The sequence below is a fragment of the Dendrobates tinctorius genome, unplaced genomic scaffold, assembly GCF_039654945.1.
Source record: "Dendrobates tinctorius isolate UK_male_01 unplaced genomic scaffold, ASM3965494v1 ptg000065l, whole genome shotgun sequence".
Lineage (NCBI taxonomy): Eukaryota > Metazoa > Chordata > Amphibia > Anura > Dendrobatidae > Dendrobates > Dendrobates tinctorius.
In genome coordinates this window covers 35370627-35442715 of record NW_027361733.1, presented here as the reverse complement: position 1 = coordinate 35442715, position 72089 = coordinate 35370627, and positions in this window count along the sequence as shown.

Sequence of the window (72089 nt, the reverse complement as noted above, 5' to 3'; positions counted from 1 at the left end):
GGGGCAGGCGTTCCGAATAGCATGGCTCTACCTGCATCTCCATGCCTTCCAAAGGCACTGGGGCCCAAATAGGCAGGGACACCACTGTCTGCCCGGGGGGCAGTATGAGCAGAGGAGCTGCTGGCGCGATGACTTTGCCCTCCTAGCACTCCTGGAGTACTCGTGCCTCCCGTACCAACTGCTGGAAGACCTGCCCTTGAGCCGTGTGGGAACCCCATTGGTTCAAGGTCTCTTGCATGGGGTCATTGAGGAGTAAATTGCCAAACTCCCACAGTATGTTCATGCCCAGGATAACTGGATGTTTGTTATTAGTTTCCCCTTGGGTCAGGATCAGTCCCCGGCGACCGATGGTTTTGCCACACAGCGTCACTTGCATCCAAACCACCCCGATGACAGGGACCGGCAGCTGATTGGCGGCTACCAGTCTTATCATGGACCCCCACTGGGGTCTCGCTGCCTGGGGAAAATGCTGCCGGAAATAAGTTGCAGGCATGGTCGTTACTTGAGACCCCATGTCCACTAGGCACCGTACGGTGTTGTGAGTTCATTTTTCCCTTCACCATTGAGGTCTGATGAACTCCCTCCTCTTGTGAAGGAAGGTAGTGAGGCTGATTATCAAACACCTGGGCAGCTAGATGATGACTGGGTGGCTGGAATTGAGGACTGGATATAAGGCTGCCGACGCCCTTCTACCTGGCTGGTGATTTTCCTGCTGGATTCTTGGAGACCAGTCTGATTCCTGCATCTCAAAGCTAAGTTTTTCTGCTCTGCTTTGTACTCTTCAGTTTTGTTTTGTTTTGCTTTGTTTTTTGGGAGTTCTGCCATCCCCGGCCGGGGGTGAGCTGAATTCCATTTTTGTCTCTGATCTGTTGATCTTTTGCTCTGTCTTCAGAATATACCTGAGTGCTGATATAGTCTTTTGAAGCCTAGCGACTTCAGGGCTTGTTTTTCCTATCAGTCCGTTGGCTCATTTTGATAGGGTTTTTGCGGATGGCAGACAGCAGCTTTCCTATCCTGTCCTATGTAGTTAGCTTGGGCCCCATCATTTGCTCAACCTATCTTTCTATCTGTGTTAGTGTTTTCATCTTGCTTCACCGTCATTATATGTTGGGGGCTGCCTATTGCTTTGGGGTCTGCTCTGGGGCAGTTTAGTTTTCCCCTTTCTCTCTTTAGGCTATTTAGTTCTCCGGCTGTGATCGAGGGGTCTAGGGCACCGTAGGAACCCCCCACGGCTACTGCTAGTTGTTGGGGATAGGTCCAGGGGTCTGCAATCCGATAGCTGCCAACCTCTCTGGTTTTTCTGGACTGAGCTGGTATTTTGTTTTTTCCTCCTTTGGTGACTCATCATAACAGTACGGCATGGCCTTCGACCTCTGCCCATACCACTGGACATTTTGCGACCAGATCTTTGGGACTTCCACCACCGCATGTCATGGCTTCTGGCTCTGAGCGGCGTTCCCCCAGCCTGGAGCCCCCTAGTTTAATGGCCGCCGGGGTGGGCACCTCCAACGACGCGGACACTCTCATGTGAAATGGCCCAGCTCCCCGCACTCATAACACTGGGGCTGCGAGGCCCTGCCGCTCCGGGCATTGCGAGGCCCCTAGGGCCCAGGATTGAAACTCGGCCGACCAGTCGTGGGCTCGGCCCTTCTTTTCACTTCGGCCAACTCGCCCCTGATGCTCTTCAGCTTTTGTCTAATCTCTTCTATCCACTGGGGCTCCCCGACGGCAGTCACGGTGGCCTCCACACTCCGGACCTTCCCCACGCGGACCGTCATTCCCTGCTCCTGCTCTCGAGCACGCGCCTGACTCCCCACCTCAGAGAAGGCCAAACGTGGGTTTACTCGGACCTGCTCCCGTAATGCCTGCTTTATTAATTGGTCTCCGAGTCCAGTCACTAACAGGTCGCGTAGGGTAATGTCAATGGGTCCTACCCCTACGCCGTCCTTCCGCTCGATGGCTGTGTATAACTCCTGGAGGACATTCATGGTCTCCCCCTCTCCCTGCATTCGACTGAACAACTGGGTCCTCAACTCCCCCACGTTTGTTAGATCCCCATGGGTCTCTTCCAGAATCCGCCAGACCCTAGCAAAAGTGTTGCGGTGTCCCGGGGGCCTCAACGTTACTGAATCTCGGGCCTCCCCATCTAATGCCATAAGGGCTACCTCGGCTTCCAGGTCAGGGGTCATCGGATGCATTCAGAAGAGCCCTCGCATTCGCTCTGTCCAGATCCATAGCATGGTGTTGGAGCCAGAGAACCTAGGCAGGTTGCTTAGCATAGCACCCAAAGAAATGCTGGACTGGGGGCCTCCGTTATTTGCTGAATCTATGGCCCCACTCTGATCTGGGGTGTCGTCATCTGCGCTCGGAGACTGCATCCTGCCGACTACGCCAAATGTGGTCATGGCAGGTACGAGGAATGCTGTGACGAGGCGCGAGATGGATTATGCTTTTAGTAATAACTTTTATGGTTTGATGCCAGTAAGGCTATCCTAAGCAACCACACAAAATAACAGAACTTGTCCTCGCAGGGACTCAATACAAACAAACACTGGTTATAAGAACACGACTACTCCGACAAAGGCCGGTCACTATAGGGCCGCGGTATGGCCGGCTACGAGTCCTTAATTATGTGGTGTCACTTATCGGTCCTGACGTCCCTCGACGTCCTGGACGATGGTGCTTCGGCGTCGCAGCCGCTGGGCCCAGCAACTGAGGATCTGGCGTAGTCTTCGGGCATACCGACACCCAGGAAAAGCAGGGGCACAACAGGCCCTACAAAAGGTTCTTTGGTGGGATGTCCCCCGGCAGAGGCAGCGGGACACTGCCTGGGGGTTGTAGAGTCGAGGCCGCAGCCCCTGAATGGGAGCAGGCAGCGGCGGGGCTGAGTGGCGGTTGGTAGGCCACTGGCGCAGCCAGCGGCTGCACTAGGGGACCCGCAGCGAGCAGCGGCCCGGCTCTTGCCATGGACTGGAGCGGGGCGGTGGCGGCTGTGAGTGGTAATAGACAAGCCGCAGCCGCGGTCGGGAGTGGAGCGGCAGCGGCTGTGTGCAGCAGCGGGCAGGCCGCAGCTGCAAGCTGGAGTGAGGCGGCAACGGCCACGGGTTGGGGTGAAGCAGCGGTCTTCTGTCGGTCGGCTCGGCGCCGTCTCTCTGCAGTCCAACGTGAGCCTCCCTCCTGTCGCTGTCCTCCTCTCTGGTTTCTACTCAGGTCTCTCGCTCCCTGGCGCTCCCATGGACTCCTGCTCCTTCTCTCCAGTTCTGCTGACTCACCCTGACTGACGTGCTCAGACCCTTTTATATAGGCTCCGCCCCCTACCTTTCTGTCAGTCTCAGCGGTCCGTCCCCTAACTCTGCTCCCTGGAAACAGGTTCCCTAGGAACTTAGATGACGGTCCCCTTGGTTCTTGCCCGGACACTCGGCGGGGGCCTTTCCTCCTACATGTATATTAGAAGTAATTGCAGGAAGACAGTGTATTATAATTCATGCCAGGGAACAACCTGTATAAGAATTAATTTCAGGGGCAGAGTATACAGTCATGTCCAAAAGCTTTGAGACTGACTTAAATTTAGATTTTCACAAAGATTGCTGCTTCAGTGTTTTAGATCTTTTAGATAAATGTTTATATGGTTACTGAAGTACAATTGTCAGCATTTCATAAGTTTTGAAACTTTGACAAATACATCAAGTTTATGGAGAGACTCAATATTTACAGTGTTGACCTTTCTTTTCAAGACTTCTGTCCTGCGTCCTGGCAGCTGGATATCACCTTCGGGGCCAAATTTTGACTAATGACCGCCCATTCTCGGCTTAGAGTTTATCACAATTTTTTGTTTTTGTTTGTCTACTCGCCTTTGACGATTGACCACAGGTTCTCAATGGGATTGAGATTGGGGAGTTTCCTCGCCATGGACCCAAAATTTCAATGTTTTGATCACCGGGTCTCTTATTTATCATTTTTGCCTTGTGGCATGGTCTCCATCATGCTGGAAAAAGCACTGATCATTTCCAAATTGCTCCTGGATTGTCGGGATAAGTTGTTCTTGAAGGATGTTAGACCTCATTCATTATTCATGGCCGTGTTCTTAGCAAAAATTGTGAGTGAGAACCATCCATGGATGAAAGCCCCCACACATGAATGTGAAGCGCCCCAGGGGCTGTGGGTTACTCAGTACCGGGCCGATATCTTGGGAGGTACTGCATGGAATGAGGCTCACGGGGAGCATGTTTTACCTGTGCCTCTGGAAGAACCACTTTCCCTTCAGGGAGCTTTCTGTCCAAGCCAATTCATCCAGCAGCTTCTACTGCCAGGAACTGCTCCAGACACGTCCTTCTCCTTCCCTCCCTCTGAGAGAACTCAGTTCCCATCCTACAATTCTCCCTCTTTCCAACTATGCTCCGCCCACCTCCCAACACCCTTCGTGTTCCAAGCAGGGGCCATAAAGGGTGATCTGCTATGCTACGTGTGTGTGGGATGTGGGTATGGAATGTGGTTGGGTGTCTCCACCTTACCTGGTCGTGGGGTACCACACCTCTGGGTGAGGTGCAATACCTGCAATACCTCTGTGGTGACTGGACCCTCAGGGATGCCACATTCCCCCCCTCCATTAAACTCATCACGTCCGCGGGCTGAAATAAAGTACCAGATGTTACAGATAACATACAAAAAATATATTTTCTAAGCAATACTGCCAGCAGTTAACAATATATATATATATATATCACTATAAAGCATCTTCTCTTGAAGAGCGGTACCTTTACTTTAAATGTTACAAACTATCTTTATTTATATTACCTATAAATATAACTGCTTCCTTGTGACAACCACCAACTTTAGTTTGTCACCTGTTCAAGATCTTTATTTATTAAACAATGGTACTATAATATATTCTTATGAAAAAGTGCTTCTGATCCTATCACTATCATAATACTATTAACACTTTTATTAGACATAAAAAATGGCAATCATCAATGAAGTATGGCAGATTCTGTCCCAGCCAGGGTATCTTCAAATGTCCTTTTGCTGGTGGAGGACCCGCTCAAAACCTCCAACGGTGGTCCTGGGTGGGCTGCAGGACATAACTGGTCTTCCTCTTTAGACACTGTCTTCGGCCACACCCAACGGGCTTTTGTTCAGGTTTGCTGTTGTTGGGCAATGGTGAGTCCTATTTTCCTAAAAGGTTTAGGTAAAACCAAGAGGGAGCACCTAAAGAAGTGCAGAACTATTTACAGAGAAAGTTTTTGGATCATACATAGTTCATGATCTCTCAGTTTTTACTTTAAGGAAAATCAACAGAGAAAACTTTAAACTTGCATAGAACTTGAAACTTGCATAAGGAAACGGTGCAAAACCCTCCTGGGTTAACTATTTATAACTTGTGAAAAGTTCTGTTCATACATAACTGTAGCTTGTCACTTCCTGGTGCATGGGTAGTGTTTTGTCCTCCTTGCTTCCAAGGTAATCGATCTGGATGCCCACTACTGGGAGGCATGAGGAATTGAGTGCTGTCATCTGGTTGAGCCCGTCCTGGTGGAGCTGGAATAGTGGCTGCCTGCTGAGGTGGAACTGCAGCCTGTTGCCTTAGTGCAGCTTGTGGCACCGCTGCAGCTGTGAGTGGCACTGGTGTTGTGGCAACAACTGTAGTGGGTGGTGGAGCTGGCACAGTAGCTGCTGAGGCTGCTGCAGCTGCTGTTGGAGCTGCTGTGGTGACTGTTGGGGCTGCTACTGTTATGGGCGCCCCCTGGTGTTTATATACAGCTGCCAGCTCTGCAGGTATTCTCCTGACATTCAGCGCGTACTGTTGTGAGTTCATTTTCCCCTTCGTCACTGAGGTCTTGTGAACTCCCTATTCTGGTAAAGGAAGGTAATGAGCCTGATTATCAGGCACCTGAGTCTAATGAGGATGACTGGCTGAGTGGAGTCACGGACTGGATATAAGGCTGCCGACGCCCTTCTGCCCTGCGGGTGATTTCTCTGTGGACTTCTAGGACACCAATCTGATTCCTGCTCCCCTAAAGCTAAGTTTTTTGCTTTGCCTGTTGCATTTGTGTTTTGTTTTTGTTTTCCTTGCTTTTCTGGATTCTGCCATTCCCTGCTGGGGTGAGCTGAATCTCCTTTTGCCTGTTGCTCTGTCTTCAGAATATTCCTGAGTACTGACATAGCTTTTGAAGCCTAGCGTCTTCAGGGCCTTTTTCACTGTCAGTCTGTTGGCTCTTATTTTCATAGGGTTTTTCACGGATTGCAGACAGCAGCCTTCCTGTCCTTTCCTATGTAGTTAGCTTGGGCCCCGTCTTTGCTCAGTTTATCTTTCTGTCTGTGTTAGTGTTTTCATCTTGCTTCACCGTCATTATATGTTGGGGGGCTGCCTATTGCTTTGGGGTCTGCTCTGGGGCAGTTTAGATTTCCCCTTTCTTTCTTTAGGCCTAGTTAATTCTCCGGCTGTGATTGAGGGGTCTAGGGCATCGTAGGAACCCCCCACGGCTACTGCTAGTTGTGTTGATAAGTTCAGGGGTCTGCAATCCGATAGCTGCCAACTTCTCTGGTTTTCTGGACTTAGCTAGCATTTCTGTTTTTGCCTCCTACGGTGACTCAATCATAACAGGGTACCAGTCGTGGGCTACCAGATGGCGGGTGAAGGACTCACCCGGGAATAGATCACGGCCTGGATGCCCCCGGATAAGGTGCGCCTCCATGTCCCGCCGGCTGACAAACAGATCCACAATTTCCCAGGAGTCCTGGATAAAGCTGTATCCATTTTCATTGTTAAAGTTGAGGACTCTGCCCCAACCCAGAGGATCGCGTTCCTCCACGCGCTCACTGCGGACCTGCCTCTTGGCCCTGAGATCCCGGTCTATCAGGGCCAGTCTTTGCTGGTGTCACTCCTTCTTTTCCTTAGCGAATTGAAGGAGGCCTGCGGAAGATCTCCTCTGTGGACAAGGGGATTCCCCTTACTCTTGCCTCCAGCATACCTCCAGCGGGGATTTCCCACTTGTCGCTGCCTGCGGGAGGTGGCTGCGGTATGGGGGCTGGTTCCAATATTCCCCCCTGGGGGGTCATCTTCCAGTCCCATGTGATATCCATCACCACCTGGCCAGACTTCGGGATAGGTGGCAACCCAATGGGGCCTAACAGGGCCTTCCATGACTCAGGCGCGACGGGCGTACCTGTGTCTTCAGGACCGCAATATCCTTCCGCAGACGGCGGCGGGGACACTGTTGAGATGGCAGGGTCCGGTGAGGATGGTATTAAGGGACAGGTCTCTGGTGCTGGTGATGGTGACACCTGGGCAGTGGCAGCGGGTACCGGTGGTACCCCGAGGGCAGACCCCTCCTGGGTTTGCTGCTTCTTTCGCTCCAGTCGAGCCTGTCTCAGCTGCAAGCTTTTGGCTCAGCTACGTGATTTCTTCTTCCAGCTGCGACAGGTCAAGTTCCTACAGAGGGCCGGAGTCTGGTACCAAGGAGCCGGGTGAGAGGTGTTTTTCCTCACCGCACTCTTCAGGCCTCCTTCTGTTCTCCATGACGGCTGCCTGGTGTTGTGGCTTCTTCCTGACTCTTTTTCCCGCCACGGAGCTTCTCTCCTCCCCTTGGGGGGCGGTGTCTTTTCCCTTTCCACCATACCAGGCTAGGACAGACCCCTCTGGGCGTCGGCCATGATGCCATTGCATAGAAATACAGGCAAGAGAGATTCATGATGGTTCACGCCTTTTCTTGAGTGCCACTCACGATGACACACCTCACTGCACCACTCTGGCGGCCATTTTCACAGTTCAATTCGCAGTCTAGTAAATCTGTTCTTTTGCACATTTTAGGTTTATCAGTTCTCAAATCCATCAAATCTTCAGCACACAGGACCCGTTGACACCCGGCTTCGTCATCCTGTTCGTGACGCCAAAATGAAGCGCCCCAGGGGCCGTGGGTTACTCGGTACCGGCCCGGTATCTTAAAGGGAGGTGTCACAGTGGCAGTGACCCGGTCCGTGGCCCCAGACGTCCATTTGAAATTAAGATAATTGGATAGGAATAAAATTTGTGTGTAAGTCGAGATGCCACCTGTGGAATCTGGTCAGTGGTGACCAGCGCTGCAGTGCAGATCTTCTGGGACAGATGGTAAGATGCAGCAGAGTTGATAAAGCTCTCCACAGGCAGAGCTGTAGTCCCAGGGCAGTTGAAAGGAATTTATAGATGGTGACGTAGTGTGGAGTGAAGGTTGTAGCAGTGCTGGGTTGGTGACGCAGAAAGAAGGTAGATGACACAGTTGCATGCAGTTCCAATACTTTAATCACAGTTCTGTCTGTAGTACAGATGCCGGCTTCAGTGCTGTGTTCTCCAGGTGATGGGTCCAGCCAACTTCCAGGCAAAATGAAGTACACCCTTCCAGCACTCCTTGTCAGTGTGTACCTTCCCAGGCCGTCTACACAATGCTGCTTTCCACTTCCCTCCTTTTCAGCACCTCACAGTCAGTGTTCCAGGCCAGCAACTGCGAATCCTGTTAGACAACGGGTACAATCCGCCTCTTTGATCCTATATAGATGCCTTTCTGGTGAGAGTAACTGTGGTAGTTTGCTATGGCCCATAACTGTGAGCTTGCTAGTTGAGTTCGATGTACACTCCACTAGGCTAGGGGCTGAGACCCTTTTGCTTCCTGATTTCTTCCTCCACCTGACGTCGGTCAGTGTGGAACGAGGCTCACGGGGAGCACGTTTTACCCATGCCTCTGGAAGAACCACGTTCAGGGAGCTTTCTGTCCAAGCCAATCCGTCCAGCAGCTTTTACTACCAGGAACTGCTCCACACCCGTCCTTCTCCTTCCCTCTCTCTGAGAGAACTCACTTCCCATCCTGCAATTCTCCCTCTCTCCAACTACGTTCCGCCCACCTCCCAACACCCTTCGTGTTCCAAGCAGGGGCCATAAAGGGTGATCTGCTATGCTACGTGTGTGTGTGGGATGTGGGTATGGAATGTGGCCGGGTTTCTCCACCTTACCTAGTCGTGGGGTAAGGTGCAGTACCTCTGTGGCGACTGGACCCTCAGGGGCGCCACAAATGGTCTCAGGATTCTTTACTGTTGGCATTTCATAAGTTATGGCAACACTCAACTTTTCTTATCTGTAAAATCATTCTTCCATAAGTCTCAAACAGTCTGAAGGGGACACTCTTCATCAAAGAAAATAACTTTACCCCAGTCTTCTGCAGTCAAATCCATGCACTTCCTGCAAATTGTCAGTCTGTCCTTGACTTTTTTCTTAGAGAGAAGTGGCTTCTTTGCTGCCATTCTTGACACCAGACAGCTTCCAAATGCCTTTGTCTTTGAGCAAACTTTGAACTGGTGTTGAACTAATTGCATACCTGAATCCTCTTCGGGAGACGGTCCTGGCCCTTGCTTGACTTTCTTGAGCAACCATTCTGTTTTAATGGGGTTTTTGTGATTAAGTTAATTTTCCTGGCAAAGACAGACTGCAATTTTCTGCAATTCATCTGATCACTCATCATAACAATCTAGACATAAAGGGGTTGTCCACTGCTCGGATAACTCCTTCACAATCCCAGTGTTTCCCCCTTACAAAATAGTAACACCTATACTCACCTTCAGTGGCGGCTCCGTTCCAGCATTGTCAGCATTGCTCTCTCTGTCACAATTCCTGCAGCCAATCAGCACTGGCTTCACTCTCCTCTCCTTAATACAAATCACATACTGCTCTCACTTCCTCCTGATGTATGTGATTCGTAATGTATGTTTCCTTTGATGAAAGCAGAGCAGTCCCAGTGTCTCTTATGTGATGTATGTACACCAGTACCTGTGTCTCCTTGGTGATGCATGTATACTAATTCCACTGTCTCCTATGTGATGTGTATGCACAAGTCCCAGTGTATCCTATGTAATGGATATGCACCAGTCCCAGTGTCTCCAATGTAATGTATATGAACTAGGCCTAGTGTCTCATATGTGATGTACATACAACAGTCCCAGTGTCTATGTGATGTATTTACACCAGGCCCAGTGTTTCCTATGTGATAAATAGACACCATCCCCTATGTCTCCTTTGTGATGTATGTATACCATTGTCTCCTATGTGATTTGCATATACACCAGTCACAGTGTTTCCTATATGATGTATATATAGCAGTCCCAGTGTCTCATATGTGATGTATGTGCACCAGCCATTGTCGCCTATGTGACATATATTCACCAGCCCCAGTGTCTTCTATGTGACATATGGGTCGCCCTCATGGGCCGGTGTCAGGGGGATGTGTCACAGCGGCAGTAACCCGGTCCGTGGCCCTGGGCGCCCAATATCAATGGCGGTGATGTTAATAGTGTAATAGTTTATTTGGATAGTTCGTGACGCCACCCTGGTGTTTGACAAGGGAGATGATAAGCCAACGCTGCATGCAGATCCTCTGGGACTGATGATATGTTGCAGCAAAGATGGTATAGCTCCCCACAGGTGGAGCTGTAGTCCCAGGGCAGTGTAGGTGCAATGGACGAGGAGAGGCGCAGAATGGTATAGATGCTGTTACCCAGATGTAGCGGTGCTGGAGGTGTTAGCGACAAATGAATGGAGGACATCAGGGCTTGTAGTTTCAAAGCTTTACTCACAGTTTGTGGTACCCACTGGTGCCTGCCTCCGTGCCGTGTCCTCCGGGGTAGAGACTCAATCAACCTCCCGGGCAAGTCAGGGTTCTCCTCTCCAACACTCCGCCAACATGTGCCTTTCCTGAACGACTCCTCTATTGCGCCTTTTAGTGTGAAGAACTCCAGTACCGTGGTTCTCTGAAGTTCCTCCTGTCAGATGTTCCTAGAACCTTACTTACTGTATATGACAGACAGTTGTAGCCCGATCAAGGACCTCCTGGATCCCGGCTCTCTATCCGTGTTGCTGTTGTGTCCCAAGTCTCCAATGGGAGTAGTGCATTTACAGCCAACTACTCCACCGGTGTCTGCTGCAGAACAGAAGTGTCCATACAACCTCGGGGACCGGGCCCCGGCCTTGTGCTGAGAACCTATAGGCAGGGTTCCTCTTCCAACCCACAACTCCTCTCTGTTCTCCTACTCCTTCATTCCGCGCTGTTCCTTCTCTCTCTTATGGAAGCTTAGGTTGCAGTTATACGTCTTTCTCCTCTTCTCTTTCCCACGCCAGCTGGCTCAGATCACTGAGGCAGCTGCAGCACTCTTTCTAAACTGAACTCAAACTGAACTCAAAACTAACTTCAGAACTGAACTCCTCTCGCCTGACCTCCTGTCAGACTGACCTGCAATTCTAACCCTTCCCACTCTTTTATATGGATCTCCACTCCACCCACCTCCCAGCACATCTCGTGTTACGAAGCAAGGAATCACCAGAGGTGCTCTGCTACCCTCTAAGCATGAGCCGCAATGTGATCAGTGCTGAACTATCCTGTGTGTGGGATGCACGTGTTGGAGTGTGGAAAGGAGTTCCCAACTTACCTAGTTGGTGGGGCACTACACCTTAGGAGAAGGTGCAGTACCTCTGCGGCGACTGAGCCTCAGGGGCGCCACACATATATACATCAGCCCCAGTGTTACACAACATGTATATATAGCAGACACAATGCCCCCTATTTGATGCATATGCACTTGCTCCAGTGATGTAAAAACACCAGCCCCAGTGTCTCCTATTTGATGTAAAGCTCTGGCAAAAATTAAGAGACCACTGCACAGTTTTATAAAAATCAGCTTCTCTACATGTCTGACAGCCATTCCATTCCAGTGTCAGTTAAATTCCAACCATAGTACACCTCATTCTAATTAGTGTGCTGAACCAAATCTTATTTAATGAAGGAAAGTATAAAAACTCTGCTGTGGTGTTCACAATCCTCTTGCAATAGGACAAGCTGGATGGCAAAACAAGTGCTAGTAATTTCCCAAAAGTAATAGGAATGAAAAAATAACTTTTAACCATGCCATAGAAGTTGAAAAGAAAAGTCTTGAGTGAGGAAAAGAAGGGCCCAATTCTGGATTTACTAGCTGAGGGATACAGTGAGCATCATGTTGCCTCCATCCTTAAAATTTCTAAGACGGCAGTCCATTACAACAAGGTCAAGCAGCAGACATTGTTGACAACAAAGCTACAGACCAGCAGAGGGTGAAAATGACTCTCCACTGACCGGGAAAACCATCATCTTATTTGAGTGTCACTCAGCAACCGCAGGATGACATCAAGTGACCTACAAAAGGAATGGCAAATGGCAGCTGGGGTGAATTGCACGACAAGAACAGTTCACAACAGGCTCTTAGAGGCGGGTTTCATGTAAAGCTATAAAAAAGCCTTTAATCAATGAGAAGCAAAGGAGAGCCAGGCTGAAGTTTGCCAAAGACCATAAGGATTGGACCATAGAGGACTGGAGTAAGGTAATCTTCTCTGATGAGTCTAATTTTCAGCTTTGCCCAACACCTGGTCATCTAATGGTTAGACGGAGACGTGGAGAGGCGTACAAGCCACAGTGTCTTGCACCCACTGTGAAATCTGGTGGAGGATCAGTGATGATCTGGGGATGCTTTAGCAAGGCTGGAATTGGGCAAGTTAATCTTTGCAAAGGACGTATAAATCAAGCCGCATACATGGTTATCCTGGAAAAATAGTCGATTCCTTCTGCTCAGGCAATGTTCCCCAACTCTGAGGACTGTTTTTTCCAGCAGCACAATGCACCATGCCACACAGCTAGGTCAATCAATGTGTGGATGAAGGACAACCACATCAAATCACTGTCATGGCCAACCCAATCTCCAGACCTGTACCCCATTGAAAACCTCTGGAATGTAATCAAGAAAAAGATGGATAGTCACAAGCCATCAAACAAAGAAGAACTGCTTACATTTTTGTACCAGGAGTGGCATAAGGTCACCCAAAAGCAGCCTGAAAGACTGGTGGAAACATGCCAAGACACATGAAAGCTGTGATTAAAAATCATGCTTATTCCACAAAATATTGATTTCTGAACTCTTCCTGAGTTAAAACATCAGTATTGTTGCTTCTAAATGATTATGAACTTGTTTTCTTAGCATTATTTGGGGTCTGCAAGCACTGCATTTTTTTTGTTATTTTAACCATTTTTCATTTTCAGAAAATAAATGCAAAATTTAGTGCTTGGAAATTTGAAGACATGTTGTCAGTAGTTTATAGAATAAAAGAGCAATTTACATTTTACTCAAAAATATATCTATAAAGAAAAAAATCAGACAAACTGAAAATTTTGCAATGGTCTCTTCATTTTTTCCAGAGCTGTATGTGAACTAGTCCCAAAATCTCCAATGTGATGTATATACAACAGCCCAGTATCTCCTACTGTATGTCAGGGGTCCCCAACCTGTTGCTCGGAAGCCACATGTGGCTTGCGGTCCCATGAATTGTGGCTGGCGACTGGTGCATTAGGTCCAGGTCTAGTAAACAGGTATGAAGAGTACATCTCAAAATGGTGAATTTTGTGAGTAGCCCTGCACAGAAGTGCAGATCTGGATGCACATTGTTACGCCGCTCTCAGCGCGCACCTCTGGAGCTGGTGCACGCCGCCTGACATCTTCACTTCCAGTCTCGCGGCCGGTGCTGGGGTCCCGTAGGGTGCGCACGCGTGCCACAAACTCTTGTACCGAGTGTGCCCCGTGTGCACGCTCAGCACAATCCGGTACCCTGCGAACCCGGTGTACACGCTTTACACACTCCTGTACCCTGTGTGCCCCTGTTTTCACCCTGCTAGACACGCTCTCTCGTGACTCCTTCTATCCAGCCACACCTGGCTTCAGCAGTTGTGGTACTTTATCCCTCTGCGTCTGCCCCTGACACTCCCTGTGTGGTCCTCACTAGGTCAGCTCGCCCAGGGTGGGCTGGTATCACAACCCAGAGGGTCCACTCCAGGAGTCGTTACACACATTTACTGTTCTTAGGGGATAAAGATGTTTTAGGAATGGTACCCTGGAGGATGGTAGTAACTGTTAGAGGAGGTGCTCATAGCTGGATGTGACAGTGTGTTGGGAGTGTTTGATGGGAGAATGCTAAATGGGGGTATTGTGGGAACCCCTGGATCTCGCTGTACTGTTTTGGAGTGATTTTTGTGGAAAAACTTTGGTTATCATTATACCTGTAACGGGTGCTTTGATTGACACTACTTTGAAGGGGGTGGGAGCTGGATTTCTGGATAGCTGGATCTCTCTAAGCTGAATGTGGCTCATGACCCTCTCTCTAAGCTGAATGTGGCTCTAAAGGTCAGAAAGGTTGAGGACCACTGTCCTATGTGAGGCATAAACAGCAGTCTCAGTTTCTCCCATGTGATGTATATTGCAGTCCCAGTATCTCCTTTGTGAACTATATAATGCAGTCAGTGTTCCCCATGGGATGTACAGTTGTGGCCCAAAGTATTGACACCCCTGCAATTCTGTCAGATAATACTCAGCTTCTTCCTGAAAATGATTGCAAACACAAATTCTTTGGTATTATTATCTTCATTTAATTTGTCTTAAATGAAAAAAAACGCAAAAGAGAATGAAGCAAAAAGCAAAACATTGATCATTTCACACAAAACTCCAAAAATGGGCCAGACAAAAGTATTGGCACCCTCAGCCTAATACTTGGTTGCACAACCTTTAGCCAAAATAACTGCGACCAACCGCTTCCGGTAACCATCAATGAGTTTCTTACAATGCTCTGCTGGAATTTTAGACCATTCTTCTTTGGCAAACTGCTCCAGGTCCCTGATATTAGAAGGGTGCCTTCTCCAAACTGCCATTTTTAGATCTCTCCACAGGTGTTCTATGGGATTCAGGTCTGGACTCATTGCTGGCTACCTTAGAAGTCTCCAGTGCTTTTTCTCAAACCATTTTCTAGTGCTTTTTGAAGTGTGTTTTGGGTCATTGTCCTGCTGGAAGACCCATGACCTCAGAGGGAGACCCAGCTTTCTCACACTGGACCCTACATTATGCTGCAAAATTAGTTGGTAGTCTTCTGACTTCATAATGCCATGCACACGGTCAAGCAGTCCAGTGCCAGAGGCAGCAAAGCAATCCCAAAACATCAGGGAACCTCCGCCATGTTTGACTGTAGGGACCGAGTTTTTTTCTTTGAATGCCTCTTTTTTTCTCCTGTAAACTCTATGTTGATGCCTTTGCCCAAAAAGCTCTACTTGTGTCTCATCTGACCAGAGAACATTCTTCCAAAACATTTTAGGCTTTTTCAGGTAAGTTTTGGCAAACTCCAGCCTGGCTTTTTTATGTCTCGGGGTAAGAAGTGGGGTCTTCCTGGGTCTCCTACCATACAGTCCCTTTTCATTCAGATGCCGACGGATAGTACGGGTTGACACTGTTGTACCCTTGGACTGCAGGGTAGCTTGAACTTGTTTGGATGTTAGTCGAGGTTCTTTATCCAACATCCGCACAATCTTGCGTTGAAATCTCTTGTCAATTTTTCTTTTCCGTCCACATCTAGGGAGGTTAGCCACAGTGCCATGGGCTTTAAACTTCATGATGACACTGCGCACGGTAGACACAGGAACATTCAGTTCTTTGGAGATGGACTTGTAGCCTTGAGATTGCTCATGCTTCCTCACAATTTGGTTTCTCAAGTCCTCAGACAGTTTTTTGGTCTTCTTTCTTTTCTCCATGCTCAATGTGGTACACACAAGGACACAGGGCAGAGGTTGAGTCAACTTTAATCCATGTCAACTGGCTGCAAGTGTGATTTAGTTATTGCCAACACCTGTTAGGTGCCACAGGTAAGTTACAGGTGCTGTTGATTACACAAATTAGAGAAGCATCACATGATTTTTCGAACAGTGCCAATACTTTTGTCCACCCTCTTTTTTATGTTTGGTGTGGAATTATATCCAATTTGGCTTTAGGACAATTCTTTTTGTGTTTTTTCATTTAAGACAAATAAAATGAAGATAATAATACCAATAAATTTGTGTTTGCAATCATTTTCAGGAAGAAACTGAGTATTATCTGACAGAATTGCAGGGGTGTCAATACTTTTGGCCACAACTGTATATACAGCAGTCTCGGTGTAGCCAATGGGATGTAAACATCAGTCTTGGTGTATCCTTTGTGATTTATATACACCTGTACTATTCTCCCCAATGCGATGTACAAGTGCTTCTCACAAAATTAGAATATCATCAAAAGTTAATTTATTTCAATTATTCAATACAAAAAGTGAAACTCATATATTATATAGAGTCACTACAAACAGAGTGATGTGTTTCAAGTGTTTATTTCTGTTAAAGTTGATGATTATGGCTTACAGCCAGTGAAAACTCAAAAGTCATTATGTCAGTAAAGTAGGATACTTTATAACACCAGCTTGAAAAAATGATTTAAAATCCAAAACGTTGGCTTACTGAAATGTATGTTCAGTAAATGCACTCAATACTTGGTCGGGGCTCCTTTTGCCTCAATTACTGCATCAATGCGGCGTGGCATGGAGGCGATCAGTCTGTTGCACTGCTGAGGTGTTATGGTAGCCCAGGTTGCTTTGATAGCAGCCTTCAGCTCTTCTGCATTGTTGGGTCTGGTTTCTGTCATCTTCCTCTTGACAATACCCCATAGATTCTCTATGGGGTTAAGGTCAGATGAGTTTGCTGGCTAATCAAGCACAGTGATACTGTTGTTTTTAAACCAGGAATTGATACTTTTGGCAATGTGTACAGGTGCTAAGTCCTGCTGGAGAATTAAATTTCCATCTCCAAAAAGCTTGTCGGCAGAGGGAAGCATGAAGTGCTCTAAAATTTCCTGGTAAAGGGCTGTGTTGACTTTGGTCTTGATAAAACACAGTTTACCTATATCAGCAGATGACATAGCTCCCCAAACCATCACTGATTGTGGAAACTGAAATAAACTTTTTGATGATATCCTAATTTTGTGAGATACACCTGTATATGCACCATTCCCAGTGTCTCTATTGTGATGTATGTGCACCAGTCCTAGTGTCTCTCGTGTTAAATATATACAGCAGTCCCAATGTCTCCTATGTGATACAGGTGCTTCAGCAACTGTGTCTCCTTTGTGATGTATATTAACCAGCCCCAGTGTTTCCTATGTGATGTATATACACTGTCACGTAGTGACTTGTCCTGTGTGACGCGACCAACAGGTCTGTAACTAAAATGACAAGACAAGCAAGGGAACACCGGGGACACAGTTACAACGGTGGGCCCTACAATAGGGAACGGGAACGTGGACACCTCCTGCACTCTCCTGAGGCTGTGTCCCTGAACAATCCTAGCATTCCTTATACAGGCTCTTCACCTGTCGCCGACCAGGATACCTGAATCCCTCACTAGCCCTGCACCTATCCCTTACTAGGGAACTGGCTAGGGTGGACACTGGTCCCACCGCTGTACTAATATAACAAACAAGCAACTTAGCTTTCTCTGTTGCCAATGCTCCTGAGGCAACAGAGTACGGCACCAAGATACAGCTTCCAACTGAGCAGCTGAAACACCAAAGCTCTGGATGAGCTGCAAAGCACTGCTCCCAATAGCTCCTCTCTCCTCCAAAGTTGGTTAGGAAATGACCAGTATCACCAACAGTGCTCCAGAGCACCTGACACCCTTTTATAGAAAGGAGGGGAGGGTTAACACCTGCTGGCTAATTTACACATGTAGTAACCCCGGTGGCCACCGGGGGCAACCCATTAGAAGCAACCAAGGTTGTAATAATACTGGCGGCCACCGGGGGCAAAAACTAACATTTAAGCCAGAGGCTTGAAAAAAAAAAGGTTATATGTGAGCCCAGATCTGCCACAGATCCAAACATGGATTGTGACATACACTAGTTCAGTGTCTTACATGATGTATATGTACCAGCCCCAGTGTCTCCTATGTGATGTATATACATCAGCCTCAGTGTCTTCTATGTGATGTATGTACACCAGTCTCAGTGTCTCCCATGTGATGTGTATATATAGCAATCCCAGTGTCTCCTATGCAATGTAAGTTCACCAGTCTCTGTGTTTCCTATGTGATGTACTGTATATACACCAGTCCCAGTGTCTCCTACGAGATGTATATGCAACACCCTCCATGTCTCCTTTGTGATGTATATACAACAGCCCCAGATTCTCCTATGTGATGTATATATATAAAAGTCTCAGTGTCTCCTATTTGATGTGTACAGCAATCCCAGTATCTCCTATGTGATGTATACACAACATTCTTGGTTTTGCCTATGTGATACATACAGCAGTCTTTGTGTATCCTGTGTAATGTATACAGCAGTCCCAAAGTCTCCTATGTGATGTTTATGCAGCAGTTCCAGTGTCTCCAATATGATGTATATGCACCAGTCCCCGTGTCTCCTGTGTGATGTATATTCACCGACCCCAGTGTCTCCTATGTGATATATATACAGCAGTCTCAGTGTCTCCTATGTGATGTAAACAGCAGTCACGATGTGATGTATGCAGCAGTCCCAGTGTGATCTGTTGTGAACTCATTTTCTGGTTTACCTCTGGCTTCTGGTGAGGGTGGTGGAGCTGGCTGTGAGTTCTCTATCCGGGGTCCCTCTAGTGAAGACAGCAGGCAATGAAGCTGATCTAAATGGCAGAGACCTGCCACCTGAGGAGGAGGACTGTGAGTGGACATCAGGAGTCTCTGACTGGATTTAAGACAGCCGACTCCCTAATTTTGTGCTGGTGATTTTTTCCTGCCCTGAGGTTTTGGTTTCCAGTTCTGTTCCTGCCTTCTCAAGCTAAGTGTACTCTGCTATTTTTTCCACATGAGATTTGGTCTGGTTTACTCAGTTTTTGTGGTCAGCCAGCTCCTGCTGGGGCTGTGCTGAATTTCCATTCTTATGTCTCTGTTTATGCCAGTTTGCTTTTTGTCCCTGATCAGATTGGTCTCTTTTTGCTCTGTCTTCAGAATATACCAGAGTGCTAATATAGGGAATTGAAGTCTAGCGACTTCAGGGTTTTTGTTATCAGAAAGTGTTGGACAGCAGTTCCCCTTTTCTTCCTTTTCTTGCTTTAGGGTTGTTTAGTTCTCCGGCTGTGACGAGGCATCTAGGATCATCGTAGGTACGCTCCTCGGCTACTGCTAGTTGTGTGGATAGGATCAGTGGTCTGCAATCCGCTTAGTTACCAACCTCTCTGGTTTTCTGTGGCTTAGCTTGTTTTTCGTTTTTCTCCTCGGTGACTCAATCATAAAAGAATCACCGGCCATACCGCAGATTCTAAGGTACTCAAAAGCAGGGGAAAAAAAAAAAAAGGGTCAGAATTTTTTTTTATATGTATTTTTTCCTCTTTTTCTTTGGGGCCGTAGGAGGATTTTTTCCTTAATGGAGATTAAGCAATTGTCTGATCGTGTGGAGCAGCTCGCTGCTGAAGTGCGGGGAATTTCCGCCTATCTCGCTCAATCACATGCTGTTGAACCAAAAATCCCTACTCCTGATGTGTTTTCTGGGGATCGGTCTAAATTTTTGAATTTTAAGAATAATTGTAAATTATTTCTTGCCTTGAAGCCTAACTCATCGGGGAGCTCTGCGCTGCAGGTTAAAATTGTCATCTCCTTGCTGCGCGGCGTTCCCCAGGATTGGGCTTTTTCTTTGACACCTGAAAATCCTATTCTGACTAATGTGGATGCATGTTTTCAAGCCTTGGGATTGTTGTATGATGAACCTAATGCTATTGATCAAGCTGAGAAAGCCGTATTGGCATTGAACCAGGGTCAGGATTCTGCAGAGTTATACTGTTAAAAATTCCAAAAGTGGGCGGTCCTTACTACATGGAATGATGGTGCCTTGGCAGCTCTCTTACGCAAGGGTTTATCAGAAACCGTAAAAGATATTATGGTGGGATTTCCTGTTCCCTCTGGTCTTGACGATTCTATGTCATTAGCCATTCAAGTTGATCGGCGTTTACATGAACGTAAAACTATACGAGAGGTGCTGCCACCTTTTCAACAGATGTCTGAACCTATGCAATGTGATAGAATTTTGTCTAGGGTGCAACATCAGGAGTATAGAAGGCGTAATAAGCTGTGTTTTTTCTGTGGAGATGCCTCTCATATTATTTCTGTCTGCCCTAAAAGAGAGAAACGTTTTGCACACACATTTGCTGTGGGTGGCGTACAACCTAAGTTTCTTTTGGCAATTACTCTGATCTGCTCCTTATCCACATTTTCCACCAAGGCTTTTTTGGATTCAGGAGCGGCTTTGAATCTGATGGATTTGGATTTTGCTAAACGTTGTGGTTTTCTCATGATACCTCGGCGGACGCCTATTCCTTTGAGGGGTATTGATGCTACTCCTTGGGCGGAGAATAAACCTCAGTTTTGGACCCAGGTGATAATGCGGGTCGCCCCAGACCACCAAGAAAATTGTAGATTTTTGGTACTGCATAATTTTCATGATACTATTGTTCTGGGTTTTCCCTGGTTGCAAATCCATAATCCAGTTTTGGATTGGAAATCTGTGTCTGTGGTGAGTTGGGGCTGTCGGTGTGCTCTTGGTGACACTCCTGTTTTCTCCACCTCTCCCCAGTCTCATGATGTTCCTGACTATATGGCTGATTTTTATGATGTATTTAGTGAGAGCAAGTCTGCATCCCTGCCTCCTTATAGGAGTTATGACTGTGCAATTGAGTTGAGGCCTGGGTGTAAATTTCCCAAAGGTCTGCTTTTCAACTTATCTGTACCTGAACACGAGGCTATGCGATCTTATATTAAGGAGTCGCTGGAGAAGGGTCATATTAGACCATCCTCTTCACCCTTAGGTGCTTGGTTTTTTTCGTGGCTAAGAAAGATGGTTCATTAAGGCCTTGTATTGACTATCATTCCCTTAACAAGATTACGGTTAAATATCAGTATCCGTTACCCCTGATTTCTGATTTATTCTCCAGAGTTAAAGGTGCCTGCTGGTTTACTAAGCTTGACCTCAGGGGGGCATATAATCTTATTCGCATCAAGCATGGGGATGAATGGAAGATGGCGTTTAATACTCCGGAGGGACATTTTGAGTACCTGGTGATGCCTTTTGGGCTCACTAATGCCCCTTCTGTCTTCCAATCCTTCATGAATGATATTTTCCTGGACTTTGTGGATAAGTTTTTGATCATCTATATGGATGATATTCAGATCTTTTCCAGTGATTGGGATTCTCATGTGGAACATGTTTGGACTGTGTTCCGGATTTTGAGGGAGAATTCCCTGTATGTTATGGGATCGAAATGCCTTTTTGGTGTACAGAGGATTTCATTTTTGGGACTAATTTTGTCTCCGTCAACTATTGAAATAGACCCGGCCAAGGTACAGGCCATTTATGATTGGGTTCAGCCCACTTCTTTGAAAGCTCTCCAGAAATTTGTGGGTTTTGCTAATTTTTATCGTAAATTTATAGCTAATTTTACTGGTATTGCCAAACCACTGAGTGATCTGACCAAGAAGGGCGCTGATGTGCTGAATTGGTCTCCAGAGGCTGTTTTGGCATTTCAGGAGATGAAGCGGAGGTTCACTTCTGCTCTTGTTTTACGGCAACCTGATGTCTCACTTCCATTTCAGGTAGAGGTAGATGCTTCGGAGATTTTTGCAGGAGCTGTTTTGTCCCAAAAAGATCCGGTGACTTCTAAAATGAATCCCTGTGCCTTCTTTTCCCGTAGGTTCTCCCCATCTGAACGCAACTATGATGTGGGGAATTGGGAATTGTTGGCCATGAAGTGGGCATTCGAGGAGTGTAGACATTGGTTGGAGGGAGCTAGACATCAAGTCGTGGTTCTCACTGATCACAAGAATTTGATTTACCTGGAGTCGGCCAAACGCTTGAATCCTAGACAGGCTAGGTGGGCCTTGTTTTTCACGCGTTTTGATTTTGTGGTCTCCTTTCTTCCGGGCACTAAGAATGTTAAGGCAGATGCCCTTTCTAGGAGTTTCTTTGCTGATTCTCCTATTGTGAGCAAACCTACTACCATCCTAGGTGAGGGGGTCGTTCTTTCTGCCATCTCACCCGATTTGAGACGTGCCCTGGAAGAATTTCAGGAGGACAAACCTGAGCGTTGTCCTATGGGAAAATTGTATGTTCCTGACCAGTGGAGGAAGAGAGTGATGTCTGAAGTTCATTGCTCCGCATTGTCTGGTCATCCAGGTATTTTTGGTATCAGAGATTTGGTGAGTCGGTCTTTTTGGTGGCCCACCTTATCTCATGATGTCAGGAATTTTGTGCAGTCTTGTAGGACTTGTTCCCAGTCTAAACCCTGTTCTCGTTCTAGTGGGTTGTTGATGCCCTTGCTGGTGCCCAAGAGGCCATGGACCCATATCTCAATGGATTTTATTTCTGATCTTCCTGTCTCTCAGAGAATGACTGTTATCTGGGTGATTTGTGATAGATTTTCTAAGATGGTGCATCTTGTACCACACCCAAAGCTGCCATCTTCCTCAGAGTTGGTGCCCTTGTTTTTACAACAGGTGGTTCGGTTGCATGGGATTCCTGAGAACATTGTGTCAGACAGAGGAGTCCAGTTTGTCCCCAGATTTTGGAAGGCTTTTTGTTCCAAGCTGGGAATTCAATTATCCTTCTCCTCTGCGTTTCACCCACAGACCAATGGGCAGACTGAGAGAACAAACCAGACTTTGGAGTCCTATTTGAGATGTTTTATATCTGCTGATCAGGATGATTGGGTCTCATTTTTGCCCTTGGCCGAATTCGCCCTAAATAATAGAGCTAGTTCTGCCACATTGATGTCGCCCTTTTTCTGTAACTTTGGGTTTCATCCTCGATTTTCTTCAGGGCAAGTGGAATCTTCAGCCTGCCCAGGTGTTGACACTGTGGTAGAGAGAATGGAGCAGATTTGGGACCAAGTGGTGGATAAGTTGTCCCTCTCTCAAGAAAAGGCCCAGCGGTTTTTCAACCGGCATAGGACTATTGGTCCCCGGTTTAAAGTGGGTGATATGGTTTAGTTGTCGTCAAAAAATATCTCTATGAAGGTTGCGTCACCTTCTCCAAAGTTCAAGCCAAGATTTATTGGACCTTATAGGATTTTGGAGATTCTTAACCCGGATTCTTTTCGATTGGCTCTTCCAGTTACGTTTAAGATCCATAATGTGTTTCATAAGTCTCTGTTGAAGAGGTTTGTTGAGCCAGTGGTTCCTGTGGCGGCACCTTCTGATTCTGTGTTGGTTGAAGGTAATGTGGAATATGAGGTAGAGAAAATACTGGATTCTCGTCTGGCTAGACGGAGACTCCAGAATTTGGTCAAGTGGAAGGGTTATGGCTAGGAGGACAATTCTTGGGTCTCTGCCTCTGACATTCATGCCGATAGATTGGTTCGTGCTTTTCACCGGGCCCATCCTGATCGGCCTGGTGGCGTGGATGAGGGTTCAGTGATCCCTCCTCAAGGGGGGGTACTGCTGTGAACTCATTTTCTGGTTTACCTCTGGCTTCTGGTGAGGGTGGTGGAGCTGGCTGTGTTGACAGAGGAGTCTTGAGTTCTCCATCCGGGCTCCCTCTAGTGGTGACAGTAGGTAATGAAGCTGATCTAAATGGCAGAGACCTGCCACCTGAGGAGGAGGACTGTGAGTGGACATCAGGAGTCTCTGATTAGATTTCAGACAGCCGACTCCCTAATTTTGTGCTGGTGATTTTTTCCTGCCCTGAGGTTCTGGTTTCCAGTTCTGTTCCTGCCTTCTCAAGCTAAGTGTGCTCTGCTATTTTTTGAGATTTGTTCTGGTTTACTCAGTTTTTGTTGTCAGCCAACCCCTGCTGGGGCTGTGCCGAATTTCTATTCTTATGTCTCTGTTTATGCCAGTTTGCTTTTTGTCCCTGATCAGATTGGTCTCTTTTTGCTCTGTCTTCAGAATATACCAGAGTGCTGATATAGGGAATTGAAGTCTAGCGACTTCAGGGTTTTTGTTATCAGAAAGTGTTGGACATTTTTGGCAGGGTTTTGTGCGTGATTGCAGACAGCATCTTTCCTTTCCTGTCCTTTCTAGTTAGTGTGGGCCCCATCATTTGCTCAGCCTATTTTTCTATCTGTGTTTGTGTTTTCATCTTGTCTCACCGACAATACATGTTTGGGGGCTGTCTATAGCTTTGGGGTCTGCTCTGGGGCAGTTTAGATTTCCCCTTTTCTTGCTTTAGGCTTATTTAGTTCTCCGGCTGTGACGAGGTGTCTAGGATCATCAAAGGTACGCTCCATGGCTACTGCTAGTTGTGTGGATAGGATCAGTGGTCTGCAATCCGCTTAGTTACCAACCTCTCTGGTTTTCTGTGGCTTAGCTTGTTTTTGTTTTTCCTCCTCGGCGACTCATTCATAACAGTGATCTATGTGACATATAAACATCAGTCTCGCTGTCTCTTATGTGATACATACAGCAGTCCCAGTTTCCCCTATGTGATGTACATACAACAGTCCCAGTGTCTCAAATGTGATATATACATACCGCAGTCTCAGTGTCTCCTATTGTTACGGTCATACTGTGACAGAGGAGCCAGAAGATTGCAGTGTCTGGTTTCATGAACTCCTGCACTGGTTACAAGTACTTCAGAATCTTATTAAACCATGCAGATTTTTGCCTTTTTGGCAGTGCGAGGGTTAATCTGTTCAGTTGTAGCTCCTGGAGCTTGCCTACCTGAATTGTCTCAGCTGTTCATTGTTCGGCACATCCCTCTGCTATATATGCTCACCTTTGGCACTTAGGAATTGCCAGTGCTTTTTCTTACTGGAGAAGAAGGAAAAATCCAGCTTCCGATTCTGGTAAATATAAAACAAATTCCTTTATTGCAAAAAAAGTTAAAATATTTGGCAGAAGGATGAAAAATTGCACACCAACAATTTAAGGTGTGAGGGTGGGACTTAGTTAGTTCTTACCGCCTGGTTGGAATTGGAGGTATAGTTCGTGGTTGGAGTTGGCGTTTGGAGATTTGTTCAGGAGATTGTTGCTTGGAGTTTTGTTTGTGTGCACATCCTCATCCTCTCCTGTTTAGTTTCCCCTTCCTTTTACTCTCCTGTGTTCCACTCTGTTGTTTGGTGAGTGTATTTTGTATGATTGGTGTTTTCATTTATTCCTGTTCATCTTCCCCTGTTTGTCTGGGTAGTGTTATCCTATACACTTTGGCTTCCCACCTCCCTGGGTGAGGTAGGGGACAGATAAGGGTTGATATAGGAGCATAGCAAAACATGTGAACCCGGCATCTCCACCTCCAGGAGTAATCCAGAGGACAAGGATAAACTAAGACGCCCCTAGGTTCTGGTTAGTGCCCACAGTCCCAGGGCATTGTATGACATTTATGTGATGTATACAGCAGTCTCGGTATATCCTATGTGATGTATACAGCACACCTCTCACTGCTTGAGTTCTATAAACATTTTGTGAGAAGTTAGGCATTTTCCACTTTGAGGAGACATGCAGTGTTATACACTCACTGGCCACTTTATTAGGTACACCTGTCCAACTGTGTGTTAAGACTTAATTTCTAATCAGCCAATCACATGGCGGCAACTCAGTGCATTTAGGCATGTAGACATGGTCAAGACAATCTCCTGCAGTTCAAACCGAGCATCAGTATGGGGAAGAAAGGTGATTTGAGTGCCTTTGAACATGGCATGATTGTTGGTGCCAGAAGGGCTGGTCTGAGAATTTCAGAAACTGCTGATCTACTGGGATTTTCACGCACAACCATCTCTAGGGTTTACAGAGAATGGTCCGAAAAAGAAAAAAAATCCAGTGAGCGGCAGTTCTGTGGCCGGAAATGCCATGTTGATGCCAGAGGTCAGAGGAGAATGGGCAGACTGGTTCGAGCTGATAGAAAGGCAACAGTGACTCAAATTGCCACCCGTTACAACCAAGGTAGGCAGAAGAGCATCTCTGAACGCACAGTGCGTCGAACTTTGAGGCAGATGGGCTACAGCAGCAGAAGACCACACTGGGTACCACTCCTCTCAGCTAAGAACAGGAAACTGAGGCTACAATTTGCACAAGCTCATCGAAATTGGACAGTAGAAGATTGGAAAAACGTTGCCTGGTCTGATGAGTCTCGATTTCTGCTGCGACATTCGGATGGTCGGGTCAGAATTTGGCGTAAACAACATGAAAGCATGGATCCATCCTGCCTTGTATCAACGGTTCAGGCTGGTGGTGGTGGTGTCATGGTGTGGGGAATTTTTTCTGGGCACTCTTTGGGCCCCTTGGTACCAATTGAGCATCGTTGCAACGCCACAGCCTACCTGAGTATTGTTGCTGACCATGTCCATCCCTTTATGACCACAATGTACCCAACATCTGATGGCTACTTTCAGCAGGATAATGCGCCATGTCATAAAGCTCGAATCATAACAGATTGGTTTCTTGAACATGACAATGAGTTTACTGTACTCAAATGGCCTCCTCAGTCACCAGATCTCAATCCAATAGAGCATCTTTGGGATGTGGTGGAACGGGAGATTCGCATCAGGGATGTGCAGCCGACAAATCTGCGCCAACTGTGTGATGCCATCATGTCAATATGGTCCAAAATCTCTGAGGAATGCTTCCAGCACCTTGTTGAATCTCTGCCACGAAGAATTGAGGCAGTTCTGAAGGCAAAAGGGGGTCCAACCCCTTACTAGCATGGTGTACCTAATAAAGTGGCCAGTGAGTGTATATATCTGTATTCAGATGATCAGTTGTTTACAAAAATTATCATTGCAATGAGTTGCCTGCACTCCAGACTGATGGAAAGCTAACCTAGAAAAGCAGTTATGAGTAGCAACATCATCATCAATATCACATAATATCACACTCCTCACCAAATAGCAGCCATCATATGAGGGGTGAGTTAATTGTTTGACCATGACCAATATAGCAGGATCATTTTTAAGCTTATGTCATAAACATGCAAATGGGCCTTGGAAGAAAAAAAGGTTCCCCACATCTGGTATAGGAATGTATAAGTCTTTTCTTACTAATTGTGAGATAAATAAACTTTAAGCATTAAAGGCATCATTCCTCACCTCTATGGGTTTGCTCACACATTGCATTTTTGTGGGGACTTTTGCACATAAAAATGCAGCACTTTACAGTATCAGCAAAGCGAATGGGATTTTCTGAAATCTCTTGCACATTCTGCTTATTTTTCCTTCTAGATTTGAACCATTAAATCTGCAGCATGTGAACTTTTTCAGTGTTTTTGCCACGTTTTTCACCCAATCATGTAAATGTGAACAAAATGTGGCAAAAACACATGTATTTTAAGCAGCATTTTTTCCTGCCAAAACTGTTTTGGCAGTGGATTTTTCTACAAGTTTTTTACTTCTGTGCACATAGCCTAACATGTACTGTATAAGAGTGAACACCGGGGCCATACATTTTTGGTTACTTGTTGGAGACTTTTACCACTCGTTTGGCTACCTTATTTTGTACCTAAGATGTGTGTTGTTTTTTTTTTGTTTTAGAAAAATGTAGTTATTTAAACAAATTAATTATAGAATAAATAAAATCTTAAAAAGTTTTTTTTAACTTGACTTTCCTGGTCTTCCATCCATTCGTACGATCTTGTTTTCTCTACAAGGACTCCACTCATCACCAGTAAGTGACTATATGTCATTGTGTATTCTGCCTCTGATTGCGTTCCATAACTCCTGTATTCACTTGTGAGGTCTGCAACTCCTCATCAAATGCCCTTACTGCCGTTTAGATCATAGCCTCACATGGTAGAAATGGCCATAGCATGCGATAACCTGACTATACATTTGTTATATTTGATTATTAGAGTAGAAATAATTTTCTACAGCACGCTACACCACATCCATCCTTCATGGCAGCTAGGAAAACTTTAGTACAAAATTTGGATCCCAACCCTACATAAAGTGATCATACATGCCATCGCTTAATGAGATGAATATCTATTCTATTATTTCTAAATACTGTTTTTCGGTGATTCATTTGTATCCCCGTTCGTACTGCACCCACACACACAAATGATACACCATTAAAGGTAAACTTGCCCCCTTCAGCAAGAAAATAGCCAAACAAACCACACATCCACGATTTGATCACAAAATACAGTTTAAACATTAATTTTCATAAACCTGCAGTAAGGAAAAATGACCTGCAGGTGGCACCACAGTACCCCAAAGCACACTACCAACACATTTGTAAACATGCACTGCTTTTTCGGGGATTACTTCACCCCACACACACACACACGGTACACTATTTGAAAGGTAAACTTGCTCCCTTCAGCATGAAAACAGCCAAATAAACCACACATTTACGATTTTATCACTACATACAGTTTAAACATTTATTTTCATAAACCTGCAGAAAGATACAATGACCTGCAGGTGACATCTCAACCGGAAAACATTTTTTGGCATCTACTTATCGAAACAAATTATTGTACTACATATATAAATACCTTTCTGTGTTCATCAGCTGATGAAATACATTTACATTTGACCAGCTTGCTTTTTCTGAAATTACCTGCACCTCCGACTACCAATGAGCGAGAATTTCACATGGGCCAAGCTAGTAATATTTAAGTTTTAGATGAAAATCTTCTGTATTGCGGTTTAATGCTACTGATGGTCACAAAGAGTATGACCCGAGACTGGATCATGTTTAAGTGTAAATCATCCCAGAAGCTTCATTATGAGTCAGAGAAGATAAAGGAGATCATATTAGTGGATTCAACTAGAAAATGTCCTCATTTGACCTGCATGTAGGCAGCCATGGCCTGGCGATAGTGAGAAGTCACATCTCCAATGATGAATGCCAGGATCTTATACAATTTTATATGTTTGGATAGACTGACCATGGTTCTATTTCTAAGCTATGAAAGTTTATCGCTGCAAACAACAGGTGTCTTCTACATCATCATCAGTAACTATATAATGGGACCAAAGCAGACACCTGACAATAGCAGGCTTTGGCATCATCCAAGTGTTTCATGGATGATCTAGGCTAACTTTGTGCTGCAGCAAAATCTCAAGATTTTAGGACATTGCTATATTGCTGGAGTAATGTAGAAAATATTCACATTTCTATTAGGCCATAGATTCTAATGTTTCAGACCTTGAAATAAGTTGCATAATTTACACAGGGCAGAATTATAATTGACTTTCCCTTTACTGAAAAATATAAAACAGTTACATTATATCAATCACATAAAAAAACTTCCAAATATGCCTTAGGCTGTGTGCCCACGATGCGATTTTTAAGCGTTTTTGCCGCGATTTTTGGCGCGAAAATGCTGCGAAAACGTTTAAAAATCATGTACAGAACACACCCCATGCATTCCTATGGCATTCCGCACATGCTGTGCTAATGCTGCGCTTTTTTCCGCGGCGGAATCGCATCGCGGAAAAAAATCGCAGCATGATCATTCTTTTGTGCGGAATCGCAAAGAATTGCCGCTATTCCGCACCCATAGGAATGCATGAGAATTGCTTACTTCCCGCATGTGGCTATGCCCACCATGCGGGAAGTTAAGCGTCTCATGTGCGGTTGGTACCCACGGTGTGGAGGAGAGGAGACTGTCATCCAGGCCCTGGGTACCATACCCCTGTAAAAAAAAAGAATAAAAAATAAAAAGTCGGGGTATATTTACCTTCCGACGTCCCGCACTGCATTCCCGACCTAAGCGTTCCCAGTAATGCCTTGCGGCAAGGCCCTGTGATGACGTAGTCTCGCGTGACTCTAGCGGTCTCGTGAGATTGCTATAGTAACGCGAGACCAACGTCATCACAGGTCTCGCAAGGCATTACTGGGAACGCTGAGGCCCGGGATGTCAGCGCGGGACGTCGGAAGGTAAATATACCCCGATTTTTTATTTTTTTATCATTTTTAACATTCTATCTTTTACTATTGATGCCACATAGGCGGCCTCAACAGTAAAAAGCTGGTCACACTTGTCAAACACTATGTTTGACGAGTGTGACCAACCTGTCAATCACTTTCCAAGCGATGCTACAGATTGCTTGGAAAGTGCTTGAGAAAATCACGGCAAAATCGTGAACAGAATCGCGGTAAAATCGCGGTGAAATCACGCGGAAAAAAACGTGTGATTTTTGGGAAGGAGTCCGGTTTTCACTGTGCGTTTTAAAACGCTACATGGGCACATAGCCTTAGTATCTGTGCAGAGCTAGTATTGTGCGCACTCAGGGTCCAAAAAGATAGGTGCTAGTGAATCGGACTAACTAGGGCCCCAAATATATATACCAAAGAAATTCACTGCACTCAGCAAAAGAGATATTTTGCAATCCAATTGTGAATTTATTCAGAGTGTCCAATCAAATAAAAATGTGCCAACAACAAAACTTGTACAAAAATACCGGCTTCTTTTTAACATATTAATGACCTTGTAGGGGGCATAGAGAGTAGAATTTCAATATTTGCAGATGACACTAAACTCTGCAGGGTAATCAATACAGAGGAGGACAATTTTATATTACAGGAGGATTTATGTAAACTAGAAGCTTGGGCTGATAAATGGCAAATGAGCTTTAATGGGGATAAATGTAAGGTCATGCACTTGGATAGAACGAACAAGATGTATAATTATGTGCTTAATTGTAAAACACTGGGCAAAATTGTCACTGAAAAAGACCTGGGTGTATGGGTGAACGACAAACTCACATTTAGTGGCCAGTGTCAGGCAGCTGCTGCAAAGGCAAATAAAATAATGGGATGCATTAAAAGAGGCATAGATGCTCATGAGGAGAAAATAATTTTACCTCTATATAAGTCACTAGTGCGACCACACTTAGAATACTGCATACAGTTCTGGTCTCCGGTGTATAAGAAAGACATAGCTGAACTGGAGCGGGTGCAGAGAAGAGCGACCAAGGTTATTAGGGAACTAGGGGGTCTGCAATACCAAGACAGGTTATTACACTTGGGGTTATTTAGTCTGGAGAATCGAAGGCTTAGGGGTGATCTTATTACAATGTATAAATATATGCGGGGACAGTACAAAGACCTTTCTAATGATCAAAACTCTTAGACCTGTGACGGGGACAAGGGGGCATCCTCTACGTCTGGAGGAAAGAAGGTTTAAGCATACTCACAGACGCGGATTCTTTACTGTAAGAGCAGTGAGACTATGGAACTCTCTGCCATATGATGTAATGAGTGATTCCCTACTAAAATTTAAGAAGGGACTGGATGCCTTTCTTGAAAACTATAATATTACAGGTTATATACATTAGTTTCCTTAATATTGCGTTGATTCAGGGCGCTAGTCTGATTGCCGTATGTGGAGTCGGGAAGGAATTTTTTTCCCCAATGTGAAGCTTACTGTTTGCCACATGGTTTTTTTTTGCCTTCCTCTGGATCAACATGTTAGAGCAGGTTAGGATAGGATATGGGTTGAACTAGACGGACTTAAAGTCTCCCTTCAACCTTAATAACTATGTTACTATGTTACTATGTTTCGATCCTACCGGATCTTATTCATGGGGTACAAAAATAAAGAAAAAAAATAATAGAAATAAATTCAAGTGGTATGAAAAAATGATGAAAAATAAAAAATAATAAAAAATAAATAAAAATTAAGATAATATGAAAAGAATGAAAAAAATAAAAATTAAAAATTAAAATAAAAAATAAAGAATTCAAAATTTGCAAAAGAAGAAACTTACCGGTTATGGATGGCTCTCAGCGTGTCTGGAAGTAAAAAGTGAAATATTAATCATAGGAGCCAATCTATTTCCCTGTTGAGGCCCTTTGGCGACAATGTATCCAATTTATGGATCCAATAGGTCTCTCTACGTTTTAATATCTTTATATGATTGCCGCCCCTTCTGGGTTTGCGTACCTGCTCAATCACTTGTTATTTTAGCTGCGCCACTGAGTGTTTGTGTTTAATAAAGTGGTCTGGAATGGGCAACCAGGTCTTGCCACATCTAATCGTGGATTTGTGGCTCGCGATTCTGTCCCTAACATGCTGCGTGGTCTCACCCACGTACAGGAGCCCACAAGGGCATTTTATGACATAAATCACAAAATTGGAGTCACAGGTATAGAATCCTTTAATAGGAAACGATTTACCTGTATGCGAGTGAGTGACAGTTTCTGACTTGATGATATTGGAACAAGAGGCACAATTCAGGCAAGGAAAGGTGCCTTTACGGCGTGTGGCAAGTTGTCGTTGTATAGGCCCGGGATGTTTGCTACCAATATCTGCCCGGACAAGTTTATCCTTGATGTTTGGGGCTCTCCTACTACACATGAGGGCCGGTGTAGCGAACGCTTCTATCTTGGGATAAGCCCTTGACAGTAATGGCCAGTGTTTGCGAATAAGCAAATGGTTTTTTGACATAAGGGGATGGTAGGTATGGACAAACGGGACTCTTTCAGGTTTAGAAATGCTTAATTCAGTAGTTGAAGGATTATGGATTTGTGATCTCTCCTGTTGGAGGAGCCGGGTAGGATAGTGTCTTTCTTTGAATTTAGATGACATCTAGTGAATGGTGAACTGAAGGTCAGCATCCAATGAGTTTAAGTAGGTAAAGAAGGAATCCAGAGACTTGGGGGGGCCTAGCCAGATAAAGAAAATATCATCAATATAACGATGGTAATAAGAGATGAAATCCTTGAAGGCTACGGTTGGGTAAATGAAGTTCTCCTCGAAGGAGTGCATGAAAGCATTGGCATAGGCCGATGATACGTTAGAGCCCATTGCGGTCCCCCGTAGCTGAACAAAGTATGTATCCTCAAATAAGAAAAAATTTTCATGGAGTACTAACTTGAGGAGATCTAAGCAAAATTTAGTCAAGACTACGCCCTCATTTTTACTGGATACAGGACACTTCTTGCGAGTCATTCAAAACCTTAAAACCACAACCCCGGATAGCTTACTGGTTATGCTGGATGTTAACAGCCTCTATACTTCCGTTTCTCATACCAAAGGGGTGCAAGCTACCAAATTACTGCTAGAAACCTCCGATATGTCCAGAGATTCAATCCAATTTTGCTTAGATCTCCTCAAGTTAGTCCTCCATGAAAATTTTTTCTTATTTGAGGATACATACTATGTTCAGCTACGGCGGACCGCAATGGGCTCTAACGTAGCACCGGCCTATGCCAATGCTTTCATGCACTCCTTCGAGGAGAACTTCATTTACCCAACCGTAGCCTTCAAGGATTTCATCTCTTGTTACCATCATTATATTGATGATATTTTCTTCATCTGGCTAGGCCCCCCCAAGTCTCTGGATTCCTTCTTTACCTACTTAAACTCATTGGATGCTGACCTTCAGTTCACCATCCACTATGACAGTAAGTGCATACCATTTCTAGATACTATGGTACAAAAGGACTCTTCTGGTAATCTCACCACTGACCTCTACACGAAACCCACGGACTGTAACAGTCTGCTACACTATTCAAGCATTCATTCCAAAGCTATTAAAAATAGCCTTCCAAGGTCCCAGTTCACACGTGTTTCTAGAATAGAGTGTGACCCAGAAGTACGCTCTACCCGTCTGGATGAGATATCATCTAAATTCAAAGAAAGACACTATCGCATCCGGCTCCTCCAACAGGAGAGATCACGAATCCATAACCCTTCAACTACTGAATTAAGCATTTCTAAACCTGAAAGAGTCCCGTTTGTCCATACCTACCATCCCCTTATGTCAAAAATCCATTCTTTTCATTTTATCTTAATTTTTATTTATTTTTTATTATTTTTTATTTTTCATCATTTTTTCATACCAGTTTAATTTATTTCTATTATTTTTTTTTTATTTTTACTATTTTTCATTTTGATCTTTATTTTCATTTTCCATTTATTACCATGTCATTTGCAGCATTTCTTTAAGCTCTTTCAGCTTGATCAGGGACTCCTCTTTTTATCTCCATTTATTTATTTTGTTTCGCTTTTATATTCCCCCCCCTTTTTTTCTTTTTTTTCATTTAACCCTGCTCTCTACACCAGCCGCTGTCTATATTTTAAGACATGCTACTCTATACTTAGCAACAACGCTGCTATTTTGGACCTGGATACTTTGGGGACGCCCCCTCCTTGTTATGACATTGCTGCCTATCTACCACTGCCCGTGCATTAATCACGCATGCGCAGTCACACTGACATTGTGGGGCAGGCTCTCCTATCACCGCGCAAGCACGGTTTCACTCTCTCCACAGCGCTGTGTCACTTCCGGGCCAGCTGATGCACTTCCGGTCCGGCTGTGCACAGCGCTGTGCATAAAACGCCCCGCCATACCCCAGACCGGTACAGCCTCACACTGCAGCCAGGACAGGGTGCAGGAGCGCCGTCTCTACCCCTCAGATCCCTCTCAAATCCCCAGGTAACTTGCGCTGTACTGCGCTGCACTAATCCTAGGCACCTTAAACAGGACTTGTGGATCCTCACTTATGGTATGATATTTGCTTTTAGGTGGATAGCAATATTTGATTGCCTCCCTTACTTTGTTCCTCATACCTTATATGGAGGACCCCACAGGTAATAGATTTAATAGGTAACCTGTACCATACTGATTTCAGTCACTGCACCCATGATTTGCGGGACACCTTCCTCATGTTATATCATTCAATTTTAGGTGGATAGCATTCTCTGATTACCGCTTTCACTATACCTCATATACTCTGTATGGAGGATCCCACAGGTAATATTAAACAGTATTACACCCAGCACCTGAATAGTAGAAGCAGGCACACCAGCGTTATGACGTGCTATTTTATCTACAGGCAGATCACACTATGCGATAGCCATTACAACTTCAGGCCCAAACATTCTACTTATAAGGTACATTTGCTCCTATGGTATCCCTATACCCCAGAATCTATGCAAAGTGACATCACCATTAAAATACACCTGTCTTCCTCTAATTAGGACCACCCATGGTTATGTCTATCTAGCGGCAATAATACAACTACAAACATACTTATCAGGTATGCCTCTCCCTTTTGATTCTGAATTGAGGTTATATATTTCCACCAGTAGTGCCTGGGACCACCGTAAGGGGATCTGTTATCCTTTCCAATGTGCCGTAAATTCGTTATTCTATGTACTAAGGTAAAACATTCAAGTCTCCTGTTTCTTGGAATCTCCTGTAGCCATCATTATATATTTTGCTGGCAAAAAATGAATCAATGAAACTCTGCAGATTTTACATTTATCTGTTTTCTCCCTTCCCTTTTTTTCATATATTTAAATCCTTGAGTGCATACTTTCCAACTGCCGATCCTGATTATGTATAAATTTGTATATATTTATTGTTTTCTTTTGTTGTAGTGTACCCCATGAATAAGATCAGGGAGGATCGAAACGTCGGGTATTTTTGTACAAGTTTTGTTGTTGGCACATTTTTATTGGATTGGACACTCTGAATAAATTCACAATTGGATTGCAAAATATCTCTTTTGTTGAGTTCAGTGAATTTCTTTGGTATATATTAGTATCTGTGCAAGCATGCAACACTACCACCTGCTGGCCAATATATCATATTACATACAATATTATTAGACCTACTGCATGAATCTCTATTAGGCTAAGTGTAAACATAATTATAACCCAAAACTGGATCTAAAAACCCATACTACCATAAGCTAATAATAATAATAATACACTTTGATAGAGGTAAAAAAAAACAGATATGAGCTTAAAAACAACTCATCAAAATGTATTCAAATAAAAAATATCAAAAAAATATTTATCCAAAATGCATAAAATTTTAACAGTTACAATACACAAAAACAAAAGGAAATTGATAACCCTATAAAACCCGGGAAAAAAAACAGACATTGTAGTCAGAGGTGAATCACTTAATGACAAATCAAATATGAAATAAATATTTAAACATAATGACTTCACAAACGAAAACAAGAGGGGGAGGGGAGAAAATCCCTGCACAGGATGTTAAATATGTTCAGGGAATCAAAGAAGTAATTGTCTAGAGGGAATTATAAACACTTTGTTTCATTAAATGACCCCATAAAAAGTATCCAAATATTAGAAAACAATAGCCAAATAACAATTGATAACACAAAAGAAACCGTCATTTATAATAAAGGGAAGTAGTTCAGGGACCCCTTACCCACCAGCAGTCACCATAGTCAACGTTCCAAAGTAACAGACCAAATTGCCCAGTACTCCGATGCGCGTTTCGCATTAGCTTCCTCAGGGGTTTACACATTGTTTGAGGCGCTCAAAAATCCTCCTTTAAAAACCTCTTCAAAAACTCTACTGTTCATGTTAGAAGTTTTGGAGTTTGTCCACCCAATGTCATTTAGACGGCGATGCAGCTGGCGAGTTTTAACAGGCACAGCTGCTTCGGGTTATTTTCTTGAGGTGGCCTCTCTGGCAGTTTTACCATCATTCTTGTAGCTTTCACTATACTCTCAAATCTAGAGAGCAGGTGGCTTCAGCTATGAGAAGCATGTCACTTCTTCGAGCTACTTCTGTGTTTTACGAACCCTGAAGCAATTAAAAGAAGTGACATTAGACTGACCATGTGCACAATGTTGTTCTAACATTGTTGTGCACTGTTTTCATCGGGCACCTTTGCAGGGCTTTTTCACGCGAATTCCTGGCAGAATCCGTCTGAGAGAGATGACTTGTACATATAGCCATTGAGTGTTTTTTTTTTTCCGGAAGAGGTTTTAAAAAAGGCCTGATGGAAAAAATGTATGTCACATCTTTGAAGTGGATCCTGATGGAATATGCACAAAATATTAACTGCAAAAATGCTCCTGGGAAAAAAGCCCCTCTAATATCGCCACTAAAAAAGAGCACTTTCTAAAGCAATTTCTCCTTGAAAAACTTGAAGTTTTTAAATGCTTTAACAATCTCTGTGCACATAGCCTTAGGCTATGTGCCCACGTTGAGTTTTTGGTTGCAGAAATTTCTGCAACGTTTCTGCGTCACTAGGAATTTGTTGGCAGCAAAAACGCAACAGAAAATATGCGTGTTCTTTATGTGTTTTTGATGCTTTTTTATGTGTTCTTGTGCCACAATGAATGCTTTATGGAGCTAAATAAAGATATTTCAAAAAAGAAAAAAAAGTTTTTTGATGGATTTCCTTGTTCAAACCTTCTTTTTCATGCTTATTTGCCCTGTCCCAGGCTAAAAATACCAGCCCTCAGCTGCCCCAGAAATCGCACTTCATATTTGAAGCACCAATTCTGGCACTCAGCCCCGGCTCTTCTCGATGCCCTGGTGCAGTCGCATCTGGGTAATGGGATTAGGGGTTGGTGTCAGCAGCTGTTCCTGACACCAAGCCCTAGGTTTAGTAATGAAGTGGGTTAAAGCAATGACCCATGTCACCAGCTTATGTAGGAGCGTTAACAGAATGAACCTACATAGGCTGTAACTAAACAACAAGGGTACATGCCTACGATCAGGAAATGGCAGCACTTTGGATGTAGCATATTTTCGCTGCATTCAATCATGCTGTTAAATCCACATATATTCATTGAACAATGCAGATTTACACCTCCAATACATCCTATTCTGGAAATTTACTTGTGCCCACGTTCAGGATTTGCTGCAGTTTTGGCTCTGCATATTTATGCAGCGTCAAAAATGCAGCAGCTAGATGTTACAGTATAGTGGATGGGATTTCTAGAAAATGTCCCCTATGTGCACTTGCAAAAGAATCTGCAGAAACTGACAGGACAGCACCATGTCAATTTCTCTTTCAGAGACATTAGTGTCTGCAACAGAAATTTAATCCATAGAATGCATTGATTCCAGTAAATCTGCATGGTTCAGTTAACACTTGTGGATTTACCTGCATTCAATAGAACAAAGTGTTTTGGGCGCAGCAAAAAGATGCTGCATCCAAAACGCTGCTACTTCCAGATCGTGGGCACATAGCCTCAAGGTTCCCAGGCTATTAATATCAGCTCACAGCTATTTTCTTAGCCTTTACTGGCTTGTTTAAAGGGGGACCGCCCCCAAACAAAATTGATGTAGGATACCACTATAAATTCTAACCAACAAAGGATAAACAGATGGCTGTGGGCTGATAATAATAATAACCTAGGAAAGGGCCATGGTTATTGGCTGCCTCCAAGATTAAAAACATCAGCTATATGCCGCCCCAGAAATGGCGTATCAGTAAGATGTGCTAAATCTGGTGATTCGCCTCGCACTTCCCACTTTCCCTGATGCGGCAGCAAGTGCGGTGATAGTTGGGGGGTTCATGTCAGCCTTGTATTTGTAGCTGACATGAAGAACAGGGGTTAGTAATTGAGAGGCATCTATAAGACACCTCCCATTACTGGCCCGATATTCAAATTGTAAATAAAAAACACCCAGAATAAAGTCCTTTATTTGAAATAAATGACCACACATTTTACACATTTATTTAAAAATAAAAACCACATTATACTCACCTTAACACCTAATCTCCGATGACTTTGTCCTCTGTAAAAATAAAATAAAATAAAAACAAAAACAACCATATATCCACCTGTCCGAAATTAAGTCACATGTGACTGCTCTCAAGGACAGGAGGCTCACACTGACACATGAGGTAATCACTCATGTGTCAGTGTGCAGTGCTGAGCTGCGGTGAGTTCACCAGAGTTCATCAGCTGATGAACCTCAATGAACTCACTGATGCCACCGCTGCTGCTTGAGAACTTTCTCATGCAGCGGTGGTGTCATAAGCAAGATCACAGAGGCTTATCAACTGATGAACTTCAGTGAACTTTCTCACCGCAGCTCAGCACTGTACACTGACACAGGAGTGATTACACGCTACTATCAGTGTGTAGCTGGCTGCCGGGTAGAGGAGTCGCATCAGCTGATGTGACAGCTCTACAAGTGATCCGAATCATCGTGGGACAGTATGGATTACAGCGGATAGGTAAGGGATATGGTTGTACCTGCGGTAGAGTAGTAGTCTCTCATCAGCCGACACCTGTAATCGGCGGCAAGTTTTTTACTACGGGTTACAGTCACAGCTGTGGGCTCACACTGACCACTGACAGCATGACCCCGCAGCGCTCTGACCGGCAGTAACAATCTTACCGCCGATCACAGCCACAATTGCTTCTCTCACTGTCACACAGATGTCAGCACGAGAAACATCCGATATAGGAAGTCCGTAAAAACACAAGCTAAAACTCAGCAAATCTGTAAACATTTTTATACCTGCGTTTTTGCTGCATTTGACTGACTCAGTTGAAGTTAATGGATGAAAACACTGCAGAAACGCACAAAGAACAGACATTCTGCGGATTTAAAAGCAGCACAAAACTTTGAAAAAAAAAACACTGATCATGTGCACAGCACTTCAGGATTCTCATTGACTTTGCTGGCATAAGAATTCTCTAGCTTTTTTGTGTCAATTCTGTGCAGAAAAAACGCCTCAAAAACCCTGCGTGTGAACACAGCCTTAGCGATATTGATTAAATCAGCATAAAAAAAAATAGAATTTTGATCACCAAATAAAGCTTAAATAAATAAAATATATCTGACGATAGCTTTTTTGAACTCCCTTTAAGGAACTATATTGGTTATTATTGATAAGTCATCCACTTTCCCTTTCTACTGCTATTAAAGGAGTTACATTATCTTCTTTTTATCGGAACACAATGTTCTGGATTCTGGTGCGATAGTTTTCAGCCAAGCGATCGCAGCTGATAGTTATCCAATTTGTATAGAAGTTCTAAAATATAAAATGTTAGTGTATCCATTAAAAATTTGGCCCTTCTTGTTTTTGTTTTCCATAGATCAGTTTTTTCATTTACTGGATCTGTTTAACATGGAGGGTTAATGGACATGTGAACAGACCCTTAGCTGTTGATCAAACATTCATCAAGGTAAAAGCTAACGGTCCCAGACACCACTTACAGCTGATTATCATCCCGAGATCAGAAGGAGCAGGCGTTTAAGTTCAAAGTGCCTGGAAAAGTAAGGATGCCCACACACACATCAAATGGTCATCCAGGAAAGCCAAACTCAGAGGGTTCAAATTAATCTATTGTACATGGGCACTCTTACGTTGAAAATGCTTCAGGCAGGCAATTTTGTATTATTTGTATTTTCTTAATATTATAGGAGACATATACATAGATATAAAATCTAATCACCTGAAATTTGAAAGGACTCAATTCGATTTAAGCTTTCCCCCCTCCAAACTATTTATAGGTGGATGTGACACTTTCAAAGACAGGTTTCTGAGATATCAGTGTTTGACTTGAAATGCATATGAGGCTGGACTTCTATTTGTAGCTCTGAAGCCTCTGTCACTCCAGCTCTATTCCCCAACAAGTCCTGCCTCCTCCTTCTTGACTGACCAACTCTATGTTGTGTGACTTTAGACAAAGAAGCTGTCAATCAAACAGGAGGAGGTGGCACTGGGTGTGGATAGAGCTGAGGTGACTTAGGCTTCAAATCTACAATAGCTCTTCAGCCTCATTTGAATATCAACTCATATGCTGATTTCTCAGAAATGGAGGAACGGACTGGCCATGTAACGATATCACTGGTTTTGTCTTTCATAGAGATACATGCATGAATATATATATATACTTTGGGAGGTGAAATCCTGCTGAGAGATTTGCTTTAAGTGGCATACGATTTGCAGAATAAAAAGAGTTAAAAACAAATAAATAAGTTCCGTAAAAAGGATCCGTCACCAATTTTCTCCTTATAAACTGTATTCATTATTAAATCGGTTGCTTGCACTTGATGATGCTAATTTATCTACTTTGAAAATGTCAAACAAGGCTATATAATCTGTTGAAAGTTTTTTGCCCAATATTAAAATGTGTATTTTAATATTAGGATTCTATTTCCATTGTGACCATGATTTTCAAAGTAAGTACACCAGCAGCGTCAGGTTCAAGATGTTTATTTAGTATTGAAAGCCATTTCTAATGTGAAATGTGATGGCAGATTCACTTTATGCCCTTGTTACTAAATCATTCTCCTAATGTTATGCAGTAGGACTTTGGGTAAATTCTTGTTCTCAGCTTAGGCATCTGGAATATAAACATGCTCTCAGCCTAAAGGATTTTTACGCGTTTCGAGGTTTCTAACTTTTCCGTTCAAAGACCAGTTACATGAAATTTACAGCTGCTTTAAGGCCACAAAATCTTAGAGAAGCTACCAATTATGTCATAGAGGGAGCCTGGGAGCCAGAAGCATCTTTTTCAATGAAATAGACTGCATATCTTTTCCTAGATCAAAGCCAACGCAGACTTGTGGTGGGAATGATGTTTATCAGACTGTCTTCTGGTGAATAATGTCAGTACAGACACCAGCCTTGCATAAACTGGACCTGCCTTTGATTAGGCTTTTAAAGGCCCATTAAATAAAAAAGGACCAGATTGTTGGTTTCTTGAAGAGTGTATAAATTTGTATGGATGTGTCTGTAAATCCCGGCAGATTTTAAAAACTAGAGTGAACTTTTAGGAATCAGAAATAAGGTGTAGGTGAGTCACACATGTTTTCATCCCTCTGGGGTGTTACAGTTGCTCAAATCAGCCATAAGCGGTCAGCAATGTTCTTTAAGGAGTGATCTTTCATGGACTAGCGACTATCTGACAAACATTTTAACCATGGTCACCTTCGATCCAGGATCTGTTACAGACATATACAAGGATTACTAACTGGTAAATTTCACCTAAATGTTTTTCTTTAAATTATATGGTTTGATCAGTGTTATACCAATGTGTATGGCCACTATCTGGGATCTTCACATGATGCCTAGTACAAGTTAACTTGATGAGATTTTAACAAGATATTCTACATAAATCTGGAACCTTTCAACATGCTTTTGGATTGGTTGATCCTCCATACAATTGTGTATTAGCCCAAGCGATAATGGACTGGGACTAAAATTCGGCACTGGCATTTCAAAGCACACATTCCTATGCTGCTCCTGCCCCTTCCCCAAATTGGGGTCTATATTATTAATATTACCCCACCTGGAGGAAATCAAGATTTGTTACCAGACCTATGTTTGCAATAATACCGCTATATACGATTTAATAATAATATTAATAATAGTGCAATATATGATTAATTTCACAAGATTAGTTTTTTGGTGGGATTTTGACGCTGCGTATTTTCACTGCACAAAAAATGCAGCGTCTTACAGTTCCTACAATGTGGATGGGATTGATAAAAAATTCAAGCCCACTGTGCTTTTTTGGACTTTGGACTTCAAATCCGGAACATGTCAATTTCTCTTGCAAACATAAGAAGTTATATATACTGATTTTTGCCATACGATTGCATTAGATGAAGAAAAACCACAGGTAAAAAAGGCATGTGTGCTGCGAGAGCGCAATAAAAGGGCCTGTAATCCGAACATGACTATCTATATCAATAAAGTTTTGTCAAAGCCAAAAAACAGAGGTATCAAAAACAAAGCACCTTTATTTAAAACATGACATACCAAATAGAGGCAAAAACAGCAGCTGCAAAAATGCAATTAAAATGCAATGAGCAGGGGTGTACAGAGATATCACAGGGCTCCATAGAACTTCCCAACTTTTTAAGGCACAGAGAGGGATATTTATTGTGGCCCGTACACAGTTATTTTGCCTCTACTGAAGCCCTTTAGGCTGAGTTCACACGTGGCGTTTTTTTCGCGTTTCCGCGGCGGTTTTAACCGCGCAATTTTGCCGCGAAAACACGAAAAATAAGCATCCCATGCATTCCTATGGGATTCCGCAATGCTGTGCTAATGCTGCGGTTTTTACCGCGGCGGAATCGCATCGCGGTAAAAAACGCAGCATGCTCATTAGTTTGCGGAATCGCGGCGATCCCGCACCCATAGGAATGCATTGTTCCGCTTACTTCCCGCATGTGGCTGTGCACACCATGTGGAAAGTAAGCAGAACAATTGCGGATGGTACCCACGGTCCGGAGGAGAGGAGACTGTCCTCCGGGCTTTGGGTACCATATCCCTGTAAAAAATAGAATTTAAAATAAAAAATATTGTTATTCTCACCCTCCGACGTCCCACACAGCCTTTCCGCTTCTCTCCACGCTCCCGTTCCCATAAGCCTTTGCGAAAATGCCCGCGATGGCGTCCGTTCTCGCGGGATCGCGAAGTCTCGCGGTCATCCGCGCGACGTCATCGCAAATTACCGCGAGACATCGCGATCCCGCGAGAACGGACGTCATCGCAGGCATTTTCGCAAAGGATTACTGGGAACGGATGCGCGGGACGTTGGAAGGTAAGAATAACACCATTTTTTATTTTTTTTTACATTCTATCTTTTACTACTGATGCTGCATAGGCGGCCTCAGTAGTAAAAAGTTGGTCACACTCGTCAAACACTATGTTTGACGAGTGTGACCAACCTGTCAATCAGTTCTCCAAGCGATGCTACAGATCGCTTGGAAAACACTAGCATTTTGCAAGCTAAATACGCTTGCAAAATGCTAGTTTTTCCGTGGGAAAATGGCGGGAATTTAAAATGCAATTTTCCCGCGGAATGGAATTCCGGAATTCTCGCGGTAATTTCCGCGAGAGTTCCGGTACGCGTGCACTTAGCCTTAGTGTTTTCCCAAGTTATGATACCCTCAATGACCCCCATAGTGTGTAAACCCCCCCAAAATTTCCTCACACAGAATGATGTTCACACATTCCTACATCTACACAGTAAGATGGACCCCCTCACAGCCCCACCACATTTTGAGATGGTCTCTCCTCAATCCATCACACAGTATGATGGTGACAAGTGAAGAGCGAGCGTGGTCTGATAAAATGTTTTCCGAATATGCTCGTGTCCTAATCGAGTATTTTGGTGTGGTCGAAAAAAATGCTTCAGTTGCTGCCGCTGCATGTCTTGCCTGTTTGTTATGTAGTGCAGCTGTCGAACAGCCACGAGACATACAGGCATGGGAACTCAAGCATTTTTTCCGAGCACACCAAAAATACTCAATTAGGACACGAGCATGCTCAGATAACACCTTATCCTAGTACGCTTGCTCATCACTGAGGTCAACCACACAGTCCACCACATTTTATGATGGTTCCCCCAATAAAGTATAATGGTTTCCCCCAGAGCCCTTCATACAGTGTGTTAGTCTCCCCACACAGCTTCCAATAGACTATATTGGTACCACCACACAGCCTACTTACAGTATGTTAGTACCCCCACACAGCTCCCAATAGACTATAATGGCTATAATGGCACCCTACACAGCCTCCTTACAGTATGTTAGCGGCTCGCCCCCAGAGGCCGTGGGGTACTTGGTGCCGGGCCCGTCGATAACAATGGGAGATGTCACAGTGGCGGTGACCTGGTCCGTGGACTCAGGCGGTCAATGTAAAAGGGGTAGTGTGATGGGGATAAAGTTGTTGAGATGATTCGTGACGCCACCTGTGGTTTCTGGTCAGTTTGACCAGCGCTGCAGGGTTGCTTCTCTGGGGCAGATGGTGTGGTGCAGCAATGATGTTGAAGCTCCCCACAGGTGGAGCTGTAGTCCCAGGGCAGTGTAGATGAGTTTGGTAAATGGGGAGATGGTGTAAAGACGTAGATGTAGCAGAGCTGGTTGTAAGGCGCAAGAATAAGTGGAGGGCACCAGGGCATGTAGTTCCAAGGCTTTTACTCACAGTCTGGTGCACACAGATGCCCACTTCGGCGCCGTGTCCTCCAGGTTAGGGGCTCAGCCAACTCCCAGGCTAGGTAAAGTACACCTTTCCAGCACTCCTCCAACATGTGCCTTCTCTGAACGTCTCCACACTAGCGCCTAAACTGAAGTACTTGTCGTTGCGTATTAAACTCAAGTTCCTCCTTCTTGATGTTACTTAGAACTTTACTTGTATGGCAGACAGCTGTAGCCTGCTTCGGGGACTCCTTGCTATCATGTCCCGGCTTACCCACGTTGCTGTTGTGCCCTCAAGTCTTAGATGGGAATAAAGTGGTGACGACTTCTATTCCTCCGGTTTCTGCAGCAGGAACATCAGTATCCATACAACCTCGGGGACCGGACCCCAGCCATGCGCTTCAAACTTGAGGAAGGGCTCTGCTCTGACCCTAGTCCTTAGTCCTCTTCTTCTCCTTACGTTCTGTACTAAACTATCTTCCCTCTGAAGAATCAGGCTTTCTATGGCTCTTTCCTGTGCCAGCATCTCCAGGTCACAGGAGTCTGCTGCAGCACTTCCTTCAATCCATCCCTCTCAGGGGATCTTCTCTCACAGACTGACCTTTTCCTAATATTCTCAATATTCTCCAGCTCTCTTGTGCAGTCTAAGCTCCACCCACCTCCCAGCACTCTTCGTGTTCCAAGCAGGGAGCCACCAAGGTTGCTCTGCTACACTACTGGTGTGCGTGTGGGATGTGAGTGTTGGGAGTGTGGTCAGGTGTCTCCACCTTACCTGGATAGTGAGGTACCACACCTCAGGAGGAGGTGCAGTACCTCTGTGGCGACTGAACCCTCAGGGGCACCACATACCCCCCCATTAAGCAAAGCACATCCACGGGCTGCAAGTGAAACAAAGGTGTTACATAAGGAACATACAAAATTTTTTAAAATGGATTTTAACAGGTAAACAATTTTTAAACTAAACTTCCCAATATGGGAGGCACTGATTCTTAAACGTTGCAGAACAAGTTAACAGACTACCTATAATTTAACATTTTTTTTTCCATTTGCTTTAAACATCTTTTTATTATTTTAGCAAAGAGAAATAACATTACATGTGACTGATATGATCAAACATTATTAGTTTCTCACATTTCAAGTTTGATCTTACTAATCGTATATTCACATCTCATATATTAAAACGCACCAACCAACCAATCAAAGGACCTCTTAACCATGAAGAACCAGACAGGGTGTATTTATTAAATTATATTTTATTTTATTTATACAGGTGGTTACATTAAAACCAATCAAAACCAAAAAGAGTGCACGTATAGGAACAGTTTCCACAAAATTGTAAAATAATGAGACCCAATTTATATATATATCAGATATGCTTACCCCACATGTTATAGAATAACAATTTGAAAAGGATTGTAAAAAAGGTGCAAAGATTACATAAAAATCATTATAATACATAAAAAATAAATAACAAAAAAAGTGCAATGTGCAATGTGCAAAATTGTCACACAGTGAATCATATATAAGAAAAAATATTTTAGAAAGAAAAAACACATGAACACATATGCTTTTAAACATCAATTGTGTATATTCACAAAGCTTCCATATATCCAAAGTAAAGTGCAGAGTGCCTGTGCAATAAAATCATGCACAATATGTGAAGCAACCAGTGCCACCTTTTCATTAAAGAATTACAGCTTTTTACATATACAGAGGTATGCCATAGATAGAACCTTTACCTATAAGGGTCACCACGTTCCTATCACACGTTCCCCGACGCGCGTTTCGGAATCCTTCCTTCATCAACCCCCTGATGTCCCAACATTGAAAACAATCAAATAAGTCTCCTCGCTAGGGAATCCCTGTACTAGTCTGGACTCCTCGTCGTCCCCATCTTCCATCTCACTGCACAGTATTTCAACCTTGCAAGTGCTGTGATCCTGAGCAAGCAGGGGGGGCCCACTCGTTGGCGACGGCACTGGCACAGGGCCCCTGATAGTACGGTGGTGTGTCTGATGGCGGGTGGGCTGAACCTGCACTTTCATCTGCAGCTTCCTCTTTGTCACCGTGTAAGATGGAACTGTATATGGGAAGGGTAACCTGAGTTTCATCAGGGTCAGATTCAGGCCGTGTAGCGTGCGAGGGGAATGTAGTGGTCTGGGTCAATGTACCAGCAGATTCATCGAGCAGTGGCTGGGCATCAGTGCACTTGTGTCGCCCCCAGGAGTACGGTCACCACAGTGGCATTACCTTCCTCCTAGGGAGTGTGATGTCATGCTTGGGAGCAACGAAGGATCTCTCTAGCAGGTTAACTGATTGGGCGGCGTTATTCCTACGATTCATGACCCTCCAAACAGTGTTCATGAAGGCAAAGTGTTTGTTTTACGTGGGCAGTATGGTTGCAAAGCTGAACCTTAAAGGAATGTCCAGAAGGGCACCACCAGGAGTGGAGCCTACGGTTAAATTCGACTCCACCTGGGAAACCTCAACCATGCCAGCTACAGAACAGGTGCACACATTGCAAGCTTAATTCCGTTAACGAACGAGACTCCGTCATGCCCCGCGGTCCGAGTCCGGCTTACTAGAGGGACACGTGAGGCTCTGGCACATGAGATTGGCCAATAACTGGGGTGTCATGCCCTTACATATCCGTGGCTGCATGTGCGCTACACTGAAAAGGCCAGCGTTTGTCGCTTACAGGTGCAGATAACCCGCTGAACAACGTTAGTGATGGGGATCACTGATTACTAGAGTTGAGCGAAACGGGTCGAAAAAATTCAAAAGTCGCCGACTTTTGGCAAAGTCGGGTTTCATGAAACGAAACCCGACCCTAGGATGAGGTCGGCCACGAGGTCGGCGACTTACGCGCCAAAGTCGCGTTTCAAAAGTTTGTTTTGCGCTCTTTTTCAGCCAATCAGGATCCACGGACACTGTGGGCAACGTGATGACATAGGCACGGGTCACCACCATCTTTCAAAAGGGCATGCAAGTGATTGGTTTGCTTTGGTGGGCGTCACAGGGGGTATAAAAGGGCGTGCACGCCGACCGCCATCTTACTTCTGCCGATCTTAGTATAGGGAGAGGTTGCTGCTGATTCTGTAGGGAGAGCGTTAGGCAGGGAAGAAGACAAAAAAACTGCTTCTGCTGCTAGCGATTTGGCCTGCACAACACACAAGTCACTGTGTGTGCAGCGCAAGGGGAGGCTATATTGTGGTGTATCAGTGGTGTTGGTTGTTGGGCTGCCTTTTAAGGCTTCCTGACATGCTGGCAATGCTGTTTACCCACTGCTCCGCAAACTGCTTTTTTAAAAGCAATCCAATCTCCCTTATCCTCTCGTCACTTTGGTCACAGGCAGCTGTGCCATCGAGCGTGTCACATAGCGCTCAGATATCAGTGGGCCGCACACAATCCACAAGTGTCCAGTGTCCAAAAGTGTACGCAGAGATTCAAAATCTCCATTATCCTCTCGTCACTTTGGTCACAGGCAGCTGTGCCATCGAGCGTGTCACATAGCGCTCAGATATCAGTGGGCCGCACACAATCCACAAGTGTCCAGTGTCCAAAAGTATACGCAGAGATTCAAAATCTCCATTATCCTCTCGTCACTTTGGTCACAGGCAGCTGTGCCATCGAGCGTGTCACATAGCGCTCAGATATCAGTGGGCCGCACACAATCCACAAGTGTCCAGTGTCCAAAAGTGTACGCAGAGATTCAAAATCTCCATTATCCTCTCGTCACTTTGGTCACAGGCAGCTGTGCCATCGAGCGTGTCACATAGCGCTCAGATATCAGTGGGCCGCACACAATCCACAAGTGTCCACTGTCCACAAGTGTACGCAGAGATTCAAAATCTCCATTATCCTCTCGTCACTTTGGTCACAGGCAGCTGTGCCATCGAGCGTGTCACATAGCGCTCAGATATCAGTGGGCCGCACACAATCCACAAGTGTCCAGTGTCCAAAAGTATACGCAGAGATTCAAAATCTCCATTATCCTCTCGTCACTTTGGTCACAGGCAGCTGTGCCATCGAGCGTGTCACATAGCGCTCAGATATCAGTGGGCCGCACACAATCCACAAGTGTCCACTGTCCACAAGTGTACGCAGAGATTCAAAATCTCCATTATCCTCTCGTCACTTTGGTCACAGGCAGCTGTGCCATCGAGCGTGTCACATAGCGCTCAGATATCAGTGGGCCGCACACAATCCACAAGTGTCCAGTGTCCAAAAGTGTACGCAGAGATTCAAAATCTCCATTATCCTCTCGTCACTTTGGTCACAGGCAGCTGTGCCATCGAGCGTGTCACATAGCGCTCAGATATCAGTGGGCCGCACACAATCCACAAGTGTCCACTGTCCACAAGTGTACGCAGAGATTCAAAATCTCCATTATCCTCTCGTCACTTTGGTCACAGGCAGCTGTGCCATCGAGCGTGTCACATAGCGCTCAGATATCAGTGGGCCGCACACAATCCACAAGTGTCCAGTGTCCAAAAGTGTACGCAGAGATTCAAAATCTCCATTATCCTCTCGTCACTTTGGTCACAGGCAGCTGTGCCATCGAGCGTGTCACATAGCGCTCAGATATCAGTGGGCCACACACAATCCACAAGTGTCCAGTGTCCAAAAGTGTACGCAGAGATTCAAAATCTCCATTATCCTCTCGTCACTTTGGTCACAGGCAGCTGTGCCATCGAGCGTGTCACATAGCGCTCAGATATCAGTGGGCCGCACACAATCCACAAGTGTCCACTGTCCACAAGTGTACGCAGAGATTCAAAATCTCCATTATCCTCTCGTCACTTTGGTCACAGGCAGCTGTGCCATCGAGCGTGTCACATAGCGCTCAGATATCAGTGGGCCGCACACAATCCACAAGTGTCCACTGTCCACAAGTGTACGCAGAGATTCAAAATCTCCATTATCCTCTCGTCACTTTGGTCACAGGCAGCTGTGCCATCGAGCGTGTCACATAGCGCTCAGATATCAGTGGGCCGCACACAATCCACAAGTGTCCACTGTCCACAAGTGTACGCAGAGATTCAAAATCTCCATTATCCTCTCGTCACTTTGGTCACAGGCAGCTGTGCCATCGAGCGTGTCACATAGCGCTCAGATATCAGTGGGCCGCACACAATCCACAAGTGTCCAGTGTCCAAAAGTGTACGCAGAGATTCAAAATCTCCATTATCCTCTCGTCACTTTGGTCACAGGCAGCTGTGCCATCGAGCGTGTCACATAGCGCTCAGATATCAGTGGGCCGCACACAATCCACAAGTGTCCAGTGTCCAAAAGTGTACGCAGAGATTCAAAATCTCCATTATCCTCTCGTCACTTTGGTCACAGGCAGCTGTGCCATCGAGCGTGTCACATAGCGCTCAGATATCAGTGGGCCGCACACAATCCACAAGTGTCCAGTGTCCAAAAGTGTACGCAGAGATTCAAAATCTCCATTATCCTCTCGTCACTTTGGTCACAGGCAGCTGTGCCATCGAGCGTGTCACATAGCGCTCAGATATCAGTGGGCCGCACACAATCCACAAGTGTCCACTGTCCACAAGTGTACGCAGAGATTCAAAATCTCCATTATCCTCTCGTCACTTTGGTCACAGGCAGCTGTGCCATCGAGCGTGTCACATAGCGCTCAGATATCAGTGGGCCGCACACAATCCACAAGTGTCCACTGTCCACAAGTGTACGCAGAGATTCAAAATCTCCATTATCCTCTCGTCACTTTGGTCACAGGCAGCTGTGCCATCGAGCGTGTCACATAGCGCTCAGATATCAGTGGGCCGCACACAATCCACAAGTGTCCAGTGTCCAAAAGTGTACGCAGAGATTCAAAATCTCCATTATCCTCTCGTCACTTTGGTCACAGGCAGCTGTGCCATCAAGCGTGTCACATAGCGCTCAGATATCAGTGGGCCGCACACAATCCACAAGTGTCCACTGTCCACAAGTGTACGCAGAGATTCAAAATCTCCATTATCCTCTCATCACTTTGGTCACAGGCAGCTGTGCCATCGAGCGTGTCAGATAGCGCTCAGATATCAGTGGGCCGCACACAATCCACAAGTGTCCACTGTCCACAAGTGTACGCAGAGATTCAAAATCTCCATTATCCTCTCGTCACTTTGGTCACAGGCAGCTGTGCCATCGAGCGTGTCACATAGCGCTCAGATATCAGTGGGCCGCACACAATCCACAAGTGTCCAGTGTCCAAAAGTGTACGCAGAGATTCAAAATCTCCATTATCCTCTCGTCACTTTGGTCACAGGCAGCTGTGCCATCGAGCGTGTCACATAGCGCTCAGATATCAGTGGGCCGCACACAATCCACAAGTGTCCACTGTCCACAAGTGTACGCAGAGATTCAAAATCTCCATTATCCTCTCGTCACTTTGGTCACAGGCAGCTGTGCCATCGAGCGTGTCACATAGCGCTCAGATATCAGTGGGCCGCACACAATCCACAAGTGTCCACTGTCCACAAGTGTACGCAGAGATTCAAAATCTCCATTATCCTCTCGTCACTTTGGTCACAGGAAGCTGTGCCATCGAGCGTGTCACATAGCGCTCAGATATCAGTGGGCCGCACACAATCCACAAGTGTCCAGTGTCCAAAAGTGTACGCAGAGATTCAAAATCTCCATTATCCTCTCGTCACTTTGGTCACAGGCAGCTGTGCCATCGAGCGTGTCACATAGCGCTCAGATATCAGTGGGCCGCACACAATCCACAAGTGTCCAGTGTCCAAAAGTGTACGCAGAGATTCAAAATCTCCATTATCCTCTCGTCACTTTTGTCACAGGCAGCTGTGCCATCGAGCGTGTCACATAGCGCTCAGATATCAGTGGGCCGCACATAATCCACAAGTGTCCAGTGTCCAAAAGTGTACGCAGAGATTCAAAATCTCCATTATCCTCTCGTCACTTTGGTCACAGGCAGCTGTGCCATCGAGCGTGTCACATAGCGCTCAGATATCAGTGGGCCGCACACAATCCACAAGTGTCCAGTGTCCAAAAGTGTACGCAGAGATTCAAAATCTCCATTATCCTCTCGTCACTTTGGTCACAGGCAGCTGTGCCATCGAGCGTGTCACATAGCGCTCAGATATCAGTGGGCCGCACACAATCCACAAGTGTCCAGTGTCCAAAAGTGTACGCAGAGATTCAAAATCTCCATTATCCTCTCGTCACTTTGGTCACAGGCAGCTGTGCCATCGAGCGTGTCACATAGCGCTCAGATATCAGTGGGCCGCACACAATCCACAAGTGTCCAGTGTCCAAAAGTGTACGCAGAGATTCAAAATCTCCATTATCCTCTCGTCACTTTGGTCACAGGCAGCTGTGCCATCGAGCGTGTCACATAGCGCTCAGATATCAGTGGGCTGCACACAATCCACAAGTGTCCAGTGTCCAAAAGTGTACGCAGAGATTCAAAATCTCCATTATCCTCTCGTCACTTTGGTCACAGGCAGCTGTGCCATCGAGCGTGTCACATAGCGCTCAGATATCAGTGGGCCGCACACAATCCACAAGTGTCCACTGTCCACAAGTGTGTGCAGAAATTCTAAAACTCCCCTGTCCTATAGACACCTTGTACCTTGTTTTACATTACTATATAGTTTGTTGGATTTTGTCTACATTTCTTCCAAAAATGAGGAAGGCTGGTGGAAGAGGCCGTGGAATTGGGCAGGGGTTGGCAGCTGGTAATGATGGTGTTGGTGGTGGATCTGATGGTAGTGGCAAGAGCAAAATAGGACCGAATGCAGGAGGTGCTGACCCTGCGTCATCGTCTGGCTACATAAGGACTCGAACGCTTAGTTTTCTAGGAGTTGGCAAACCGCTTTTAAAGGCAGAGCATCAGGAAAAAGTTTTGTCTTACATTGCTGACTCAGCCTCCAGCTCTATCGCCTCCTCTTCTTCAGTTGTAAAAAGTAAAAGCACTGAGTCGTCATTGGAGGCTCATGTTCATGAACCACACCTTTCCTTGTGTCCTTCACCCCAACCAAGATTGAAGGATGACGCAGGCCATACTACTGATTACTCCATGGAGCTGTTTTCACATACCATGCCTGGATTATCAAGTGAAATGGTGAATTACCCAGGCCAAGATGAATCTGACATGGAGTGCACTGATGCACAGCCGCTGATGGATGATTCTGCTGGTACATTCACTCAGAGCACTACATTGTCCTCGCAGTGTACAGAGCCAGATTTTGACCCTGATGAGACTCAGGTGCCCCTTCCCGCACACTATACCACCATACACGGTGACACAGAGAAAGGTGCACATGACATAGAAGAGGAGGTGATGGATGACCCAGTTGTTGACCCAGATTGGCATCCATTGGGGGAAGAGGGTGCTGCTTCCAATAGCTCAGATGAGGAGCATCCACAGCAGACATCGACATCGCAACAGCTGTTATCTGGCAGGCCCGGAGCACTCCAAAGACAGGTTCCAAACATCAAAAGAGTTGCTGGACAGCTTGTCCAGAGGGTCAAAAGATCACAGCGTGCTAGGCCGCAAAATGTCTGCCAAAGTAGGAAGAGTGCAGTGTGGCACTTTTTTGAACAAAATCCTCATGATCAGGCCAAGGTTATCTGTAAGAAGTGCGCAAAGACCTTTAGCCGAGGGAAAAATCTGAAAAATTTGAATACCAGTTGCATGCTTAGACATTTAACCAGCATGCACTTGCAAGCGTGGACACAACACCAAACCTCAAGTGCCACATGTGCAACTGATCACAACGAAGGTAGTCAGCAACGCTACATTGTTTCCCCCACTGTAAGCCTACCGGTTAGCACAGCAGCAAATGTTGAGGTGTCGTTGCAAGGCCACAGCAGTCAGGGAATCCCACTGTTATATCAACGAAAGACTGATTCTAGGCCATCAGAAAGAACACCAACTCCATCACCATCATCAACCCTCTCTCAGTCCGCCCTGTCCACCGCTACTTCCACCATATGCAGCTCTCAAGTCCAGCTCACCCTCCCAGACACTATGAGTAGGTCAAGAAAGTACTCAGTCTCTCATCCGCGTACACTGGGTTTGAACGCCCACATTGCCAAACTAATCTCGTTTGAGATGATGCCCTTTCGGTTGGTGGAAAGCACAGCTTTCCGCGAACTCATGGCCTATGCAGTACCACGCTATGACCTACCCAGTCGCCACTTCTTCTCTCGCAAAGCCATCCCAGCCCTCCACCATCATGTGAAAGACCGCATTGTCCATGCACTCAAGCAGTCAGTGAGCGGAAAGGTGCACCTCACAACTGATGCATGGTCCAGTCGGCATGGCCAGGGCCGTTACGTGTCCATCACTGCGCACTGGGTTAATGTGGTGGATGCAGGGTCCACAGGGGACAGCGGTGGTGGGACAGTGCTGCCTAGCCCACGGTATAGGAAACAGTTGGCTGTAGGCGTTCGACCCTCCTCCTCCTCCTCCTCCTCCAGAAGCGACAGCTCGTCCACAGAGCACAGTCGTACGAGCACTCCATCTGCAGCTGCCACTGTTGCACACGATGTGTCCCCCTATCGAGCAGCTAGTGGAAAGCGTCAGCAGGCTGTGTTGCAGATGATGTGTTTGGGCGACAGACACACCGCCGAGGTGCTGGCCGTGTACTTGAAGCGACAAACTGAGTCATGGCTGGGCAGTGTACATCTTGAGGCAGGCAAGGTAGTTAGTGATAACGGCCGTAATTTTGTGGCAGCCATAGCCCTTTCAAAACTCAGCCACATACCTTGCTTGGCTCACACCTTGAACCTGGTGGTGCAGTGCTTCCTCAAAAATTATCCGGAGTTAACAGCCCTGCTCCAGAAGGTGCGAAGACTGTGCGCGCACATCCGCCGGTCGCCTGTACACTCCGTTCGTATGCAGAAGCTGCAGCGATTGCTCCACCTTCCCAACCATCGCCTCATTATCGACATTGCAACAAGGTGGAACTCCACCCTGCACATGGTGGAGCGGCTGTGCGAGCAGAGGCAGGCCATAATGCATTTGTGGGAGGATACACCGCCAGGCACTTTGAGAGCAGACATGGAGTTGACAGGTGTGCAGTGGTCGAAGCTGAAAGACCTTTGTAAAGTCCTTCAGTGTTTTGAGGAATGCACATGGCTGGTAAGCGCAGACGACGCCATCCTAAGCATGAGCATCCCACTTATGCGTCTGCTCATGCAAACTTTGACGCACCTTAAGGAGCAGGCGTCTGCAGCCAATGTTGATGAGGAGGAAGAGGAGGAGGGAATCCTTGATGACATTCAGCCATTGTCTGCTCAGGGACCTCTCCTGGACGAGGTGGAGGAAGAAGAGGAGGAGGAGGAGGATGATGGGGATGATTACTTAGGGGAGGAGGATGCATCTCGTGGGGCAAGTGAAAATGTTGGCGTGGCAAGGTCTGGTACAGGGTTTGTGCGTGACTGGAGGGATGTGGATTTGCCAGAAAGTGCTCCTCCACCCAGCACTCGCAGTGCATCATTGACACCGGGAACATTGGCCCACATGTCAGATTATGCCTTGCGGATCCTAAAAAGGGACCCCCGCATTGCCAAAATGATGAACGATGACGACTACTGGTTGGCCAGCATCCTGGATCCACGCTATAAAGGCAAATTACAAAACATCATGCCACAGGAGAACCTTGACCTAATATTGGCTAATAAACAAGCAACTCTGGTAAATCGGTTGCTTGAGGCATTCCCAGCACACAGCAGCGGTGATGGTTCTCACACGAGCCGTACGGGCCGGGGGCAGCTTGGCAGAGGTGTTTGTGGTGCACACAGCAGAAGTGGCGTTGGAGACAGGGGTTTCATGACAATGTTGTGGACTGATTTTTCAAATACCGCTCACACAACTGGTAATACTGCATCGATGGAAAGTGACAGGAGACAGCAGTTGTCAACTATGGTTACAAACTACTTTTCCTCCCATATCGATGTTCTCCAACACAGGTCATTTCCCTTTGACTATTGGGCCGCTAAACTGGACACCTGGCCTGAATTGGCCCAATATGCCTTACAGGAGCTCGCTTGCCCAGCTGCAAGTGTGCTATCGGAAAGAGTCTTCAGTGCAGCTGGATCAATCCTGACAGAAAAAAGGACCCGTCTGTCAACCCAAAATGTGGATGATCTAACCTTCATTAAAATGAACCACGCATGGGTTTCCAAGGATTTTGTCCCACCTTCCCCTGATGACACATAGGGTGACAGAAAAATGGCTTGCTTTGGTCCACCTCTTCCTTGTACTTCACCTATTTCGCCTTTTGCATCAGTTGAATGTCCAACATCAACATATGCCACTTTCTAAAACTCCCTAACTGTGCTGCCTCCCCCCGCATGGCCGGGGTCACCACCTAGCGCACGACACCGTGCGAGTGCCGCTGCCCTGGACAGGTGGGTAGGCCGACTCTTGGGCGCGGGCACTGGCACAGGGTCCCTCATAGTGCAATCAAGTGTCTCTGACGGTGGTGGTGCACACCCGCCGTCAGACACACCGCTGTACTATGAGGGGCCCAGTGCCAGTACCGACGCCCACGAGTGGGCCCCCCTTGCTTGGCCAGGGCATTTTAATGAAGGTTAGATCATCCACATTTTGGGTTGACAGACGGGTCCTTTTTTCTGTCAGGATTGATCCAGCTGCACTGAAGACTCTTTCCGATAGCACACTTGCAGCTGGGCAAGCAAGCTCCTGTAAGGCATATTGTGCCAATTCAGGCCAGGTGTCCAGTTTAGCGGCCCAATAGTCAAAGGGGAATGACCTGTGTGGGAGAACATCGATATGGGAGGAAAAGTAGTTTGTAACCATAGTTGACAACTGCTGTCTCCTGTCACTTTCCATCGATGCAGTATTACCAGTTGTGTGAGCGGTACTTGAAAAATCAGTCCACAACATTGTCATGAAACCCCTGTCTCCAACGCTACTTCTGCTGTGTGCACCATGAACACTGCTGCCAAGCTGCCCCCGGCCCGTACGGCTCGTGTGAGAACCATCACCGCTGCTGTGTGCTGGGAATGCCTCAAGCAACCGATTTACCAGAGTTGCTTGTTTATTAGCCAATATTAGGTCAAGGTTCTCCTGTGGCATGATGTTTTATAATTTGCCTTTATAGCGTGCATCCAGGATGCTGGCCAACCAGTAGTCGTCATCGTTCATCATTTTGGCAATGCGGGGGTCCCTTTTTAGGATCTGCAAGGCATAATCTGACATGTGGGCCAATGTTCCCGGTGTCAATGATGCACTGCGAGTGCTGGGTGGAGGAGCACTTTCTGGCAAATCCACATCCCTTCAGTCACGCACAAACCCTGTACCAGACCTTGCCACGCCAACATTTTCACTTGCCCCACGAGATGCATCCTCCTCCCCTAAGTAATCATCCCCATCATCATCCTCCTCCTCCTCTTCTTCCTCCACCTCGTCCAGGAGAGGTCCCTGAGCAGACAATGGCTGAATGTCATCAAGGATTCCCTCCTCCTCTTCCTCCTCATCAACATTGGCTGCAGACGCCTGCTCCTTAAGGTGCGTCAAAGTTTGCATGAGCAGACGCATAAGTGGGATGCTCATGCTTAGGATGGCGTCGTCTGCGCTTACCAGCCGTGTGCATTCCTCAAAACACTGAAGGACTTTACAGAGGTCTTTCAGCTTCGACCACTGCACACCTGTCAACTCCATGTCTGCTCTCAAAGTGCCTGGCCGTGTATCCTCCCACAAATGCATTATGGCCTGCCTCTGCTCGCACAGCCGCTCCACCATGTGCAGGGTGGAGTTCCACCTTGTTGCAATGTTGATAATGAGGCGGTGGTTGGGAAGGTGGAGCAATCGCTGCAGCTTCTGCATACGAACGGAGTGTACAGGCAACCGGCGGATGTGCGCGCACAGTCTTCGCACCTTCTGGATCAGGGCTGTTAACTCCGGATAATTTTTGAGGAAGCACTGCACCACCAGGTTCAAGGTGTGAGCCAAGCAAGGTATGTGGCTGAGTTTTGAAAAGGCTATGGCTGCCACAAAATTACGGCCGTTATCACTAACTACCTTGCCTGCCTCAAGATGTACTCTGCCCAGCCATGACTCAGTTTGTCGCTTCAAGTACTCGGCCAGCACCTCGGCGGTGTGTCTGTCGCCCAAACACATCATCTGCAACACAGCCTGCTGACGCTTTCCACTAGCTGCTCGATAGGGGGACACCTCGTGTGCAACAGTGGCAGCTGCAGATGGAGTGCTCGTACGACTGCGCTCTGTGGACGAGCTTTCCCTTCTGGAGGAGGAGGAGGTGGAGGAGGGTCGAACGCCTACAGCCAACTGTTTCCTATACCGTGGGCTAGGCAGCACTGTCCCACCACCACTGTCCCCTGTGGACCCTGCATCCACCACATTAACCCAGTGCGCAGTGATGGACACGTAACGGCCCTGGCCATGCCCACTGGACCATGCATCAGTTGTGAGGTGCACCTTTCCACTCACTGACTGCTTGAGTGCATGGACAATGCGGTCTTTTACATGATGGTGGAGGGCTGGGATGGCTTTGCGAGAGAAGAAGTGGCAACTGGGTAGGTCATAGCGTGGTACTGCATAGGCCATGAGTTCGCGGAAAGCTGCGCTTTCCACCATCCGATAGGGCATCATCTCAAACGAGATTAGTTTGGCAATGTGGGCGTTCAAACCCAGTGTACGCGGATGAGAGACTGAGTACTTTCTTGACCTACTCATAGTGTCTGGGAGGGTGAGCTGGACTTGAGAGCTGCATATGGTGGAAGTAGCGGTGGACAGGGCGGACTGAGAGAGGGTTGATGATGGTGATGGAGTTGGTGTTCTTTCTGATGGCCTAGATTCAGTATTTCGTTGATATAACAGTGGGATTCCCTGACTGCTGTGGCCTTGCAACGACACCTCAACATTTGCTGCTGTGCTAACCGGTGGGCTTACAGTGGGGGAAACAATGTAGCGTTGTTGACTACCTTCTTTGTGATCAGTTGCACATGTGGCACTTGAGGTTTGGTGTTGTGTCCACGCTTGCAAGTGCATGCTGGTTAAATGTCTAAGCATGCAACTGGTATTCAAATTTTTCAGATTTTTCCCTCGGCTAAAGGTCTTTGCGCACTTCTTACAGATAACCTTGGCCTGATCATGAGGATTTTGTTCAAAAAAGTGCCACACTGCACTCTTCCTACTTTGGCAGACATTTTGCGGCCTAGCACGCTGTGATGTTTTGACCCTCTGGACAAGCTGTCCAGCAACTCTTTTGATTTTTGGAACCTGTTTTTGGAGTGCTCCGGGCCTGCCAGATAACAGCTGTTGCGATGTCGATGTCTGCTGTGGATGCTCCTCCTCATCTGAGCTATTGGAAGCAGCACCCTCTTCCCCCAATGGATGCCAATCTGGGTCAACAACTGGGTCATCCATCACCTCCTCTTCAATGTCATGTGCACCTTCCTCTGTGTCACCGTGTATGGTGGTATAGTGTGCGAGAAGGGGCACCTGAGTCTCATCAGGGTCAGAATCTGGCTCTGTACACTGCGAGGACAATGTAGTGCTCTGAGTGAATGTACCAGCAGAATCATCTATCAGCGGCTGTGCATCAGTGCACTCCATGTCAGATTCATCTTGGCCTGGGTAATTCACCATTTCACTTGATAATCCAGGCATGGTATGTGAAAACAGCTCAATGGAGTAATCAGTAGTATGGCCTGCGTCATCCTTCAATCTTGGTTGGGGTGAAGGACACAAGGAAAGGTGTGGTTCATGAACATGAGCCTCCAATGACGACTCAGTGCTTTTACTTTTTACAACTTCAGAAGAGGAGGCGATAGAGCTGGAGGCTGAGTCAGCAATGTAAGACAAAACTTTTTCCTGATGCTCTGGCTTTAAAAGCGGTTTGCCAACTCCTAGAAAACTAAGCCTTCGAAGCCTTATGGAGCCAGACGATGACGCAGGCTCAACACCTCCTGCATTCGGTCCTATTTTGCTCTTGCCACTACCATCAGATCCACCACCAACACCATCATTACCAGCTGCCAACCCCCGCCCAATTCCACGGCCTCTTCCACCAGCCTTCCTCATTTTTTGTAGAAATGTAGACAAAATCCAACAAACTATATAGTAATGTAAAACAAGGTACAAGGTGTCTATAGGACAGGGGAGATTTTGAATTTCTGCAGACACTAGTGGACACTGGACACTTTTGGATTGTGTGAGGCCCACTGCATATCAGAGCGCTATGTCACAGGCTCGATGGCACAGGAGTGAAAAAAGTGACTACAGGATAAGGGAGATTTTGAATTTCTGCAGACACTTGTGGACACTGGACACTTTTGGATTGTGTGAGGCCCACTGAATATCAGAGCGCTATGTCACAGGCTCGATGGCACAGGTGTGAAAAAAGTGACTACAGGATAAGGGAGATTTTGAATTTCTGTAGACACTAGTGGACACTGGACACTTTTGGATTGTGTGAGGCCCACTGAATATCAGAGCGCTATGTCACAGGCTAGATGGCACAGGTGTGAAAAAAGTGACTACAGGATAAGGGAGATTTTGAATTTCTGCAGACACTTGTGGACACTGGACACTTTTGGATTGTGTGAGGCCCACTGAATATCAGAGCGCTATGTCACAGGCTCGATGGCACACGTGTGAAAAAAGTGACTACAGGATAAGGGAGATTTTGAATTTCTGCAGACAATAGTGGACACTGGACACTTTTGGATTGTGTGAGGCCCACTGAATATCAGAGCGCTATGTCACAGGCTCGATGGCACAGGTGTGAAAAAAGTGACTACAGGATAAGGGAGATTTTGAATTTCTGCAGACACTAGTGGACACTGGACACTTTTGGATTGTGTGAGGCCCACTGAATATCAGAGCGCTATGTCACAGGCTCGATGGCACAGGTGTGAAAAAAGTGACTACAGGATAAGGGAGATTTTGAATTTCTGCAGACACTAGTGGACACTGGACACTTTTGGATTGTGTGAGGCCCACTGAATATCAGAGCGCTATGTCACAGGCTCGATGGCACAGGTGTGAAAAAAGTGACTACAGGATAAGGGAGATTTTGAATTTCTGCAGACACTAGTGGACACTGGACACTTTTGGATTGTGTGAGGCCCACTGAATATCAGAGCGCTATGTCACAGGCTCGATGGCACAGGTGTGAAAAAAGTGACTACAGGATAAGGGAGATTTTGAATTTCTGCAGACACTAGTGGACACTGGACACTTTTGGATTGTGTGAGGCCCACTGAATATCAGAGCGCTATGTCACAGGCTCGATGGCACAGGTGTGAAAAAAGTGACTACAGGATAAGGGAGATTTTGAATTTCTGCAGACACTTGTGGACACTGGACACTTTTGGATTGTGTGAGGCCCACTGAATATCAGAGCGCTATGTCACAGGCTCGATGGCACAGGTGTGAAAAAAGTGACTACAGGATAAGGGAGATTTTGAATTTCTGCAGACACTAGTGGACACTGGACACTTTTGGATTGTGTGAGGCCCACTGAATATCAGAGCGCTATGTCACAGGCTCGATGGCACAGGTGTGAAAAAAGTGACTACAGGATAAGGGAGATTTTGAATTTCTGCAGACACTAGTGGACACTGGACACTTTTGGATTGTGTGAGGCCCACTGAATATCAGAGCGCTATGTCACAGGCTCGATGGCACAGGTGTGAAAAAAGTGACTACAGGATAAGGGAGATTTTGAATTTCTGCAGACACTTGTGGACACTGGACACTTTTGGATTGTGTGAGGCCCACTGAATATCAGAGCGCTATGTCACAGGCTCGATGGCACAGGTGTGAAAAAAGTGACTACAGGATAAGGGAGATTTTGAATTTCTGCAGACACTAGTGGACACTGGACACTTTTGGATTGTGTGAGGCCCACTGAATATCAGAGCGCTATGTCACAGGCTCGATGGCACAGGTGTGAAAAAAGTGACTACAGGATAAGGGAGATTTTGAATTTCTGCAGACACTTGTGGACACTGGATACTTTTGGATTGTGTGAGGCCCACTGAATATCAGAGCGCTATGTCACAGGCTCGATGGCACAGGTGTGAAAAAAGTGATTACAGGATAAGGGAGATTTTGAATTTCTGCAGACACTAGTGGACACTGGACACTTTTGGATTGTGTGAGGCCCACTGAATATCAGAGCGCTATGTCACAGGCTCGATGGCACAGCTGTGACAAAAGTGACTACAGGATAAGGGAGATTTTGAATTTCTGCAGACACTAGTGGACACTGGACACTTTTGGATTGTGTGAGGCCCACTGAATATCAGAGCGCTATGTCACAGGCTCGATGGCACAGGTGTGAAAAATGTGACTACAGGATAAGGGAGATTTTGAATTTCTGCAGACACTAGTGGACACTGGACACTTCTGGATTGTGTGAGGCCCACTGAATATCAGAGCGCTATGTCACAGGCTCGATGGCACAGGTGTGAAAAAAGTGACTACAGGATAAGGGAGAGTTTGAATTTCTGCAGACACTAGTGGACACTGGACACTTTTGGATTGTGTGAGGCCCACTGAATATCAGAGCGCTATGTCACAGGCTCAATGGCACAGGTGTGAAAAAAGTGACTACAGGATAAGGGAGATTTTGAATTTCTGCAGACACTAGTGGACACTGGACACTTTTGGATTGTGTGAGGCCCACTGATGCTGTATGGTGTGAAAAAATGCACGCTCAGTACCTCAGCAGGACAAAAAAAAAATTGGGATTGCTTTTAAAAAAGCAGTTTGCAGAGCAGTGGGTAAACAGCAATGCAGCTGTCAGGAAGCCTTAGAAGGCAGCCCAACAACCAACACTGCTGATCCACCACAATATAGCCTCCCCTTGCACTGCACACACAGTGACTGGTGTGTTGTACAGGCAAAATCGCTAGCAGCAGAAGCAGTTTTTTTTCTTCTTCCCTGCCTAACGCTCTCCCTACAGAATCAGCAACCTCTCCCTATGCTAAGATCGGCAGAAGTAAGATGGCGGTCGGCGGCACGCCCTTTTATAACCCCTGTGACGCCCACTAAAGCAAGCCAATCACTTGCATGCCCTTCTGAAAGATGGTGGTGACCCCTGTCTATGTCATCACGTTGCCCACAGTGTCCGTGGATCCTGATTGGCTGAAAAAGAGAGCAAAACAAACTTTTGAAACGCGACTTTGGCGCGTAAGTCGCCGACCTCGTGGCCGACCTCATCCTAGGGTCGGGTTTCGTTTCATGAAACCCGACTTTGCCAAAAGTTGGTGACTTTTGAAATTTTTCGACCCGTTTCGCTCAACTCTAGTCAGGAAGCCTTAGAAGGCAGCCTAACAACCAACACCGCTGATCCACCACAATATAGCCTCCCCTTGCACTGCACACACAGTGACTGGTGTGTTGTACAGGCAAAATCGCTAGCAGCAGAAGCAGTTTTTTTTTCTTCTTCCCTGCCTAACGCTCTCCCTACAGAATCAGCAACCTCTCCCTATGCTAAGATCGGCAGAAGTAAGATGGCGGTCGGCGTGCACGCCCTTTTATAACCCCTGTGACGCCCACCAAAGCAAGCCATCACTTGCATGCCCTTCTGAAAGATGGTGGTGACCCCTGTCTATGTCATCACATTGCCCACAGTGTCCGTGGATCCTGATTGGCTGAAAAAGAGCGCAAAACAAACTTTTGAAACGCGACTTTGGCGCGTAAGTCGCCGACCTCGTGGCCGACCTCATCCTAGGGTCGGGTTTCATTTTATGAAACCCGACTTTGCCAAAAGTCGGCGACTTTTGAAATTTTTCGACCCGTTTCGCTCAACTCTACTAAATACTTAATATATTTAGAGTTCCATTTTATTGGGAATTTAGCTTTCAACTTTTGGATTGCTGTATGTCGAATATTTATCCCCCTCGCCTCAGACTTCTCTAGATTAATCTTAAAGTTCGATAACTCTCCAAATGCCTCAAACCTCTCCAACACCGCCGGAATTTCTTTTTCAGGGTCCGATAGGAGCAAGAGAAGGTCGTCTGCGAACGCTGCTACTACATGTGAGGAGTCCGCGATCTCGATACCCCCTATTGCCTGAATGTCCAGTCCACCCTGTCAAACGCTTTTTCTGCGTCGGTGCCCATTAAGACTAGGGGTTTGTGGTGGCTGTGCGCATGCTGCATCAGGTACAGTACTCTAAGGGAGTTGTCTCTTCCCTCCCTACCCCTGACAAAACCTACTTGCTCAGGTGAGATGAGTGTGTCGAGGATCAGGCCTATCCTTGTGGCTAACATCTTTGCAAATATTTTTAGGTCATTATTTAATAGTGAGATCGACCTGTGATTACTGCATAGTTCGGGGTCTCTACCTTCTTTGTGTATTAAGGATATGTGTGCTTCCAGTGTCTGTCCTGCAAAGGCCGCACCCCCAGTACACCATTGCACAGCTTCAATAAAAACGGACTCAACGTGTACTGAAAAGTCTTATAATAGGATGCCGGGAGGCCATCTGGACCAGGGCTCTTGCCCATAGGACAGTCTGACAGGGTAGACTGGAGTTCCCCTATCGTGAAAGGGGCTGTCAGTTCCTGTTGTTGTGTTTCAGATAAGGTAGGGAGGTTTATAGATTGTAGGAATTCCTTTATATTCACTCATCTTTTTTCTAACTGTTCTACATTCTCTCCCGGTCGCAAATCATACAAGGTGGAATAGTACTCCATGAAAGCTGAAGCTATCCCGTCTGGGTTTGTAATTTTGGCTCCATCTGATCCCTTTACCGTATATATAAGAGACCTAGCCTTACGCTTTTTAATCATGGTTGTCATAAATTTTGACATTTTGTCTCCATGAGCAAATACCCTGTGCTTCCATCTAGTATAAATTTTTATTGAGTCTTTGTTTAGTAAGTCTCTAAGAGATTCTCTTTCGTGAGAGGAGAGCTAAAGCATCAGGGTCCAGTGTCATTCTATGATCTTGTTCCAGTGTTTGGATCTCTTTATAAAGAGTGTAGTTTTTTCTTTTCTGCTCTTATTCTTATGCGAGGCCATAGAAATCAATTCACCTCTTATTACGGCCTTGTGAGCATCCCAGATAGTAGAAAATTGAATATTTTCACTCAAGTTGATCTCAAAGTACTCTTGAATTTTCTTTTTTCTTTTATTTCTGGAGGGTTCATCTGCAATTAAAGTTTCGTTTAGCCTTCAAGGGATATTATTTGGTCTATGGCCTATCATAAGTTTGTTTATTAAGATGGAGTGGTCGGAGTGAACGCTCGGAATTATTTGTGAGTCTTTCAGATGTAAGAACATCTGGAATGGGATAAAAATATAGTCAATTCTACTATAAGACGATTGCGCTTGTGAGAAATGTGAGAAGTCTCGTACAGTGGGGTGGAGAAATCTCCAAGTATCAATCAGTTGGATCAGATGTAGGGTTGCTCGGATGCGTGTTAGTGCATTCTTAGGAACACTAGATTTCCCAGTAGAGGAGTCTATTCGTGGTTCAAGAGGAACATTCAGGTCACCTCCCAGGATCAAAGTGCCCTCTACAAATTGACTTGTCTCTCTCATAATTCTGGAAAACCAGGTGTCTTGTTTTGTGTTGGGGGCATATACACATCCTATCATGACCAGTTTGTGTGCCAACTTCCCCTTTATGAAAATATATCTACCATCTCTGTCATGAACCATTTCGATATACTGAAATGGTGTATTTTTTGCAAGAGCGATTGCCACTTCCCTCCCCTTCCTGGAAGAGGAAAACGAGTGGAACCATGTATTATAGTAGTGTTTCTCAAAACTCGGGGTTTTTTCCTGTATAAAGTGGGTCTCCTGCAGGAGTGCAATGTCAGCTCCCAATTTCTTGATATGTGCCTATACCTGAGCTCTTTTAATTGGCGCATTCAGTCCTCTTACGTTGTATGATGCTATTGTCGTTTCTCGCATACGATCAGCCATGTCGGGTCAGTGGGCGCCGGGGCTCAGGACAAGATGAAAGGTGATTCGCCGAAGGAAATGGGAAAGGTTGGGGAGGGGAAGAGAGAAAGGTAAAAGACAAAAACATTAGCATATATTCAACAAAAAGGGCTTGTTGCCCTAAATTAACAACGTTCTTTGTAATAAGCAAAATTACAAATACCACTGTAATACCCATCAGGGAGTGTAAAGGAGAAAACATGACAATTTTTCAATTTGTTCCATATGTTAACTAGGCAGTCACTGTGGATCAGCTTAAAGGATCCATACAGAGATGGTTAGGAGACACGGGACCCTAATTCAATCGCTGGAGGAATGCTGCTTCCCTGCTTGTCTTTTTCTGCTTCTTTGTTCTTTAGAGTTGCTCGCTCTTCTCCAGGGTTCTTGCAGTGGCAGATACGGAAGACTGAAATTAATGCGGGCGAGATGAAGATCAGGCAGCTAGTCGATTTGAATACCCAGCTCTGCACATACTTTGGCAATGTCGGAATATGACTTAATTGTAAATTTCTTGTCGTCTGCTGTGATGAATAGACCGAATGGGAAAAGCTATCTGAAAGGAAACTCTCTCTGCTTGAGGGCATCCGTAAAGGGTTTCAATAAGAATCTCTTAGACAAGGTTGATGGTGCCAGATCCTGGAAAACACGAATTGTAGAGCCTTTATATTCCAATGAGCTTAGTGTCCTTGTCTTTTTGAGAATTTTCTTTCATGCGGAAGTCCAGAATTCTGCAAATTATATCTCTGGGGAATTCTGATTGTTTGGGCTTGGGTTTTAGTGCCCTATGTGCTCTCTCAAGAATTAACATCTTTCCTTCTTCTGTGTCCAGCATAGGCAGAAAGAGTTCATAAAGAATGGCTGGTACATCCTCTCGGTCGGTCGCCTCCGGCACTCCCCTTGTTTCTTCTGTTCCTGTTCTCAATATCTTCCATTGCAGTATAGAGGGAATTGATATGATCTTCCTGTTGCTCAAGGCCCGTTTTTAGATCCTCAGCGAAGGCGGACAGCTTCGACTGCGCCTCCTCCAGCTCCTCCTCTCTGCTGCCAATCTGCTGAATGTCCTTTTTAATTGTAGATAAATTTTTCGCAAGGGGGGCCAAGGCTGAGGACAAAATACTTTTAATGAAGCTTCTAGAAATAGGTTTATCTGAGTCCGCAAAGTCAGAAGGATTCTCCTGCGAATCCTCCAAATCTGGGTCATCACCTGGGTCCCTATACTGCGATTGCCCTTGTTTAGGTCCACTTTGTTTTGTGATAAATTTTTCCATCTTTTTGGTTGTTTGTGACCCACTATTAGCGTTTGTGTCAGCTGATCTACCAATCTTAACCATGGTCCGTTTTTGCTGAAAAAAAACTGGTGACGTAGTAAGTTTCGCCACTAAAAACCGTGGGCAGGTATCTGGACTGTTAAATATAATATCTCTCGGCAGAAGTGGGACGAGAGATCAGAGAGATTTCTCAACTGGCACTTTCCAAATGCACCACTAGATGGGGATCACTCCCCTTTTCCTCACAAGCCTTTCAGTGGCCTAGCCACTAGTGTACTTCATAGCATGGATAAGAAAGAAAGAAAAAAATAAATTGCCTAACAGCAGCTTGGCGGTTCATTCAGCAGTGAGCATTATTTAATGAGAGAGAAAGTAGCTTCCCTATGTCTCATGGGAGTCCCAGGTCTCCCCATCTACATGGAACTTTCATATATGTACCTCCCCGGTGGGCATAATGTCAGTTCTTTAAATCATGACAGGAACGGAAAGACCGAGCAGTTGTTCAGAGAAATAGAGCTTAACAAAGCAGAGATAGGTGTCATGCATAGCGTTGCCTCTAATAAATGTTGAAAATGAATGCTCTTATTTGGAGCTTCCAGCTATGATCGCTGCTGCATATATCTTCCTCCAGGGGAGGGGAAGAGCAACTGTTGCTGGGGTGAGTGGGCTTTATATATCGCCGTGAAAATACAAGTCATTTTGGCATCAGGGCCTAATGGTGGGTCTATTAGTGGGTCCCAGCGGCACCTGTTTCTTCCCACTTTACTAGGGCAGATTGTCGCCCCTCTGCTACACCCGTCACCCACCTAGTGGATGTTGGTCAATCCTCTGTGTTTCTGCTCCTCTGTAAAGGCTGCGTGCAGGCAGAGCTCAGTTCAGTAACAGGAGCAGGGATGTTACTCACCCACAGTAGGGGTTGGGGAGGGATCTTCTTGTCTATAGCTGTGAATGCAGCCTGGCAGCCATATTGGGATCTTGCAGCAGTGTGATCTTATTATCTTCTGTGATGAATATCTTTGGATTAAATGGTCCAGGGGTCGAAGTTAGGTCTCAAAATGTTCCAGGGGAGATAGGGAATAATCCTATGGTGAATTGGAACCTCAAAGTCCGCTTTTGAGTTGCTTTGCAAGGAAATCCTGTGGGAGCTCCAGACTTCTGCTTCCTCACATGGCAAGAGCTAGGCCACGCCCCCCACCTATGATTTAACATTTTACCTAACTTAAAGTGCTATTGGCAGTAACCGTTGCTAAGAAGTTCACTACCACTTCAGGGCCTACTATCCCCGCTGCAACATATTTTCCTTTATCACTCACATTTTCACATTCTGCTGTTTCTTCTAGACCCATAGGTGACAACCGCTGACTCCTGGTTCGACACCTGAATTCAAAATTTTATTCAAAACTTTACATTTTTTGTTTTTTATTAAGCATTAAGACGAGGCTAAATTCTGCAAAATATTCACGCCTAATACTGCAGCTAAATATTGCTACCAACATTTTCTAAAGGCACATTATAAAATACTTCACAGTAAGATAACAGTAATTCTTGCAAGGGCTGGACACCGCTCCCAGCCGGGATTTCTTGTAGTGTCTCTGTAGCTGAAATAGAACTCGGGTCTGAGGTAGTCCTTGCTGAAGACTGTTCAAGTAAAACCAAGAGAGAGGACCTTAAGAGGCGCAAACTATTTACAGCAAAGTTTGTGGATCACTCCAAGTTCATGATCGCTCAGTTCAATAAAATTGGTGTCAACTGGGCGAACTGGAAAAACACAGAAAATGAGGGCACAACGGTGCCCATACCCTCCTGGGTAACAGTTCAGTTCTCCTGATTATCATTGCTTTAAGCATCAGGTCTTTGTCGCTTGCATGGTGGAACTTGGGTGCTGCCACTTGATGGCTGTGCAAGCACAGGACCTTTTCTGTCCACAGGCACATTGCATAGCACCAAGATCATGGATTCCACACCTGGTGTCTGTGTGGCGGCTGTTGCGCACTGTGTTGGTGGGGGTGTCAGGGGTTCTGGTGTTTCCCCCCAGGGACTAGTGTCCCGGTCCTAGACTAGATCCAGCATGACCTGCCCTGATGTTAGAGCGGACGGGAACTCTGAGGTCTCCCCAGATGCAGGGGTGGCGGTTATATCTGACGCTTCCTGACGCTGTTGTTTTGGCTCCAGTGCAGGCACTGGACGGCAGCCGGTGGCAGCGGTGGTTGCTGGAGCTGCCTGGTCAGCGGGCGGCGACTGAAGTGGAGCAGGTGCTGGTTCAGGGTCTGCTGAGGCCTCCGGTGGGACCTTCACGGCCGCGCCAGGTCCAGGCAGGAACACGGTCACTGCTTCACATTCAGCTCCCGGGTCCTCAGGTAACTCCTCCTGGCAGGCAGCGCCCAGCGGCGGTAGCAGCGTGGAAGTGGTGACAGGCACTGCCGATGGCATAGCAGCGGCCTCTGGTTTCACAGGTGCTGCCTGGGGGAGAACTGGTGCAGCGGCGGCAGGTACCGGTGGTGGAGGTACCGTTTCTGCAGGCCCCTCCTGGGTGCGCTGCTGATCCAAGGCCTGCAGAGCCTCCTGCTTCAACCTCAGACTACGGTTCAGCATGGCGATTTCTTCCTCCAGCTGCTGACGGTCCATCACAGAAGCAGGGCCGGAACCTTCAACTACTGCACCGGGGAAGGCAGGCTCCTCTTCCTCCCGCTCTTTAGGCCTCCTTCCTTCTTCCATCATGGCGTACTGGCGTTCTTGCTTCTCTCTGGGCTCCTTTCCCGCCTCACAGCTCTGCTCCTCCTTCCTGGGGTGGCGCCTTCTTCCTCTTCCTCCATACCAGGCCAGTATACGAACCCTTCTGGGGGTTGGCCATGTTGCTGTTGCATAGAAGTTCAGGCAGGGGAGGCCCAGGACAGTTCATGCTCTTTTCTTAGGGCTGTGAGGTACTCGGTGCCGGGCCCGTTGATTATAATGGGAGATGTCACAGCGGCGGTGACCCGGTCCGTGGCCTCAGGCGGTCAATGTAAAAGAGGTAGTGTGATGGGGATAAAGTTGTTGAGATGATTCGTGATGCCACCTGTGGTTTCTGGTCAGTTTGACCAGCGCTGCAGGGTTGCTTCTCTGGGACAGATGGTGTGGTGCAGCAATGATGTTGAAGCTCCCCACAGGTGGAGCTGTAGTCCCAGGGCAGAGTAGATGAGGTTGGTAAATGGGGAGATGGTGTAAAGACGTAGATGTAGCAGAGCCGGGTGTAAGGCGCAAGAATAAGTGGAGGACACCAGGGCATGTAGTTCCAAGGCTTTTACTCACAGTGTGGTGCACACAGATGCCCGCTTCGGTGCCGTGTCCTCCAGGTCAGGGGCTCAGCCAACTCCCAGGCAAGGTAAAGTTCACCTTTCCAGCACTCCTCCAACATGTGCCTTCTCTGAACGTCTCCACACTAGTGCCTAATCTGAAGTACTTGTAGTTGCGTATTAAACTCAAGTTCCTCCTTCTTGATGTTACTTAGAACTCTACTTGTATGGCAGACAGCTGTAGCCTGCTTCGGGGACTCCTTGCTATCATGTCCCGGCTCACCCACGTTGCTGTTGTGCCCCCAAGTCTTAGATGGGAATAAAGTGGTGACGATTTCTATTCCTCCGGTTTCTGCTGCAGGAACATCAGTATCCATACAACCTCGGGGACCGGACCACGGCCATGTGCTTCAAACTTGAGTAAGGGCTCTGCTCTGACCCTAGTCCTTAGTTCTCTTCTTCTCCTTACGTTCCGTACTAAACTATCTTCCCTCTGAAGAATCAGGCTTTCTATGGCTCTTTCCTGTGCCAGCAGCTCCAGGTCACAGGAGTCTGCTGCAGCACTTCCTTCACTCCATCCCTCTCAGGGGAACTTCTCTCACAGACTGACCTTTTTCTAATATTCTCCGCTCTCTTGTGCAGTCTAAGCTCCACCCACCTCCCAGCACTCTTCGTGTTCCAAGCAGGGATCCACCAAGGTTGAACTGCTACACTACTGATGTGCGTGTGGGATGTGAGTGTTGGAGTGTGGTCAGGTGTCTCCACCTTACCTGGATAGTGGGGTACCACACCTCAGGAGGAGGTGCAGTACCTCTGTGGTGACTGAACCCTCAGGGGCGCCACATTAATCCCACCACACAGCTAACAATAGACTATAATGGCACCCCCACACAGCCTCCTTACAGTATGTTAGTCCCCCCCCCACAGCTCCCAATAGTCTATAATGGCTATAATGGCACCCCACATAACCTCCTTACAGTTTGTTAGTCCCCCCACACAGCTAACAATAGACTATAATGGCTCCCTCACACAGCCTCCTTACAGTATGATAATCTCCCCACAGCCCTTCTACAGTGCGATGGTTCTCCCCACACAGTATGGTAGCCCTGCCACACGCTGTCCCTTCAAAGAGCCCACCATACAATATGATGTTCCCCCAAACAACTCAGCATACAGTATGCAAAAGATCTTTCATTGAACCACTGGATGAAAATTTAAATTATAGTTCAACTTATTTCATGCCATGTTGGTCTGTCAACAGACAGTTAAAATGATCAGTCATTGTTAAATGATCCCCAATGAACATTTGTTACAATTGAAACCATACATTTTCAACAATATTAGCCACATGTCCATGGGTAGCTTAACGCTATGTGCACATGCTGCGGATTCACCAGCGGATTTTTCCTTGCGGATCCGCAGGTAAAACCGCAGGTAAAGTGACCTGTGGTTTTCCTGCGGATTGGCCAGTGATTTTCCCCTGCGGTTTGACACCTTGACAATGGAATAGATGGCAAACTGCAGCGGAATCCGCAGAAATAATTGACATGTCAATTCTTTCTGCGTATTTAAACCGCAGCTTTTCCGCAGTGAAAAAACCTCAGCATGTGCACTGCGGATTGTAAATCCCATAGACTTACATGGCACTGTACACTGTCTGCGGAACTGCTGCGGATCTGCAGAGACCAAATCTGCTGCGGATCCGCAGCAGAATCCGCAGCGTGTGCACGTACCCTAAGGCCAAATCTGCTGCGGATCCGCAGCAGAATCCGCAGCGTGTGCACATACCCTAAGGCTATGTGCACACGTTGCTGATTGTACGTGTTTTTTCTGCATTTTTTCGCCGCGAAAATGCATACAAAGCGCAACCCATTGAAGTCACTGGCATTCCGCACACGCTGTGCTAATGCTTCATATTTTTCCACGGCAGAATCGCATCACTGGAAAATATGCAGCATGCTCATTCTTTGTGCAGAATCGCGGGGATCCGCACACATAGGAATGCAGTGATCCACCTACTTTCCGCATGTGGCCAGTCCCACCATGCGCAAAGTAAGGGGATTATGTGCGGATGGTACCTCCAGGCTCCATCTCCTCCAGGCCCTGGGTACCATATCCCTGTTAAAAAAATAAAAAATAAAAAATTGTGATATTCTCACCTT